The 72,089-nt window shown below is 39.2% G+C and overlaps 1 protein-coding gene across 1 annotated transcript; it reads right to left on the bottom strand.

Moving 5' to 3' along the window:
• Positions 1 to 3,315: 3,315 nt before the first annotated feature.
• Positions 3,316 to 35,818, bottom strand: LOC132826471 (G-protein coupled receptor 26-like). The gene is made up of 3 exons (XM_060842426.1): positions 35,151 to 35,818; positions 27,512 to 27,625; positions 3,316 to 3,547 (listed from the first exon to the last, which is right to left on the bottom strand). Exons 1-3 carry the CDS (start codon positions 35,816 to 35,818, stop codon positions 3,316 to 3,318), a joined length of 1,014 nt encoding a protein of 337 aa, XP_060698409.1.
• Between the last annotated feature and the right edge of the window lie 36,271 nt (positions 35,819 to 72,089).

The raw sequence follows: 72,089 nt of genomic DNA on the forward strand, positions 1-72,089 counted from the left end.
CAAGAACTATAACAAACAGTACATTGGACTAACAGACAGAAAACTAGCCACCAGGATACATGAACATCAACTAGCCACTACAAGACATGACCCTCTCTTACTAATATCCTTATAATTATAAGAGGAAGGACAACACTTCAACTTAAACAACACATTCATCCTAGGACAAGCCAAATAGAGACGTGCACAAGAGTTCGTAGAAGCATGGCATTCCAACCGAAATTCTATCAACAAATTCATTGACTTGGATCCCATTTACCACCCCCTTAGACAAAGAACACGAAATGACATCGCCATAGGAAATGACGTCCACACAGGAAATGACATTACCAATCCAATGGAAACACAAACATATAAATAGAAAGCAGGCTGCACCAGCAGTGCTTCAGTTGGAGGCTCACTGAAGATGTTACCTAGTAAGGTGACAAAACATCTGGAAACTAAACTTCCAGCTCAGCTAGTAAGCCTACACCCAGAATCTCAACCTGAGCTGCAAATCTTCTCAAAACCTGCTAAAATCTATTATAAATGAAGGCCATATACTCCTCGTAGCCTCAACAAAATTTGAACATTGACAGTTAAATTGAAAGGTAAGCCAATCAATTAGCAAATAGCTTACCAGAAAAGTTGTTCCTGAAATGAATGCCAGTCAAATTAAAATTTTAGTTATTTTCTTACCCATATAAATGATGTTGAATGGCAATGCTTTGAATATTAAAGGCTTCGTTGCTTTCTTAATTTCTGTCTGGTTGAGGAAAAGAAGGCATTTACAGAAATGTATTTTACATATTTCACTATTAGCCAAGGTACAAAGAACGACTCTAACTTATCCACCATTAGCCTTTTGAGGCTAACTTCAGTGAGATACCTGAAAGCATTCATTAGTTGCTATGAATAAATTCAATATTAATAAATAAAGTTTATAACAAAGGTAACATGGATGCTAAAAAAGAGTAAAACTTAAGTATTTATCTCTGTATTTATTTTGAATTTATTATGCAGCCATAACTAGCAAGTCTGAAATTATATTAGGCTAAATTGTTTTAGTGACCAAATAGAGTAAGTGGTCATTTTTATTATTTGGATCTGCAATCTCATTGGCTTTGATTTTAAATGTCAGCAGTAGAATGAAACTTGGCCTATTTTAATGGTTGGGCCTTGTTTAAAATCTTTGGCTGATCCTGGTCAATGTGAGGGAAAACTGTAACTCAGAAACCACTCACCAACAGTTGGTAAAAAGTGGCAGAATTGGCTACCAGTCCATCTCTCAGGAATGTTGTGATCACAAAGGGGGGGGCAGAGAGTGGAGGTAGAGTCAGAAGATTTTAGCAGTTTCAGTATGGCTGTGGGTGGAAATTACCCACGTACTAAATGGAATCTAAGACCTTTCGAATTTGTTTGCTTTTGAATTGTTGTTATACTTTCAGATTTGCTTGTTCTTTTTGCACAAAGACTTCATTATCAACCCTGTAATTATCAATGCAAGCTACAACAGATTATGCAAAACTGTAGTTTACTTTTTGACATTCTTCAAAATCTGCTCAGATTGTTTTTATTAATAGAAAGACTTAAAAGACAGTTACCCTGGAAGGGTAAAGTCAATAATATCCACTTTACATGAGATTTGAACATTGACTTGTTTTCATTGATTGCTTACATTAGATTAGATTACTTACAGTGTGGAAACAGGCCCTTCGACCCAACAGGTCCACACCAACCCTCCGAAGGGCAACCCATCCTGACACATTCCCCTACATTTACCCCTTCAATAATTGTGGATTGTTTCAAGTGCAGTATTTATGAGCCTGAGCATAACAATTAATTTCACTTTGGAGCTTGAATTCTTCAAGAAAAGTAACAGAACAAGTGTTTTTCACAAGAAAATCATGGCGTCGTCAAGAGGCTATCCCATCATTTTGAATGCTGGATTGCCTGGTTTAAAGTTGTTCATTTCCAATTTTACATCTCACAATGGATTAGCTGGAAAGCTGCTAATATCCATCACATTGATCAGTTTGAAAATTTGTGATTAGGGTATGTGTAAGTCTTTTAGAACAAATTGGTAATTTATGGCAAAATGCCACCATTCTTAACAACATCAGTGATTGACTGATAAGCCATACAGACAGGAATTGTAATGGACATGCTTCTCCCAAACGTTAAGATATAACAGGAGCAGCAGTAAAGTTGAAAGCTAAGCCAATCAATTAGCAGATGGTTTAGTAGAAAATTTATTTCTGAAGTGACTGCCAGTCAAGTCAAAACTTTAATTATATTCTTACTCATATAAACGATGTTGAATATTAATGTTTTAAATATGAAAAGCATCTTTGAATTTCTATTTCCTGCTTAGTTAAGGAAAAGAAGACATTTACAGAAATATTCTTTACATATTTCAATATCAGTCAAGATACAAAAAATGGGACTAACTTATTCACCATCTCCTTTCAATGAGATACCTGAAAATATTCAACAGTGCCTATGATAAAAAACAATATTAATAGGGTTTATTAAAAATGGATATGGATACTAAGAAAAATAAAAAAAACTTGAGGTGATAATGTCAATAAAGACTGGTGTTTGTTGCTGAGATAATAAGATCAAAGGAAGTTATTCCCTGACATCATTATCTCTAATACAGTATTAGAAAATCAAAATACTGCTGTTGCTGGACATCTGAAATAAAAACAGAAAATGCTGGAAATACTTAGTAGGTCTGGCAGTATCTGTGGAGAAAGATCATTGACTTGAAATGTTGATCTTTTCTATGTCCAAAAATGCTGGTAAGCCCACATTTCTAGTATTCTCTGTTTTTTTTATTTCTCTAATAATAGTTCTCCATGTCATTTGCATTTGATGACTCAAATGGATGCAGCTTTGAATTAAAAAAAGAGACACAATCAGTGATGGTTATTGATATCAGAATTAGTTGAGATTGAATTCTAAATGTTGCCCTTCAATTGGTTGACAATTAATGATTATCCTGCAATTAATGTGTTTCAGCTCATGTTATTTTCAGTTCGGGCAATTCTACACCTTCCCACAGAAATTACAAGGTGCTTTACTTGTGAATTTACAGGACCTCACTGAAAGTGCACACTAATCATCCAGGTCCACCTGAGAAAAGAACCAAATATCAATCATAGTTACAAAAGTGTAAAGGTGAGCTGTGAGAATTTTCCTTTAAACATTAATGAAAATAATTGTCTAAAGTAGTAGAAAGCAGAATAAAGTCAAAAATTCCATCGGGCACATATTTCAATAAAAATCCTAAATGCACATATCTGTCAAACTATTTTGTTTGCAAAGTTTATTTCATTCAGTTGTTTGTACAAAATTGCTGTTTGGTGTTTCACCTGTTAGTGCCGAGGAGTTTAAAGAGCTCCGTTTAAGCAGTCTATTAATAATGTCCATCCATGTCTTCTTGTATTGATGACGCAGCAGAGAGTATACAAAGGGGTCTGAAACAGCCTTGCCATAAGCCAAACATTTGGAAAGAATTCCCCAGTATGGATTGATTGGTGTTGACACAGCCAATTCCACCAGCCTGTCAAAACACAAAATGTTAACAGGAAGCTTCTAATGCATTTGTTAAGAGATTACATTTTGAGAATTTCTTAACATTGCCCTTTGTCACTCAAGACCCTTTCAAGAAGCACTATAGACAAATTTATTTCACCATGGCCTTTAAAGTTAATTCCATCCAATTAGAAGTATGCGGTTTGTAACAAGAGACATACATATCTCACCTTTTCTTCCCATTGAAACAATTGATAACATTAATTCCAAATTCAGATATTTATTAACCAGCCAACCGTATGATCACCAGTCATAATTCAGGCGATTCAATTCAATGCCACAATTTTCCTGACGTCCCATTATAATCAAAGCTTAATGTAACTCCTAAAGAAAGTGAATATTCTACTCAGTTCTCTTGGATTTCTGATTATCCTATATGCATGAAAGATCTCAAAGAATCACATATGCTTATGTTAAATGGGTTTCATTAAGTTATGATCAAACTACAATTGCAAGTTAAATCAATTTTTAAAATTATTTAATTAATATCTGCTAGAAGATACTTGAATTTAATTGGCTTCCCATCCTGTACACTCCAATAAAAAATTTTCATCTACATCTCCTGGTCATTTCCTATTACATACCCTTCCCTTGCTGACTTGCGTCAATTTCCACAAATTAAAATATCCTCATTTGCATAAGTTCATATATACTTTCCACTGGCTTACACCATCCCAACTGGGTAACTGCCTTCATCCCTTTCTTTACGTCTTTCATCCACCAAAGTTCCACCCCACCGTAACCTCTCTCAAAATTGTCCATTCTGCATACTCCAAGCTCTAGTTAATCCATCCTTCTTCTCATCACTTGCAGCTTTCTTTTTAGATATGTAGGACCAATTCTTGGAATTTCCTTTTGAACCCATCAATATCTCTTTCTTTTGGATAATTGTCAAAATGTATCATTTTGACGCATTATCATTCGGTGCTGTCTCTCTATCTTTGGTTCAGGACATATCATCCACACGTGTCTCTAAAGTACCTTGGTTTGATTTTCAAATTATATGAAGGTAAATTATTAGTGTGCTTCTTAGAAGATACTTGCCATGATCTTTGTACAAGACATTAGAATTTTCTTTGTACGAGTGCAAATGTAGTTTTTTGCTGTGCTTACACTATGTCTCCAAACAACAATTTATTATACTATACATTTTTCAACCAGAAACTTGGCTCCTTCATCCAAATCATTGAGATAAATTTTAAAGAGCTGAAGCACCAGCACTTAATCCTATGGCCCTCAACTTATATCTTACCATCCTGAAATGACTCATTTGTGCCTACTTTCCCGTTTTTCCTGTTAGATAACCATTCCTTTTTGACTATCACCTCACACTTTGGGCTATTTTGCATATTAAGCTTTGATGTGGCATCTTCCCAAATGCTTTTGGAAATCGAAGTGCAATACATCCACAGGTTCCCTTTATTTATATTGCTTGTTACTTTTGCAAAGAACTCTAATAGGTTACTCATATATGAGTTCCCTTTCACAAGAGCATGTTGATGCTGCCTGATTGCATTGAGATTTTCTAAGTGACTCCAAAACATTGTTGAGAGTAGATTTGAGAGTTTTTCTATTGATAGATGTTAAGCTAACTAGCCCATACTTTTCTGCTGCCTGTTTTCCTTCTTTCTTGAATAGAAGAGATATATTCACTATTTTTCAAACTGATGATAACTTTCCAGAATACACAAAAATTTAAAAAATCAGAGTCAATATCTGGACTACCCTTATCCATTGCCCTGACTACAAACTTCTCCTTTCCGGTACCTAAGCATATACAAATCCTTATTCCCTAGAGTGCACATGATATCTGTATTGGAGCCAGCAGGCTGCAAGTGTAAGATCAGTGATTTTTTTTCTGATCATTACCTTTCTGCTCTTTCACTTCTTTCTACTCCACCGTTATCTGATGAGGTATCAGGTTTTTTTTGCTTTTTGGAAGGGGTAAAATGAAGAGTTGTAATGGAACTAAGGTAGCTGCAGAAACCACGAGGTGTCTGTTTGTCAATCATAAGAGATTGAGGGCTGAGGAGAAAGATTAGACATGATGATTTCATTAACTTCAATGATCTGAGCTCTGCTGCTGACTATGGTCTAAACCAAGAGCACTCCAATGATGATGGCCACCTTCTCTATCAAGAAGTGAGTGTACCAGGGCTCCTTCAGTTAACTCCTGGCTTCTATCACCTTATCCCAAAGGAGAAAGGGAAATGTGTAACTGAGGATAATGCTGAGGGTCTATTTTAATGATTTGGTTGTTATTGTCCAATAGCTAGTAGTGTGTGCAAACTTTAAGGCTTGCAGCAATGGTATATATGTGAGGGTAAGGTCAACAACAAAATCAACAAGTACTTACATAATGTCTTTAGCATGATAAATCATCCCATGGCACTTCAAAAATGTAACACATTCAAAGTGTGATGACAAGTTACATCGCAACAATTTATATTTGTATAGCACCATTTTTAAATGAAATGGTTCGAGGGCTTCACCAGAACTTTATAAAAGAAAATTTGACATTTGTTACATTATGAAATATTAGGTCTGCTGATCAAGGACTTTGGATTCTTCTTGTGATCAAGGATGACCAACAGGATTTGAGCTAGCCAATAAATTCAATTAGGAATTTGCGGACTCTGCCAAGTGCTCGGGAGGTCAGCTAAATGGACTGGTTTGATGCTTCCACACTCAGAGTCTAGAAGAAGAAAATAGACGATTTTTGTGGTTGCAGTCAGAGCATAACTTAATCCGAGTTCAAAAGAGCAAGAATTTATTAATACCACAGACTTAAAGCTTTATTTGGTAAAGTTAAGGGAAAGGATTTTATATCAGGCTGTGAAAGCTAGGAGTGCATCTACTTTTTCCTTATGAAGACTGAAAGCCCACTTTGGCTGCAGATGCCCCAAAATCTTTATTTTGATGGCAATAATACTGGAAAATCCTCAGTAAGCAATGCAGTTATACTGCAGCACTACAATGGCAGAAATAAAATCTTTAAACGAATGAAAAGAATGCAGCACTTGGAAGTTGGAAAGTTTCATCAATAGGGAAATAAAATGGCATTGCTTTTACATAAGTAAATATCTTCAAGCAAAAGAGATTACAACGAATTTAAGACACTGCAGCATTTAAAAGCATTAGAGTAAGAATAAATAATTACACTAGCAAAACATGGCAGGTGAAATATTACCTGCAAGATTTAATGCCAGATCAGATCAAATAGAACATCAATATAAACATCTTGGAGAAATCAGTTTTTAAGGTATTGAATTTCTGCAAAAATTAAGTACTTAGCCACAGGCAAACAAGTGAATATACTATTGTTTTCAATAAGGACTACAGCTGCTGATATTGCAAATTTCCAAATGATAGAACCAGGGAAAGATGTTTCTGAAGAAATTCTATGCAATTTTGACAATTTCCTTAATCTGAGAACAAATAACACTCTTGAAAGAGCAATATTTAACAAAAGAGATTAACATCCAGGGGAAGCCATGGATTATTTTAATACTGATTTCTACAGCTTAGTGGAAACCAGTGACCATGAAGATTTGAAAGCAGAATTCATAAGAGGCATCTCTTGTTGGAATTATTGATTAGCTTGTTAAATCCAATCCAAAGAAGATTTAACTTTAGAGAAAGCTATTCAAATTATTCTGAATGCAGAAATCAGGAAGAATCACAGACAAATCCTCAGAGGGAAAGGCAACTTTATCAAGGAGAGCAAAAGAATTTATTTGCTTTATAAGACGTAAACAAACAATCTAGCCAAAGCAAAGAATTGGCCAAATAACAGAAACTAAGAGTCAGTGTCAGTGCTGTGGAATAAAAATGTCTCACAATCACAAGTAGTACTCCACTATAACAAAGGAATGCTACATCTGTAACACTGTAGGTACCTTCCAGTGCATGGGAAGAAGTAAGAATGCCATTTCATGGCAGCAAGAAATCAAATGATGTCTCATGCAAAGCTGCTACAAACATGTCTCCATCTCAAAAAAATGTTCGCAAGTTGAGAATGTACATGTAATTTACAATCAACAATATTGAGTCTATGTGCATGTTTTGGTGTCAACATTCTTCATATAACTAAAGGTGTTCAAAGTATAGCAAGAGACAGCAAAACGGTCAAGAGAAACCAACTCATTACAAGTCTATTCAAATAGAAGCCAATCACAGAACAATTGATCCAGGAGCAAATATGGTTGTCATTCAACTTGTCAAGGGCTAAATAATAGAGAATTTCATTGGCCTTCTCAGACTCTCGGTGGATTGCAAAAATAAAAAAGGGACTACTTTGGCATAAGAATATTGTTGCATACTGTCAACAAGAAGGAATTTTATGAGACTGACTGGTAAGCCAGCCAAGATTGCACTGATGTAGTCAAATCTGCCAATAATGAAAGAATGAGTATATAAGAGCTCCAGCAGCAGATAAGCTGTTACGGTCAATGTCAGTCAATCTTATAGAGGCTAGACTAGGTAGTCATAGAAGCTCAGCTTGTGATCGAAGAGAATTCAAGATTGTAGATAAACTGTTTAGTGTCAGACTGTAGCCATGGAGATGCATTGGGCCAGCACCTAAAGAATAGACTTTTAAGTAAGTACCAAGAACAGCTGTTTCATATTTATGGGGAGGGAAATTTCTACCCAACTAGTGCAAGGGAATCTATGAATATTAGGAGTAGTGATTGACCGCAATTGTTGTTGATATATGAGTGAGGGTGGTGTGGTTTATTTTGCAATACATGAGGTTCATGATACATTTAGTGGGGTGTGGCAAAATTCACTGACCTTGACCATCTATGTGAGCTCTTTGATCCTTTTCTGACATTTGTGATAAAATCCATTTTCATGCCGGTGAGCTATTAAAGATGCTGTGGACATCGTAAAATCTAAGGCACAGAATGTTCCAATGCTTGCAATATTCGATCTTACAGAGGAGTTGCAAGGGTCACTGAAACAGAAATTCGACAGTCAGCTTCCCAGTGAGAGAGACAGAGGCTTAGAGAAGATGAGTCCACTTGACTAACTGATGTTGTTAGCTGGCTTCATGCAGTTGGGACAGAGGTCAGCCCATGGGCAGTAGGGTTCTGCTCAGAGCAGCGAGAGAGCTGGATGTGTGCTAGTGATTGGATGCTACACCGCAGCATTGTCAAGCCTTGGATGTAGTCTTTGGAGAAAAAAAAACAAGTAACTCGAAAGTGAAGAGTTGTTGACAGCAAGATCTGGGGCATAAATTTGAGAGGTCTTATCTGGGATTATAACATACTTTAACATTACCTTAGGGCTTGGCTCCTCACACTAACCAAATTGGTTATCTAGTCCTATTGTCTTCAAAATGTTTGCCTAGAAGGTCTCCTGGCCTATCTGAGGATAAATGGTATCTCTTCCTTATTTCATGTCCTGTACCATAGCATGCAGTGCACTGCTGGAGAACCCTGAAGCACACTGTTTTTCCTGGTTGCATCACAATTAACCATTTCTCCCCAGGTAGATCCTTTTCCATGAACAGCCCCTCACTTCCTCCAGCCAGAGTGCATGACTGCTTTTAAGGTGTGCCATTTGGTTTTAAGTGCTGCTGGTCACACAGTAAACTAGAGCTCCCTGTTGAGATGTGCAGTCACCCAACTCTTATGTGCATTCAGCACTGGCTGCATACAGCAACCTGGGCAAAATACAAGGTTGGCATGGTGCCTACATCAGAAACCACAGGCATACCACCATTAAATATTTTCAGTGGAACATCTAATTAAGTATCTGCACTAAGTTGAACTACTGTAATCCACTGAAAGAATACAAATATAACATTTTGAGCAATTGTCTATTTTTTATTAAAAGATGCAAGTACGAAGAATAAAGCTGTCCTGATTTTAAAAAAGTGTTTTATAAGACTGCTGAATAGAGCTACTGAATGATAACACTTTACATCCGCTTAGCAGACTAAGTTTAAGTTAAATTCCTGATTGACAATTGCATGCAGACCTCACTGAGAGGATGAATGTTGTTAGTTTTATTAAAGTCGTGTGAAGGATTGATGAGAAAAAAGCTTCCAGCATTGCTGAGGTGCACCTCCTGACAAGTTTGTCAATGAGCTACTTTGAAGACATCTGCCACATACCCTCACACCCAAACCCCAAGGTGAATGAAGAAGGATTCTAAAGAGAAAAAAAAAGGAAAAATAATAATCTCAATGCTCATTTTATCAACAAATGCATTTGTCTGCTTTCCTCTGATGCTTATTTTAATCTGTTTATTTTAAATGAATTAGCACCCTCATAAAACAACTAGACAAAAACATTCTTCAAATAATAACAGCGCACCAGCAATAGAATTGTTTATGCTGAAATCAAATTTGTATCAATTAGTGGTACTGGGGCTCCTTTTCCCCATTTGCTTCACCCCAGGTGCTTGAGATGTCCATTCAGTGTGCCTGAGTTTGGTGGGCGTAGTCATTTGAAAAGCCTGATCATTAAAAGGGGAGGTAGTGGTGTAGTGGTAAAATCATTGGACTAATAATCCAGAACCCAATCTAATGTTTTCGTTTTAATCCCAACATGACAATAAAAATGTGAAATTCAAAAAAATAAATTGTGGTAACCATATAACAATTTTGATTGTTGTAAGAAACTGTCTGGTTCTCAAATGCCTTTTTAGGAATACCATCTGCCATCATTCCTTGTTTTGGTTCATATGTGACTCCAGACTCAGAGCAATCTGGTTGATTCTTAACTGTCATTGGGGCAAATAGGGATGGGTCATAAATACTGGTCTAGCCTCATCCCATGAATGTATTAAAATAAAAAAACCCGGATGCAGGGAGCCCTATTGGTAATGATTGGTATCTGATACCTTAGGAAGAGAAACATGACCACTGATGCAAATATGAGAGGTCAGCAGCTATGGCAATGCCTGCTGTAGCTGAGACCTTCTGGCTGTTGTTCAGCTTCATCACCTGCACCAAAAGCAGGAGTGATGGGAATATTCTCCCTCACCTTAAATTAATGACTGCTGTACGCAACACTTAATTTCAGATGTTGGCAACATGCACTTACTCTCCGAGAAGGAACCCACACACTTCATAAGGCAACATCAAGCAGCAAAGACCAGGTCACTGGCCCATTTCCTGTGCTTAATGCCTGACATTGTTAACTGCACCAATATATTCTTGTGTGCTTGAGGGCAAGATAATAACTATTCTTTCTTGGAGAAGATTTGTACTCATCTTGTGTACAACAGTAGGAATGATCTGCATTTTTCTGCCATTTATCACATCCATAATACAATTCTCAAGTTTCCTGACTATCACTGACACAATCAAGTGTTTGATGCGGTATCTGGGAACAAATGCATCTTCTTAACATTGGGTTCATATGTCACCCATCATGAACCTGTGCACTGACACAGAGAAGCACCACAAGAAGATTTCATAAGTGTGATAAACCATAGTGCACAAACTACCTGAAACAGCACTGTTGCTCCTTGGAAAGTTCCAGAGAGTGCTGTTATATAATGCAGAGAGTCTTCAGATTTATTCCAGTCTACAGCAATCTCCATAATTAGAAATACCTTTAATTCTCTTGGTAAGGATGATATAGAGGTACAGAAGCAGGCAGAATCGATACAAAGAAAGACCAATGGCTACCAATTCTGCAGTTGACTAGAACTATACAGCATCGTTTTGTGTTCTCTGCACCAATAATCCCTTCAGATCCAGTTCTTTCAGCTTCCGGATGAATGCCCTTGACTCAGTACTATGACCATTGTGATTACATCATTACATGCAGCTGACTACCAATCTAAAAAAACACAACTACAAGCTGGATCATTTTCTGATTGGAAGCAAAGTGGAGAAGCATCATAACAAAATTTGTTGCAATAATGTGATGAATTTTGAACTCTGGTTCAACAGGGCATTCAATAATTTTGTCCACTGATATCATACAGCATCATTCCTAAGTTTTAATCTTCAGGGACAGTGGCAATGACCCCTAAATCAGTATGCTGATTGTTCACAATTAATTTCAATTTACTCTCAATTATTATTTAATAATTATACAGCTAGTATTGAATAAATGATCTAATTTAAATTGCAGATTATTCATAAGGGACTTGATCACTTGAATTACATTAGATCCTGGTAAGACAAGATTCTACTTATAATTTAAAAAAAACACCCAGGTAGTGGACCTGAAAACCTCTCTAACAGAAATTCATGGGCTGACTACTACTTATAGTTTGCTAAGATATGGAGTCTAAGTTCCTGATCTGGCTGCAATCAGCATTCCAGATGCAAATGTCAAAGCTTATTTGCATAATCATAAACTCTCCCATAAAGCAGAAACATTGGGCAGCTTTTTAGAATGTAATTGCTGAATATTCCCCTTGCTTTAAATGTAGTCCTTATTTAAACTCAAAACAGATACAATTAAATCTATTTTAATATTTAATAACTTTTAAAAGGTGCCTCTGTTGTCTAAAATACATATATATTACTGAATATAAAGATGAAGGCATGGAATATAAAAGAAAATAAATCATGCTAAAGTTTTATCAGTGTCTAGACCACTTCAAGAGATTTGTAAAGGCCTTATAGAGAGAAGATTTCCTCTTACGTTACCAAGGACAAGTGACTTGAGTCATGAAGAGAGGTTGCTCAATTTAGTATTGTTCTTCATAGAGATGATCTAATAGACATTTCCAAGGTGGATTTTGACAGAGTAAACATGAAAGGGCCCGTGTCCACCATTTCTGTCTCTGAATATTTGCTAATACTTTAGATGACCCTAGAAGGGGAAAATGCCTCAAATATTTGAACAACAGGTGAAACATAGAAACATGAAAACTTGAAGCAGGAGTAGACCATTTCTTCCTTCAGGCCTGGTCCACTGTTAATTATGATTATCACGGATCATCCAACTCAATTGCCTGTTCCTTCCTGCACTAAGCACTATATAGGACAACCAGGCAGGCAGCTAGTGACCTGCATCCATGAACACCAACTAGCAACTTAGCGACATGACCAACTCTCTCTGGTACAGTCAGACAACAAGAAGGGTGGGCGGCACGGTGGCACAGTGGTTAGCACTGCTGTCTCACAGCGCCTGAGACCCAGGTTCAATTCCCGACTCAGGCGACTGACTGTGTGGAGTTTGCACGTTCTCCCCGTGTCTGCGTGGGTTTCCTCTGGGTGCTCCGGTTTCCTCCCACAGTCCAAAGATGTGCGGGACAGGTGAATTGGCTATGTGAAATTGCCCATAGTATTAGGTAAGGGGTAAATGTAGGGGTATGGGTGGGTTGCACTTCGGCGGGTCAGTGTGGACTTGTTGGGCTGAAGGGCCTGTTTCCACACTGTAAGTAATCTAATCTAATCTAATCTAAAAAGAACCATGACCGGGCCAACACAACGATACCAGGACAGGCAAAACAAAGAACAGGAATTGGGAATTCCTGGAAGCATAGTACTCATCCTCGGACTCCATCAACAAGCATATTGACCTGGACCCAATATACAAACTGCTGCAATGGAGAAACTGGAGCCGGCACCAACTGGAAACAGGGTTGGACTGAAGGGTCTGTTTCCATGCTGTACATCTCTATGACTCTATGACTCGATATCAATTCAAAGCCGAACAGTGCACCAGTGCTTCACAGGAGGCAACACAGCACTAATGATGCCACCTAGAAAGAGGGATGAAACGCCTGCCAAAAAGCCTACCAGCTCAGCGAACAAACCAACAACGAATCAGAATATATATCAGTTGGAGGATTGGCAGAAAAATGGTAGATGGTGTTTAATCTGGACATATGTGAGGTCATGCATTTTGGAAGGTCAAGTACAGGTGGTAATTATACAGTGAATGGCAGAACCCTGAGGAGTATTGATATGCAGAGGGATCTGGATGTACAGATCCACACATCACTGAAGGTGGAAGCGCAAGTAAATAAGGTGGTAAAAAAGGTCTATGGCATGCTTGCCTTTACTGAGTATAAGAATAGACAAGTCATGCTGCAGCTTTATAGAACTTTAGTTGGGCCACACTTGGAATATTGTCACCACACTACTGGAAGGATGTGGATGCTTTAGTGAGGGTACAGAAAAGGTTTTTCAGGATGTCTCCTGGTATGAAGCTATTTAGCTATGAAGAAAGGTTGAATAGAAGGGATTTTTTTTCATGGAACGCTGGAGGTTGACGGGGTGACCTAATAGAAGTTTATTCGATTGTGAATGGCGTGGAGAGAGGGGAAGTCCGAGGCTTTTTCCCAGGGTGGAGTGGTCAATTACTAGGGGACATAAGTTCAAGGTGTGGGAGTGGGGGAACGTTTAAAAGAAATGTATGAGGCAACTTTTTCACACAAAGGGTGGTGAGTGCCTGGAATGCCTTGCCAGAGGAGGTGGTGGAAGCAAACACATGATTGGAAGAGAATAGATGGATATGGATCCTGTAAGTGAAGACAGGTTTAGTATGGAATGTAGTGGCAAAGGCTTGGAGGGTTGACGAACCTGTTCCTGTGCAGTAGGAACATGGCAGTTATTCTCAATGAGCCAGTGCTTACAAAACCCAGAATACGATATTCAACATTAGATGCGATTCTGCTATTGGACCATATTTGTTAAATAGTACTGGACAGATTAGAGGTAGAGGCAGGCATGGTAAATTCATTTAAGATGCATCTGGACAGATGCATGAGTAAGTGGGGAGCAGAGGGAAACAGATGCATAGGAATTGACCGACAGGTTTAGACAGTACATTTGGATCAGCTCAGGCTTGGAGGGCCGAAGAGCCTGTTTCTGGGCTGTAAGTTTTCTTTTTTCTTTGTTTTGTTCTTATGCTCACAAGTATATTGGAAACCCAGTTTAAGCTGGATTTGTAGTGTAATGAATTTGCACATGCTAGAAGCTATAGGTATTAACATATGGGGCATTCTTTTATGTGCTCATAAGGAATTTATACACACATTGCTCCTCGTTCATTAGTAAAATATGTGGCTTTGTATAATGCCATTCTCTGTTACATTGACATGGCAACACCCTGATAAATCAGAATCTACCCGCCTGGTCAGAGAACAAAGATTGACAGTTAACTGCTCCTGTTGCATCTTCATTGAACAATAGCCCAAACAAGCACCTTCTTCCCATGTTGCATACATTCATGGCCCTTTATTCCAGTCTGCTTCTTGCTTTCTTCTCCTGATGAGTGCAAGACAAAAATGCTTCAGCATCTTACCTCCTTTTAGCAATGTTTGTTATTTTACTAATAAGTAATTATTTGGAATAGACAATGAAACATGTTCACTTTAGTGAGTAGACCAACAGTCAGGGGTCATATACTTAATGACAAAAGATCAAAATTGTAGGTGAGAATATATTTCATTCAGAGAAATATCCTGATTTGGAAGACATGATTTGGAAAGATTATGAAAGCTAATTCTGTCAAATACTTTAAAAGGAATTGGATTGACAAATGAGAATGAAGAATTACAGCATTAGTTGGATCATTTTGGAGAAATTGTTTTGGAAATGCCATCATAAACTTGCAGAAAATTTTCCTCAAGTTGTCTGTCAGTGATATTTTCTAATATAAAGGTCAGATTGTAGGATCCTAGCAAGAAATTAGACAACGTTGTTTTAAAATTGCAAACAGCAAAATTTTGCCTGGGAATTACTATTTTCTCCAATGGACTTATTTATAGAACCTACTTACAAGAGTGGGGACTTGAGTCTGATGTAATCAAAAAGGACAAGACAGTCTTAGTCATGGAATTTTAACAATTCAATTTTATGCAAGTATTAAAAAGTAATATTTCTCCTTAGATTCATTGGAATTGTTCTCAACTGCTTGGCAACTAACTACTCTGAACAATTTATAAACAATTTTTACACTAGCCACCAATCCAAACTGAATTATTTAACCACTATGAAATCATCTAGTTCCCATTATATTTCATTTTTGACTCAGGCTTCTGAACAGATAGGTTATTGTATCCCAATTGTAATTTTAATACCGGTCCAACTGGGGAAGCTCCTATGCTATTTGTGCCACTTAAAATAAATAAGATAAGGCTCTTGGTAAGTTTAATGCTTTTCCTTGAGGAACATAAACTTCAGATTTTGCCAGACTCCTTCCTCCACTCTACCATTTGCTTCCATCAAGGCTCTCCTGGTACCTCTTTCCTCACACCTACCTATATATCAGTGGGGGGGCTACAGTTTGCCCAACTTTCCATAGCCCAATAACTCCTTCATGCTCATTTTCTCTTATTAATATGTGAAATGTGGACATCATTGGCTGGCTAGCGTTTAATGCCATCCCTAGCTGCCCTTCAGAAGGTGGTGGTGAACTGCTTTTCTAAACCACTGCAGACCATGCACTGTAGGTTGGCACACAATTCCATGATTTCGACCCAGCGACAGTGAAGGAACAACAATATATTTCCAAGTCAGGATAGTGAGTGGCTCGGAGGAGACCTTGCAGGTAGTGGTGTTCCCATGTGACTGCTGCCCTTGTCATTCTAGATGGAAGTAGTCATGGGTTTGGAAGGTGCTGTCTAAGGATCTTTGGTGAATTTCTGTGGTGCATCTAGTAGACAGTAGATACATTGCTGCCATTGTGTCAGTGGTGGCTGGAGTGGATGCAGTACCAATCAAGTGGGCTGCTTTGTCCTGGATGGTGTCAAGTTTCTTTAGCTGCACCTATGCAGGGAATTTCTATTGCCACCCCAAGTAGACCCTATATAAATGAGACCTAAAAGTTAAAATAGTCCAAATCTCGTTTCTGCTTTTGAATTCACTCGACTATCCCTTCACACAAATCATGGCTACAGCTAATGTTGAGGCCATTTGTCAGCTTTGTACTCCACAATAAATTCACAAGAATTTAGAATGTAGAGGTCTGTTGGGATATTTAGGGCAGCAACTATATTGATAAACTGTCAACCCAAGTGATTACAAAATGTATTTACAAGAGCATTTCCATTATCAGTTGAGCAAAGAATCCATTCTGAAATGAGGCTAACTTTGTTCAATGGCTTTCTGCAAAACACTGTTATCCAGGAAATCATACCCAACTCTAGATCAATACCACCAAATAGGAGAGAGGGGAAACTGATTGGAAAATTGTTTGAACAAGTACTGCTTTTGTGTAAAATGGATGACTATATGATTATGCATTTTGATACAATCTATGACAGTGTTGTATCTATAGTTTGTACAAAACAAAATTAAATTTGGCATTTGCATCAAAGATAATTTAACAAGGCATTTGTGTTAAAATAATGACATTTTTAACTATCATGGAATAATATAACATTTCTGGATAAATATTTCACAATGACTGGAATATTTTCAATTGGAAAAAGTAAAACTGTCTTCAAAGTTCTTATGCCAATGAATCCAAACTCTAATTTTAATGAATGATCTGTAGATCCTATGATAGGAGGACAGTTAATGGGAAGTTGTAGCAAGTATTTTATCAATGTAACATTATCAAATTAGAAGACAATTCTGGAAAACAGACAAGATACTATGGTAATCTACTGTTTTCAAGAAGGTACTAAAGAAGTATTGTTAAGTATGTAGGTGTCATCTATGGAGAACCTTTGTTTTTGTACTAGCATCTCTACCACAGTGTCAAAAGGTATATGGCTCCAATCCAACAGGTGATAGCTGGAGATCTGAGTTCTGTGATGACATCTAGCAGAATAGTTAGGTGAACAACCCTTCTCCCCTGTGATTGTATGTGTTGGACTTGTAAATAAATTTGTCTTATTATACAGAATTAACCTTTGCACCTATTGATGTCAAGATGGCAATGGAAGGGCTGTTTGCATCACAACCTTTCAAACTACGATTTTTTTCCACTATTTCAAGCTTTCTCCAAGCATGAAAGCATGAGACTATTTGTTTTTTTGGGTATCATTCCGTACATTTCCTAAATTTTTGTTTTGTTTCGATGCTTTCTTTTCATTATTTTTCTTTTTTTTTGCTATTTATAGAATTTACTTATCTGGATTTTACCAACTCTCAAACAATTTCCAGCTGAACTATGAACCACACTGAACATCAAATGATTCCATTACTGTATGGCTCTTTTTGAGTAACTTTAATGCCATGAATAGGCATTGACTCAAGTCTAAGGTATTACTTTTCAAATGAAATTATCAGAAAAAGCATGTCCATCAACTGATGCATTTTGCAAAATATTTAGAATAAATGCTGTTTATTGTAATCGAAATATCATAATGACTGGTAGTTTCACTTTAACTGGAAAAATTTGCATAATGCCTGCCTTAGATTTAAGAAGCTTCTCACGATAATCAAATTTCGATATAATTGAGACTTTCTTTTAATGACAATTTACCAATAGCTTTGTTATAGAGTCATAGAGATATACAGCATGGAAACAGACCCTTCAGTCCAACCCGTCCATACCGACCACATATCCCAACCCAATCTAGTCCCACCTGCCAGCACCCGGTCCATATCCCTCCAAACCCTTCCTATTCATATACCTATCCAAATGCCTCTTAAATGATGCAATTGTACCAGCCTCCACCACATCCTCTGGCAGCTCATTCCATACATGTACCACCCTCTGTATGAAAACGTTGCCCCTTAGGTCCCTTTTATATCTTTCCCCTCTCACCCTAAACCTATGCCCTATCGTTCTGGATTCCCCAACCCCAGGGAAAAGACTTTGCTTATTTATCCTATCCATGCCCCTGATAATTTTGTAAACCTCTAAGGTCACCCCTCCGATGCTCCAGGGAAAACAGCTGCAGCCTGTTCAGCCTCTCCCTCTAGTTCAGAACCTCCAACCCTGGCAACATCCCAGTAAATCTTTTCTGAACCCTTTCAAGTTTCACAACATCTTTCCGATAGGAAGGAGACCAGAATTGCACGCAATATTCCAACAGTGGCCTAACCAATGTCCTGTACAGTCGCAACATGACCTCCCAACTCCTGTACTCAATACTCTGACCAATAAAGGAAAGCATACCAAACGCCTTTTTCACTATCCTATCTACCTGTGACCCCACTTTCAAGGAGCTATGAACCTGCACTCCAAGGTCTCTTTGTTCAGCAACACTCCTTAGGACCTGACCATTAAGTGTATAAGTCATGCTAAGATTTGCTTTCCCAAAGTGCAGCACCTTTAATTTTCTGAATTAAACTCCATCTGCCACTTGTCAGCCCATTGGCCCATCTGGTCCAGATCCTGTTTTAATCTGAGATAACCCTCTTCGCTGTCCACTACACCTCCAGTTTTGGTGTCATCTGCAAACTTACTAACTGTACCTCTCATGCTCGCATCCAAATCATTTATGTAAATGGCAAAAAGTAGAGAGCCCAGCACCAATCCTTGTGGCACTCCACTGGTCACAGGCCTCCAGTCTGAAAAAATAACCCTCTACCACCACCCTATGTCTTCTACCTTTGAGCCAGTTCTGTATCCAAATGGCTAGTTCTCCCTGTATTCCGTGAGATCTAACCTTGCTAATCAGTCTCCCATGGGGAACCTTGTTGAACGCCTTACTGAAGTCCATATAGATCACATCTACTGCTCTGCCCTCATCAATCTTCTTTGTTACTTCATCAAAAAACTCAATCAAGTTTGTGAGACATGATTTCCCACGCACAAGGCCATGTTGACTATCCCTAATCAGTCCTTGCCTTTCCAAATACATGTACATCCTGTCCCTCAGGATTCCCTCCAACAACTTGCCCACCACCGAGGTCAGGCTCACAGGTCTATAGTTCCCTGGTTTGTCCTTACCACCATTCTTAAACAGTGGCACCACGTTTGCCAACCTCCAGTCTTCCGGCACTTCACCTGTGACTATCGATGATACAAATATCTCTGCAAGAGACCCAGCAATCACTTCTCTAGATTCCCACAGAGTTCTCGGGTACACCTGATCAGATCCTGAGGATTTTTCCACCTTTAGCCATTTCAAGACATCCAGCACTTCCTCCTCTGTAATCTGGACATTTTGCAAGATGTCACCATCTATTTCCCGACAGTCTATATCTTACATATCCTTTTCCACAGTAAATACTAATGCAAAATATTCAATTAGTATCTTCCCCATTTTCTGTGGCTCCACACAAAGGCCGCCTTGCTGATCTTTGAGGGGCCCTATTCTCTCCCTAGTTACCCTTTTGTCCTTAATATATTTGTAAAAACCCTTTGGATTCTCCTTAATTCTATTTGCCAAAGCTATGTCATGTCCCCGTTTTGCCCTCCTGATTTCCCTCTTAAGTATACTCCTACTTTCTTTATACTCTTCTCAGGATTCACTCGATCTATCCTGTCTGTACCTGACATATGCTTCCTTCTTTTTCTTAACCAAACCCTCAATTCTTTAGTCATCCAGCATTCCCTATAGTTATCAGCTTTCCCTTTCACCCTGACAAGAATATACTTTCTCTGAATTCTGTTATCTCATTTCTGAAGGCTTCCCATTTTCCAGCCGTCCCTTTACCTGCGAACATCTGCCTCCAATCAGCTTTCAAAAGTTCTTGCCTAATACCGTCAAAATTGGCCTTTCTCCAATTTAGAACTTCAACTTTTAGATTTGGTCTATCCTTTTCCATCACTATTTTAAAATAAATAGAATTATGGTCACTGGCCCCAAAGTGCTCCCCCACTGACACCTCAGTTACCTGCCCTACCTTATTTCCCAAGGTTAGATCAATGTTTGCACCTTCTCTAGCAGGTACATCCACATACTGAATCAGAAAATTGTCTTGTACACACTTAACAAATTCCTCTCCATCTAAACCTTTAACAATATGGTAGTCCCAGTTGATGTTTAGAAAGTTAAAATCCCCTACCATAACCACCCTATTATTCTTAAGATAGCTGAGATCTCCTTACAAGTTCGTTTCTCAATTTCCCTCTGACTACTGGGGGGTCTATAATACAATCCCAATAAGGTGATCATCCCTTTCTTATTTCTCAGTTCCACCCAAGTATTTCCGGGAATATCCTCCCTTAGCACAGCCGTAATGCTATCCGTTATCAAAAATGCCACTCCCCCTCCTCTTTTGCCTCCCTTTCTATCCTTCCTCTAGCTTTGTATCCGGGAACATTCAAGCTGCCAGCCCTGCCCATCCCTGAGCCATGTTTCTGTAATTGCTACGATATCCCAGTCCCATGTTCCTGACCATGCCCTGAGTTCATCTGCCTTCCCTGTTAGGTCCCTTGCACTGAAATAAATGCAGTTTAATTTATTAGCCCTACATTGTCCCTGCCTGCCCTGACTGTTTGACTCACTTCTGTTCTCAGCTGTACCCGTCTCAGATCGATCTCTTTCCTCACTACCTCTCTGGGTCCCACCCCCCACCTTACTAATTTAAATCCTCCCAAGCAGTTCTAGCAAATTTCCCTGCCAGTATAATAGTCCCCTTCCAATTTAGGTGAAATCCCGTCCTTCTTGTACAGGTCACTTCTACCCCAAAAGAAATTCCAATGGTCCAAAAATGTGAATCCTGCTGCCATACACCAGCTCCTCAGCCATGCATTCGTCTGCTCTATCCTCCTATTCCTGCCCTCGCTAGCTGGTAGCACTGGGAATAATCCAGATATTACTATCCTTGAGGACCTCCTTTTTAAAATTCTACCTAACTATCTGTAATCTCCCTTCAGAATCTCAACCTTTTCCCTTCCAATGTTGTTGGTTCCAATGCGGACAATGACCTCCTGCTGGCCCCTTTCCCCCGTGAGAACATTCTGCACCCTCTCTGAGACATCCTTGATCCTGGCACCAGGGAAACAACACACCATTCTGCTTTTTCTCTGCTGGCCACAGAAACATCTGTCTGTACCTCGGACTGCAGAATCCCCCTAACACAATTGATCTCTTGGAAGCCGACGTACCCCTCGTTGCATTAGAGCCAGTCTCAATACCAGAAACTTGGCTGTTCGTGCTACGTTCCCCTGAGAATCCATCACCCCCTACATTTTCCAAAACAGCATACCTGTTTGAAATGGGTATATTCACAAAAGACTCCTGCTTTAGCTGCCTACCTCTCTTACCCTTCCTGGAGTTAATCCATCTATGTGACTGTATCTGAGACTTTCTCCCCTTTCCATAACTGCCATCCATTACATACTGTAGCTGTTGCAAATTCTTCATCACTTCTATTTGTCTCTCCAACCGATCCACTCGATCTGATAAGATTTGATTTCCAACAGCATTTATGGCAGATATAATCCGCAGTAACCCTTAAACTCTCTTTAAACTCCCACATCTGACAAGAAGTACATATCACTGCAAAGGACAGTTTTGCTTCTTCACAATCTACAGACCCAGAAAATAACACCATCTTATTCCTCTACAAACACTACCCCAGGTTAAATTAATAGCTATGGCTTATATTTAAGTTTAATCAAGAGACTTAGCTCCAAAAACATTTAATCAAGAAAGAATCCACTGTACCCACTACTGCAGCCTTTCTATTGGACAGACTTAAAACAACAATTAACTTATCTGATCCTGTGCTGTGAACTTCACCCAACAGTTCCTCCAAGATTAGTTGTGAATATTGGCTAAAATGTTGGGATGAAAGAAATATCTCAAAAATGTAGTATGCTGAGCTTGTGAATCTTAAGTTGTGTCAGAAAAAAGGTTTATTCTTCTCCAGGTATCATCCTCAGAGACGGAGGGATGCTGAGCCATGAATTTTGCAGTGCTTATGTGAATGGGGCAGGGAAAGCAGCCGGGGCCCATCTAGACAACTAAGCTAGATGGTCATCTATGTAAAAAGGAATTAATTCCAGATAAAATGATAGAAATGTTTGTTATAAACATTAGGGATAATTGCCATCCCAACCAAAAATGGAGTTAGGGCAATTGTGTGAACATGATGTTTCATGCATGAGCATCAGGGGATGAACTTCAACAAGCTTAACATGCTGCTCGCTCTTTATTCATGAATGCATGAGTGCAGTCAATCAAATGGTGCAAAGAATGTAGAAAATATCAGCTCTTAAAAGGCCATTGCTTTAATTGTTTGCTGTTCTCTTGTCACCAAGAACAGAAGATTGTCAAAGGAAAGTGATCAAAACTGTCACTTATGATAATGAAATATAAAGTGGTCTCTGGGAAGACAAAAATGGTGATGTGTTGGAGAGAGGAAAGCTTTCCTATGCACATCAATAAGTAGCATGCATCACAAGAGCAGGTATTTTAAAACAAAGATTGCCCACAATTTGACAATGGAAATTAAGTTTGCACCCACTGTGTTCATGTCACAGGTTCTCTGCTACAAACATAACACAGCATTAATTCTGGAGCAGAAGAAGCACTGATGTAACACAACACATCTTACCCACCTTTCCATAATGTTTCAACTTGGTCTTTGTGACTTCAAGCCACTTGAACCTGCTTGTACATAATGCAATCAAGTATCACTACAAGGTAAAATGTCAGATTGTGCCTTGAACAAATATCGAATGTGTACTGTATATTATCTGTTATTACGCAGAAAGGTAATGTACAATCAGAAAGGAAGAAAATAGACTGGTGGAAATCCTATCAACTTCCTTCATTTTGAACCATTATGTGGAGACAGACCTCAAATTAATGGAAATGGCACAAGCTAATTCTATGACCAGGTAGAAACCCAACAAATACATTCAGTAACATCTGCCCATCTGCAGCATGACCTCAATATCAACACTGTTATTGTGCACAAAATTATATCAAGTACCAATCATGTCAAGTCAGGCTTCTCTTTTCTTGTAGGGAGTGACACCAAAGATGAACATAAGATAAACCTATAAAACGTCCTACCATGCAGGAATAAAATCAATGCATTAGAAAATAGAGGCTCGAAAGAGAGAGTGTTTAAAAGCATCAAGCACAACGGAGGAGTAATTTCAACGGGCTGATGAGCAATAGCAAAGCTGTTAAAAGGCCAGGCCGGTCTTCATTGTACAAGACTTTACTTCAGCAGTGCTGTCTTCCAAGTCTATCAAAGTCAGAATCTTTGTATTCTTTGAGACATTTTTTGTAAGCTCCTTTTTAATTGGTAGAGAAACAAAGATTTATGATCTGTATTAATGACCACTTTCAAACAACAAATATAATCTGAAAAACTCATATAAACCCACCTGACTGAGACAGCCTCCTTCTCAAACACCACATATCATGTTTCTGTATCAGATCATGCTCATGGAGCAAAATAGACTGACTTGTGACTCCTACCAGCTACTCCTGGAACAGAACTGCTCTGAAACATACAGCTGAACCATCAGCAGCGATTATTGATGGAAATAAAGGATTACAATGCAGTAAGACATCAGTAAATATCAATATTTTCTTAATCTTCAATGAGGATTCCAACAATAACTTTGTGTTTGGCTCAAGGGTTGCTAGGAAGGCAGCAGTTTTGCAAATTGATTCACTCCGCCAAGATTCCTTAAAGATCCTGGACTGACTTTGAAATGGCAAACTCTGTAATGGCTTTAATCATCAGAGGATTTGCCATTCACTTCTGAAGAGTCTCAAAAAGTGTTGGATTATTTGGAGAATTTACACATCATTAAGTGTGAGACCTTCTTTAAATAGATGCTTTAACACTGAATGTACTTTGATCTTGTTCTTCAACCAATGCCTCATGTGCGTTATCCAATTAACATATGACTCCATGAAAATCTTTAAAATGGTTTATATAGTTTGTTGGAAAATCTCTGAAGCAGATGTAATTCTAAACCAGTCATCCAATAAAACGATATCTTACTAAGCGAGCTATTTATGTGGTCAGCAATCTTAATTGATCATCAATGGCTTTGTCAGAATCTACTATCTGCATCAAATTTCATGAATACTCTGCTTTTGTATAATTTAGGGAGTCAACAACAGACAGAAGGTGAATTTCCTTGCTGCTGCATTGTTGAGTCATGCAAGTTCAACAAAAATTGGAAAAGCACCATTAGGCTTGGGTACAGTAACTATGCCCAAAAATCCACTCTGTTAAGAAAACATTGTCCATTCGTGTAATTTTGACAAGATCAAAAGTTACATGACACCAGGTTATAGCCCAACAGGTTTATTTGAAATCTCAAGCTTTTAAAGTGCAGCCCCTTCGTCCTTCACCTGATGAAGGGTCTGCACTCTGAAAGCTTGTGATTTCACATAAACGGTTGGACTATAACCTAGTGTTGTGTAACTTTTGACCTTGTCTGCCTCAGTCCACATCATGTTTCATTAAGGAATGCAGTAACTTCTGGGATATATAAAGATTTAAGGGTGTCATATCTGCCTTCAGCATAATGCTGCATTCAATTCTAGACTTTCTGAAATCTTTGAACAAATATGGAATTGAGTCAAGATGCTCAATCAGGTGATACAATCATGATAGTCTGACCAGCCTCCTCCTTTGTTGTAACAGCACTGTGATTCTCAGCATTGTAGGGTTACTCCAAATGAAGCAGCTATCAATAATGATGCTGGGTTAAAAAGTATCTGCAGTGGGACTTTGTTTTGCAATAGTAAGTAAAGCATAAAACTAAATATGTGTACTGAATAAAATTAAAACATTATGAATAATGATTCTCACTTTAAAAATCAAAGTGCTGAAGACCAGTATGAGATATTTCAGTGACATGGATTTTAAACAGACAATCAGAGGTGAGAGAGTGAAACACTGAAATATATGACAGAGTTTGGTGCAGAATAAACTCACCTGAAGATCACTGCATTTAAGGATTTAAAGATATTTTTACATGCAACACATGAGTTCTCTAAAGGACTCAACAATATAGACAGTCAGTCTGGTGTTCGGTGAATTGGATGTTCAAACCTACTCATCTGATAAAGTGAAGTGTGCTTATGAAATATGCTTCAGAGAAATAATTCTCAAGTGAAAAGTATGAATTAATACATTTAGGTGCGATTGTGAACTATTGCGGTCGTGGAAGCTAACAAATTTTACACTCCAATGTGACAGATCCTGAATTAAATATTTTCTAAAAAAAAACAATGTATTGTTCATCAACAGCTAATTCAGTTGTTTGTGTATTTTGAAGTTTACACAACATTCATGGTAATCGCTAATATTACTGTTTTAAAGAACATAAGGAAAACACAATCTGAGTCTGCAAGAGGAGCTTGCCATTAGCGTGACAAAATCAGTGATGAGAGCCAGCAAGCCAGGACCTGTTAAGAGTGCTCAAATCATTGGCAGCAAAATAAAGCAGGTTTTCAATTCATATTTGACCTTGTCTCAACAAAACATCAATCAGTTGACCTCTCAGGAGATTGCCAGGTGATGTGGTTACTTCATCATGTGAAGTATTAGAGCATCCAATTCATTAAACACATGGTTTTTTTTGTTGCAGCCCCTGGCCACACTATTATAGAGCTCAAGAATCAGCTGAAACATCTGTTTGTAAGAGATTAATGCATCTATCTGTGGGGAAAGCAGCAGTGCTGAACCCAAAAGAATTTGTACTGCAAGCTTAGCATTTGTAAGACTCAGACAGGGCTGTACGGTAAAGTACTCCTTATCAGGCAAGACAGCTGCAGTGCTGTTAAGATCCTAGTATTTGATAATAATTCTGTCTGTTGCATAAGTTTATTGAATCTTTGTTTTGATTCTCCTATCAAGCACCATAAATCGTTGCTGTCGCAGATAATCCTAATCTCTCAGTTCTCTTAAAATAAAGATAGTATGGATAATAGCATTAAACTGAAGGCAAAGGAATTAGAAATTCTCCTGCATTATTCTGATCATGATTATGTATAATTAAAGAAAGAGAATAGAATTCTGATATGTGTCATATTGAGCACAAGGGCCTGAATGACTATCTGGTAAAGTCAACAAATCCTCTGGACCTTTTTTAAGATCAACAGACATGCAGAATTTAGCTCCTCTTTTTCAATTTGATGCAAGACAGGGTGAAAGTGATCATATTATTGCCTTTGTTGAATAAGACGTTTTATGAACTCCTTAACATTTCTATACATAGCAAACTAGCTTCTATTGATGAGATTATAAGTGTACCCTGGAAGGAGCCACTGTAAAAGGAAAGTGCTGAGTTGCCTTTAGCAGTCACTGACATAGTTGTTTAATGGTGCTTGAGACATTTATGAGCATGATGGCTCTGTGCTGCCTTACTAATCCTCATATTACACTGTATTAGGAACAGCTTTGCCACCAGGTATGTTGTTTACCAGCAGAATCTAATATTCTGCTACTTCGCACCATTGGTGGCCCTCTCTAATCCTGCTGATCCTCTTCTGCCAATAGCATTAACAGTACAGCTCAAAAACCAATATTTAAAGGATGTAAAAAAGTGTATTTTGCAGTTTAAATATGTCACAGTTCAACTATTGAAACCAGTAAATCAAAAAATACCTTCTGCATATGCAACATAGTAGTCCACTGCCTACAATAAATCAGCTTTGGAGTACTTCCCACACAATTGTTTATTTATGTTGCCAGTAATAATCTAATCAACACTGTCAGTGCAGCAGTCTTGACAATCCACTTACTCTGAATTGTTAACACGTGAAAATGTGTAGGAGCCTTATGCTACTGAAATTACTTCCCTGTTACCCACAAATAGTCGAGCTATTATTTTGAACGCCTGACACTAGTTAATAGGCTTATATTTCTTGACAATATTACTTGTAGTGCCATTGCCTTTTAAAGTCATCTTGCACAATATCTCAAAGTTCAGTTCAAATTCTGATATTTCAAGCCAATGCATTACGACAAATTCAAGCTTATTCCTCAAACAGTTTAAGCTAATCTATAAAAATAACAACTTAACATGTGTGAATAAACAACAAAACAAAGTTTATGGAAAATGTTAGGCTCAACTTATCCAGCTTCATAAGTATTGCTTTCTGTGAATCTGTCAGTTGATCTTTGTGCTGCAGAATTTGCCATGGCATAAGACTACATTACTATACACACCTCGTAATGACATAAGGTGCAAAGCAGAGTATAAAGGTACCGATGAAAGTACTGATCTTCTTAGTTGCTCTCTGTCTTCGCCGTTTCTGTTCTTCCAGGCAGCGTTGTCTTACACTGCAAAGAAATACAGATAAGCAACTATATATAATATTCCATGAAGTCAGAAACATTTTCTACCAAGAATCACAAAAGAATCACCCCAAAGCATGTCCATCATCGACTAGGCTCAAGTCAGGACAGGGCATCAGATGCCTGGGAACACTACCACTTGCAAGTTCTTCAGCTAACCACATACAAACCTGCTTTGTAACTATACCTTCACTGTTATAATATTCTGAAACTCACATCTTAACATCACTATGGGTGTTCCTACACCCAAAGGACTGCATCAGTTTAAGAAGGCAGTTCACCACCTTCTTCTACAGGGCACTTAGGGATGGCTGATAAATATTGGCCTAACCAATGACATCCACATCTCATCAAAAAATAAAACTCAATCTAGTTTGCAGTTCTGACCCTGAGTCATTCGTAGTAGATTCTAAAACAATTACTTTATTTTGTACTGTAAAATCAGTGTGGAAGACCATGTTGTTGGGAAAATGTACAATTTATAAAGTATTCAGTTATTATCAATATTTAAAATAGTCAAATTTAATTTAAAATAAACAAAATTGTTTTAAATATGCTTTGCTGTTTATCACCACAGTTATTAAATTCATTAATTTTACAGATAACACTATTCAGTTTACAGAAACAGTAAGGGGAGTAATTAAAAATGAATTCACTTGACAATTAATTATTAATCAGTACACATATATATTTAATTATAAGTAAAACTATGTGGCGTCCTCCTAGTAATTGAATATATGTAGACTAGATTAAGTATTATTCAAAGATTTTAACAAATTTATGACAAACAAAATCATCTGAATGTATGTATGAACAAACATTAAAAACAGTCTGCACTAAATTCAGTGTTTCACTATTTTATATTTAACAGATGAATCTGATTAAAAAAATAGAAATATCAATTTTTAAAAATGTGGTTCCAGAAAAAGAGGTATTTTTATTCTTTATGTTATTGAACTTAACAAATGTTGAAAAATGGAGGGCGTGGTTCCAACTATCTATAAGCTACATCACTCGTTCCATCCAAATTAAGTTTGACTATGACAAGAGGAAAATAAATTGTGCTGTAACACATGCTTGCGTCAGTTCCAAGTTTTCACTAGTGAGGCTATTTATGGATTCATGTGTTTAAAGATTTTTTTTTCATATGCTATGCTTGCAAAACATGAATCATGTCCTGGACTAAGTGTGATTTGACTTTAAACAATACTTTCACTCTGTCCATTTTAGTGCATAATGAGAATCCAACCTGTTGCAAACTATGATGCGTTCAGCCCTTCATATGTTCCAAGATAGAGCAATCTTGAAATTTGACTATTCCAAAGCTCTCCTGCCTGACCTCCTACATCATACTCTCTGTAACTCTGAGCTCATTTCAACCTCTGTTCCCTGTATTCTAATAGACCATTCTAATGTTGAGTTCTCACTGATCTACATTGGCTCATAGTCCTGAGATGGCTTAACTTTAAAAGTCTCACTTTTGTTTTCAAATTGCTCCATAATTACATCCCTATCTCTCTCAGTGCCCTACAATCCTCCAGTTCTAGCCTCTTCCCTATAAAAGATTGCATTCACTCCACAACTGATCCTCATGCCTTTGGCTGGTTAAGAACAAAGAACAAGGAACAATACAGCACAGGAACAGGCCCTTCAGTCCTCCAAGCCTGTGCTGACACATATCGCCCTTCCATACTAAAACTGTCTTCCCTTACAGGATATGTATCCCTCTATTCTTTTCCCATTTATGTATTTGTCCAGGTGTTTCTGAATGCTGCTATTATGTCTGCTTTCACCACCTCTGCCAACACATTCCAGGCATTCACCTGCCTTTATGTGAAAAAAGTGCCTTGCGCATCGCTTTTGTATTCCCCCCCACACTCACACCTTGAACGTGTGTCACCTAGTAATTGACCTCTCCAACCTATCCATGCCACTCTATCCATGCCATTCATAATCTTATAAACTTTTATTAGATCATCCCTCAACCTCTTGTGTTCCAATGAAAACAAACCCAATCTATCAACCGTTCTTCATAGCTAAAATCCTCCATACCAGGCTGCATCCTGGTAAACCTTTTCTCTACCTTCTCCAAAGCATCCACATTCTTCAGGTAGTGTGTTGACCAGAACTGCATGCAACATTCCAAGCGTGGCCTAACTAAAGTTCTATAAAAGCGCAGCATTATTTTCCTACCCTTCTACTCAATGCCCCTTCCAATAAAGGCAAGCATGCCATAGGCCTTTTTAATTACCGTATCCATCTGCGCTGCCACCTTTGGTGGTCTATGGACCTGCATAACTAGATCCCTTTCTACATCAACCTTCCTCAGGGTTCTACCGTTCACTGTATAATTTCCACCTGTATTTGACCTCCCAAATGCATCACTTCATATTTGTCGTGGTTAGCTTATAGGAACTTTTGTAAACCTTTCTGCATCTCAAATTCTGTCACCTCTTCTATGACATTCCTTAAAACCTAACTCTGTGACCAAACTTTTGCTGACCTATTATGACACTGACTTATGTGACTTGGTATAATTTGTGTCTTGTTAACACTGCAACGAAGCACCATGAGATGTTTTTCTAAGATAAAAGCACTGTATGATTCCAGTTGTTGTTCATATCTTTTTCTTTGATTACTGAAAACTTGCATGAAACTCACAGGTACAGGAGGTATGTCTTTACTCTGAATGGATAATATGGTTCAATGACGACATGATGAAAATGGGGTATTGCATAAAAAAAATTCCGATTGCCAAAAGAGAACTCAAACAGGGATTGGACATGAAATGGTTCAACGAAAGCATTTCTCTTCCTTGAGGTTTGAGGTCAAAACATTTTATTAATTAGTATATTTTATGAAGTGACTAACCATGGATTTTATTTGTTAGTATAGCAGGCATTCCTTATAAACATCGATTACAACATAAATTGGAATGGTAACAACACAACCATTGGTCTGTCATACTCATGCTGACTTCATCTAAGAAGAATTCACCAGCTCTGCAAATTATTTCTCTTCAGAAGAGGTCTGAAGGCCTTGCTGAAACTACCTTTACTATAGTCAAAGGCAGTACATTCCAAGTCCTAAAATGTTTCCCCCTTTTCGTTGTTACTTCTTTTGTCAATCACCTTAAACCAGTGATCTCTGCTCTCAATCCTTCTACCAATGGAAACAGTTTCTGTACATTTTCTCTGTCCAGATTGCTCATGATTTTGAAGATTTGTATCAAATCTCCTCTTACTGTTCTCTTATCTTGGGAAAAGAGCGCCAGCCTCTCCAATCCACACGTAACTATTCATTGTGCAGACCTTTCTTTTGAATTTTTTTTGTACTCTCTGATCTATTGACAGCTTTCTCTACCTAAGAAAGAATGGGCTTGCGCTAAAGTGAATGCAGTCGAGGTACAGTGGACTGATACAGGGATGGCAGGACTGTCCTATGAGAAGGAATTTGTTTAACTGGGCGTATGTACACTAGAGTTTAGAAGGATGATGGGGAAATCTGATTGAAATATATAAAATTCCAATAGGGCTGGATGCAGAGAGGATGTTTACCTTGACTGGGGAGGGTGATACTAGGAGTCACAATCTCAGGATACAGGGTAAACTAATTGGGACTGAGATTGGGAAAACTGTCTTTTCTGAAAGGATAATGAGCATATGGAATTCCCTATGACAAAACGCTATGGAAGCCAAGTCATTAAATATATTCAAGAAAAACGTTGATATATTTTTTAGATTTTAAAGACATCAAGGGATATAGAGAGAAACAAGGAATGGGGCACTGAGATAGTATCTCATTCACAATCATATTGAATGGCAGAGCAGGCTCAAAGGATCAAATGGCTTAATCTTGCGACTAGTTTTTATGTTTCCTAAAATATGTTCAACACAGTTGACTGCAGTGCTCCAGTTGAGGCTGAAACAACATTTTAACTGCTTTATCATAACTAACTTGCTTTCATGCTCTATGCATATCTTTATGAAACTCATGTTCTCATTGGCCTTATTATTTGCTTTCTCAATTGTCCATGCTGCCTTCAGTGACTTTTGTGCATATGTCCACGAGTTCCTCTTTTCTTGTGTCTTCTTAAAATGATACCTCTTGTTTTATGTTGCATTTCTTCAATCTTGCTGCCAAAATTAATAGTTTTGTATTTACCTGTGTTATATTTAATCCATTCCATGCCCACCAATTTCACCAAGCTTTGAAATGTTATGACCATTCCCTCACAGTGCGTAGCACTTCAAATTTTATGTCATCCACAAATTTTGACAATAAGCGTTCCTCCAGTCCAAACCACTAATAGTCACCAGTACTGCCAATTATTAAGCTTTGTATCTATGTTGTTACTGTCTTTTTTTATTACATGAATGCTAATTTTGTGAAAAATGGTATTATGTAATGCATTATCAAATGCCTTTTGTAAGTCCATGTACACCATATCAATTGCATTACTTCAATCACCCTTTCTGTCACCTCATCAAAAAAAAACCTAATGCAAGTTCAATAGACAATATGTGCCCATAACAAATTACAGCCAGCTTTCCTTAACAAATGTTCATTTGCCCAACTGACTTGTAAATTCTGTTCTGAATTATCTTTTCTAAAAATTTCCCCATCATCAAATTTAAAGTGCTTGACTTGTAGCTTTGTTTATCCTTACAGTTATTTTTGATCAATGGTACAGTATTTGCAATTCTAGTCCTCTGGCACCAACTTGTATCTTAAATTTATTAGAAAATAAGTCATAATTTGCATATTCTGTCAGAATCCTTGGATGCATCTCATTTTATCCTGGAGATTTATCATCTTTAAGCAGTGTAATTAAGACCTTCTGTTTGATTTTGCCGATAAAGTGCCTCAACTACTTTTCTTTTGCTGTGACTTGCTCTGTATATTCTTCAATGGGAAAGACAGATGCAACGTGTTTTTTTTAGTAATTCATTCTTGGTGTTGTGTTCATGTGGAAATCCTTTTTTTAGGCCTACAATTACAATATTCCTCTATTTTTCACTTTTTTATCACCTATATGCCTACAGGAAACTTTTATATTCTCGTTCACATTCGTTGTTAATCTCTCCCCATAGGCACTCTTTGCTTTTATTTTTTTTATTTTGCCTGTAACTCTGCCATATCGAGACTGGCTCCCAATTGTTTTAATCATCCGACAGTTAGCATTTTATTTCTGCTTCATATTCTTTGACGGGGCCAGAATGATCTCTTATTTAAAAGGCAGCCTATTGTCCAATTACAGTCATGTGTGCCAATCGTTGGTTGCAATTTATCTGGGACAGATCTATTCCTACCTCATTGCAGTTGGTTTTCTCCTATTTATTTCTTCACACTCTAGATCTTTCCTTGCACTTTCTCATTGTCTGCTTAAAGCTTATAACATAAACATCATTATCCTTATGTTTTACCCTACTGACACTGAGTCCACCTGGCCCACTTTATTCCTAAGAATTTGGTTGAATAATACTACTATTGGAGTTACAACTCTGCAGAAAATTCTACTGAATATACTCTAGGAATTCTTGGTCCTTACACTCCCAACTTAAAAAAACAATGCACATTTTGGTTAATTAAAGTCCCAATTATAAATACTCTATAAATACTGCATCAATCTGTAATTTAGTTGAAGATTTGTTTCACTCTAGCTGATGTTCTATAGAGCATGCCTGGCAATGCTATGATATGTCTATTGTTCCTTTATTCTAACCATATCAATGTTGTCCTTGAACCATGAGGGATATCCACTCCAGTGCTCCATTACTTAATCAATACTGTCAACTCTCCTTCATTCTCCCTCTTTACTTTTCTAATCATGTGGGTCTCTGAAAGATTTAGTACTCAGTCCTACCCTTCCTTGAGCCAACTCTCCGCTCTCGCTTTGTTAAATAGAGTTCTGGACCCTATTAAAAGTTTGACTTAATCTCGAAATTATGTTTAAACCGGAATCCATTGTCCACATTTTTGATCTGGGGGCTTAAGAAGGAAAATGTATTCTTTCAGAGGCAACTTCAGAAACTTAAGAAACAAATATAAATTTGATACAAGTGATGATGTACTGCCACTTAATAACATTTTATCTCAAGGTAACGTTTGAAACTTAGATGCCAATTATGATTGTTGTTTTTTCTTAATTTGAGCATTTTCATCTAAGACAAAGTTTGGTGTCTTTAACAGAGATAAAATCTTTTTTTAATAATGGAGCAAGAAAAAGGGAAATAATAGTCAAATAAACCCAGACGCTTAACGATTCGCTGAAAAAGAGTCGTATCACTATCACAACAGTAATAATGTCATAATCATTACTTGTCTGTTTGGAGGCCGAATAAATCTAGGGAATTAAGAGAGAAAATGGTGGTAAATCACATCAGAGAGATTTCGAAACACAAATTCTCAGTGTAGTAAACAGAGTCGTCCAATGTTTGAGATAACGTAAAAAAAGGAGAATTTGTCGGCGCATCTTTTGCATCAGAATTGTGGTAGTCTAATATCCCCGCGTGGTGTGTTGACTTTTGGGTGTTTTGGTGAGTGTGATCAGGTGAGGACGCATCGGGGAATATGATTTGCAGAACAATGTCCCGCAATCCACTCTGCTGAAGTCACCGATCTCCAACTCTTGAAACTGACATTCCGTGGGGACTCTACTCAGTCCAGCAATTTCAAAATAACAAATCTTCCGGAACATGGTCATTACAAATGTTACTGTTATTTGAAATGTTCGGGGATAAAGTCAGGAACACATCACTTGTTGTATCAAGGTTTCTCATTCTGCAGCAAGTATTTTTATACAATTCATACAGTCCGTTTATATTGGGATTTTAAGAAGCTAGGCTGTTAGAAATCATTCCTTTTGCTATGCTTTGAAGTTTGTTGCAAAGTACCTACTGTTAGAATGTACAGTATTTTATTTTTATCTTCTGACAATGTTCCGAGCGGGGGCTGCCTGAATACGTCAGCTGACGCATAGATCTCCTGCAGAACTAGCACAGCACACACAGGGCTAAGACTTTATTTTCATTAACTTTCTCGAATGCACCCGTCATTTCCAGGTGAATAGCTAGGGCAAAAACAAACCGTGATGGAGGAATGTGGTCTCAAAAGTACAAACATGCAAGAAGAAAGGGAACCTCTGCGGCAATTAAAAGTGATCTCGGAATGTAGATAGCCTAAAACGCGTACATGATGATAAACTACTACAACACATTAGTCATAGACCTGTACACATAGATAAGGGCATCCAGATATGCTATTTGGCAAATATCTGTGTGTATATATATATATGTGTGTGTGTGTGTGTGTGTGTGTGTGTGAAAGAGAGAGAGAGACTGTGTGAGTGAGAGAGATTATGTGTGAGTGTGAGAGAGTGTGTGTGTCGATGCTTAGAGAGAGGATCACTGAAAAAAAACTCTAAAATATATTCATGCATATGCATTTCTTCATTCAAAAAGAGAGCAGTAAATTCTGTCGGAACTGAAGCACGGTCTGGGTTGCCTACCTTGGATGAATGTCCACCAGTAACACTAGCGTTTGCATGGTGATTACATCTATCCGCTTGCAGTGAAATCGCGCCACTTTCAGCACTTTCAGATAGGTGAAACATAGCACTATTAACGAAAGGAGAAAACTGAGGGCGTGAAAAACTACCGTAAAAACCACAAATTGGGTCTGATCGTCAGTTCGGGTCTGGCAGAGAGTGCAGGAGGCGTATAGGTGGCTGTATCCGACCCAGGATAGACAGATTGCCACAATAGGAAAGGACAGAGAGTGAAACCACGTGTAACCCAGCATGATGGCAGCGTCCTTGTAACGCATCTTGGAATTGTAACTTAAAGGGAAAACCACCGCAATCCATCGATCAGTACTGAGAGCAGCCATGCTTAGCATGGAGTTGGTTACCAGAAAAGTCTCCAAAAAGCCTACCAGTCGGCAGACGGAGTCAGCTCCCGGCTGCTCCTTATTGATGATCCCCACTAAAGTCAACGGCATGTTCAGCACAGTCGTCAACAAGTTACTGAGAGTCAAATTAATGATGAACATCCCAGGGACCTGTTTCCGGATTTCAGCACTGGACAGAAAGCAGATCAGCACCAGGACATTGGACAGCAACGACACGACCATCAGAATTCCCAGGAAGAGCGATAGTATCACCTCCGCGGTGTCCATGGTGTTCGCCGCTCAATGTCCCTTGCAGCCGCTTCTGTCATTCCCAAATCCCAGACAATACATTTTCCTGCAGCTTTGTGCTCGCTCCCTACCTCAGTCAGTCCGCTGTTATTTTGCGGGCGAGTTGCAGTGGCTTTGTGCGCGTCACTGGCCTCGCAGGAACTCACCGGGCACCGGGGAAGTCCATCTCACGGAGCCTCTGGGGATACTCCACGCCGGGGCTGAACTCCTGCTGGCTTTGCCCTGGCGAAGAGTTCGCGGGCTCTCCCGTCAGCCCAGCCACAAGTAATCACTGGTTCTTCGAGGAGAGCCGCCCTGACAGTTTAGCTCGCTATTATTGGCACACTCACTTCAATCCCTGCGCTGCTTTGAGTGGGGGGGAAGATTTATTGAGTCTACCTATCACATGCACTTCTGAGTCACTGAACAATTGTGGTCAAAAGTGCCCACCAAGTACAACTCGAACTAAAGCTGTTCCTAATATAGAGCAAGATAACAGTCACAATATCGATAGGCGCAGTATCCAGAATATCTGATCACTGGTAAAAACTTACCTTGCTGTCATTAACTATAGGATTCAACGGATTGCTATACAATAATCGTTACAATCGGATAATCAGGGACCAACTCATTACCATAGTATATTTAATCAATCAATAAGTCCGCTTCTCAGTTAATTGAGCAAGAAATAATCCTGTTCAAAAACAAAACAAGCTTTGTGAGAAATCTCAAAAGATATCAGCAGGAAAACCCTTCGTTCTGAGAGTTGCTCTTCTCAGGTTGGCAGCCACTGAGTCATGCCACCCAACCCTGGCGATAGTTTACACCACACGGACAAGTTGGCACTGGTGTGCACAACACACGGAGAGAGACACATACACACAGTGACACACACACACACACAGACATACAGACATACACACACACACACACACAGACATACACACAGACACATACACACAGTGACACACACACACACAGACATACACACACACACAGACACATACACACAGTGACACACACACATACAGACATACATACACACACACGCACACACACATATCACGTGTTCTCAAGTCCTGTCCTTATGAGGTGCCTCTCAGAAGTGCGCGGGATGGGAATGGTCACTATTCTGCAGAGGAAAGACTTGTGATTTCTACACCACTCATCACAACTCCTACCAAGTCACGACGGGTGGGGGGGGGGGGGGGGGTGAAAATGAACTCATTTCCTCATCAAAACCAGAGCTTCTCCAATTTCAGGCTGAGTTCACAACCCATCTTATCAACACAAGGTTCTAATGTGTATCAGCAGAGGCACTTCGAGTACAGTAAGCAGATTGTTACAGTGGTCTCAAGGGTGGCTTCCATTTCGCTTTCGAATGATGGGTACAGTATTGCAGTCTTATAGATGGGAAGATGCGTTTCAGGCGGGAAGGGGCAGAGAACTGCAAACAGAGCCAAGGAGACATTCAGTAAAATCTCCAGGATTTCTGATGAAGTATAATGCTCTGAGACTAAACCTGAAACCTTAATTGCAAGATGGTGGTGAACAAGGCAACTGTCGTGGGTAAACCTCTCAGCATTGATAAATTAGCGTCTCACATTGTTATTGTTATTTCTTTAAAACCAACCAATCCATGTGGAGATCGGATATCTTTATAAGGGCGCAAAATGCTCTTCTTCAGGTCCACAAGCGATTGCAAAGAATCGGGTGGATATCTCCTTATTCCCCACACCACGATCAGAAACTGGAGATAACAATGCGGTTCGCTGTGTTCACTTGCAAATCTGATCGTAACTTCTAATGACTACACGGGTATGTGGATGGTTTACAGATGGCTGTCCCAGATAATATTCCTCCATTTTTTTTCCAGAAATTGCACTGTGTTATTTAACTTAATGACCTCCCAAAATACATTGGCTTGTATTTTGAACTCTTGCACTGAGTGATGAGGTGAGTATAATCCTGTTGGATATTTCTCAGCCGAAAATTGAGGCCAATCCCAATTGGGTATAGTCCTAATCATGCGGAGGTCAATTTATATGCTGATTTTAAGGTTAAACATGTACTCTCATCTCCACATTCCTCAGAAAAAGTTAGGGGTTTGTCCATTCAACTGTAATTATTTACTTAAGGGTATGGTCCATCTTAATCATATATAAACAGACTATATGGCACTGAAGGTAAAAACAATGACTGCAGATGCTGGAAACCAGGTTTTGGATTAGTGGTGCTGGAAGAGCACAGCAGTTCAGGCAGCATCCGAGGAGCAGTAAAATCGACGTTTCGGGCAAAAGCCCTTCATCAAAAACAAACTTCTGCAAGTGGGATTGAATCAGATTTTAATCATTCTCTGAAATGTTTGAAAAAAGACAAATTTTCCATGTAGTTTTTATTTTTGATCCTTTCATGACTCTCCCTTTACATTCAATGTTTGTTTTCATCTTCTCTATGTATGTGCTTTGATATCGAGTTCAATATTCAAATTGACATGTATCAATTTAAACAGTACACTACTCATTCACAATTCTTTAATTGATTAAGGCCATGTAGAGTTGTTCTGTTCACAGAGATTCTAGATGCATGAGATACTAAGAAGATATATCTTCCTACAGAAGATATTAATTTTTTAGACAGTTTCCAGTTTAGAAATGATAGGGAAACTTCTGGACAAGTTTAACAACAGGGAATGATTAATGTTGTTTGTTCACTGCCCAGAACACAACCTAGTGCAATGTGAAAAGTTATGCACCATTTACTCATCATTGTTATAACCATGTTTGAAAATGGTATTAAAAGTGTGAAGGCTTTGGAAGACCAAATAAAAAAAAACTGATTGCATTAGGTCAGCAGGGAAAGATTATAGTTTAAAGTAATTTACTAAAGGAGGAGGGGGAAATAAGTTTTTTTTATATCAGAAAAGGATTGTTATGTTCTGAACCAAACTTCCTGAAATGTGAGTTAACTTCTATATATTTGCTCTAAGAGAACTGATTTGATAGGTTATGTTGGAAAAATCAGGGTATGGCACTAATTTGGAGAGTTGATAGTGTGGTGCTGGAAAAAGCAGGTCAGATAGCATCTGAGGAGCAGGAGAATCAACATTTTGGACATAAGCTCTTCATCAGGAATGAGGCTTGTTGGCTAGGGGCCTGAAAGATAAATGGGAGGGGCTGTGGCTAGGCAGGAGGTAGCTGAGAATGCAATAGGTAGATGAAGGTGGATGGGAAAGTGATAGATCAGAGAGGAGGGTGGAGCAGATAGGTGGGAAAGACAATGGACAGGTCAAGAGGACGGTGCCAAGTTGGAGGCTTGGGACTGGGATAAGATGGGGGGAAGGAAAATGAGGAAACTAGTGAAATCCACATTAATCCTGTGTGGTTGCAGGGTCGCAAGGCGGAATATGAGGTGTTCTTCCTCCAGGCATCGGGTGGCCAGGATGTGGCAATGGGGGGAGGCCCAAGACCTGAACATCCTTGGTAGAGTAGGACAGGGAGTTGAAGTGGGGTTGGTTGATGCACTGGAGGGCATCATCAACCATGTGCGAAGGGAAATTGCAGTCTTTGAGGACGGAGGCCACCTAGGATTTTCTATGGTGGAATTGGTTATCCTGGGAACAAAATCAGCGGTGGTTGGGGGGGGGGGGGGGAAGAATTGGGAATAAGGGATGGCATTTTTACAGGAGACAGGGTGGGAGGAGGAGGGGAGGGAGGGAGATGTGGGGAGGGAGGGAAATGTCTGAGATGATCCAGGTGAATATGTAGTCCTCTTGACCTATCAATCATCTTTCCCATTTATCCATTCCACCCTCCTCCCTGAGCTATCACTTTCTCACCCATCCTCATCTATCAACTGCATTCTCAGCTACCCTCCCTCCCATTTATCTCTCAGCCCTCTGGCCCACAAGCCTCATTCCTATGTCTGAAATATTGATTCTCCTGCCCTTCAGATACTGCCTGACCAGCTGTGCTTTTCCAGCCTCACACTCTGAACTCTGGTCTCCAGCATCTACTGTCCTCATTTTCTCCTAACTAAATTGGAGAGTTGCTTCAAAGAGTTGACATAGACATGATAGTCTGAATTGCATCTTTCTTGTTGTATAATTCCATGAAACTATAAACTAAAAAATATGAATAGCTATGAAAATTCAGCACTTGAATTTAAACCATAATTGATAATACATCACTCTGGTGATCATAAGGCCATATGAAATTGGAACTGGATTAGACCGTATTGCCCCTCAAGTCTGCTCCATGATTCAATAGGATCATGGCTGTTCTGACACACCTCATGGTCATTTTCTTGCCCTTTCCCATAATCTTTTACTCTTCTGTTGATCAAGAATCTACCTCAATCTGAAATATACACACAGATCTTTGTGGCAAGGAGTACCGAAGACCCACAAACATCTCTGAGAAGAAATTCTTTCTCACCTCAACCTTGAATTGGTGCCCCTTTTATTGTGAAACTATGCCCTCTAGTCCGAGATTCTCCCACCAGGAAAAATATCCACTCAACATTTACCCTGTCAAGCCCCTTAAGAATCCTATATGCTTCAATGAGATCACCTTTCATTCTTCTAAATTCCAATGATTAGAGTCCCAACCTGTTTAACCTTTTCTTTGTAACGTAGTCCCACCATACTGTGGATAATCTGAGTGAACCTTCTCTGAACAGCGTCCAATGACATCATATATTTTCTTAAATAAGGGAATCAAAAATGCTCACAGTATTCCCAGATGTGGCCTCACCAGCACTTCATACAATTGCAGTAAGATTTTCCCCTACTCTTATACTCTAACCTCTTGAAATAAGGATCAACATTCCATTAGCCTTCTTGATTACCTGCTGCACCTGTGTGCTAGCTTGAGTTTCATGCACACGTATCCCCACTCCCTTTGTATTGCAACTTTCTGCAGTTTCTTACCATTTAACTAATACTCTGTTATTTTCTTCTCCCTTCCAAAATGAATAATTTCATGTTTTCCCAAATTATATTGCATCTGCCAATCTTTTGCCCCCTTACTTAACCTATCAATATCTCTCCATAAACTGTCTGTATCTCTTACAAAAACTACTTTTCCACCTGTTTTTGTGTTGTCTACAAATTTAGCAACAGCACTATTGTTTCCTTACTCCATGTCATTAACATATTTTGTAAACAATTACATTCCCATCACTGATCCCTGTGGAACTCCACTGGTCAAAGGTCGCCAACCAGAAAAAGAACCCCCTTATCACCACATGTTTTTCCTGCCCTTTAGCCAATTCTGTAACTATATGCAAGAATTTTCAGAAAATTACAACCAATGCAACCATTATCTTTATAGCTACCTCTGTTATGATTCTAGAAGCAAGCCACCAAGACAGGGGACCTTACCTGCCGTTAGCCCTATTAATGTACTGAATCCACTTTTCTAGTGATGTTAATGGGACTTTTAATTGCTCCTCTGTATTCTTTCATATTAATGGGATGTGCAAAGAGTCTTTCACCATAAACACTGATGCAAAATACCTGTTTTTAATTGCTCTGCCATTTTCATGTTCCTCATCCTCAGATTCATTTTCTAAGGAATGTTTGTTCACTTTGACCTGACTCTTCCTTTTTATACATTTGAAGAAGCTCTTATCAGATTTTTAAAAATATATTTAATTTGACCTTGTAATTTACTTTCTCTCTCTTTGTTGTTTTAGATTTTCTTTGCTGGATTCTGAATTGATGCCAGCCTTTGGGACTATCACTGACTTTTGCCCCGAATATGCTTTTTCTTTCAACTTAATACTCTCCTTAACTTTCTTGGTTAGTTTATCCCTCTCCTACAGTCTTTCCTTCTTACTGGGATGCATTTTTGCTGAGAGTTATGAATCACCTCTTTAAATGTCTGTCACTGCTTGCTTGCTGTCATTCCTGCTGATTTATCGTCCCAGTTCACTTTAGCTAACCCTATCATTGTAATGCCCATTATTTAAGTTAAACACAGTTGTTTTCAACCCAAGCTCCTCAATCTCAAATTGAATATGAAGTCTCTCATGGTACTGAGCCAGCATGTTTCATCTTACTCTGAGGTTATTTATTAAACCTGCTTCATTACCCATTACTAGATCTAAGATAGCCTGCTCTTTGGTTTGTTCCCTAACATATTCCTCTAGTAAACAATCCCCAAAGCACTCTATAAATTCATTGTCAAGGGTAACCTTTCCAATTTAATTAACTGAATCAAGAAGAAGACTAAAGTCACTCATAATTACTTCTCTACTTTTTTTACATGCTCCTTTTATTTGTTGATTTATAGCCTTCCCTGCAAAGTGGTTGTATTTTGTGTGTCTGTACACACTCTTACCAATGTCTTCTTTGTCTTACTGTTTTTTTAAACCCACATCCAAATGGACTGTAGCATCCAAGCTGAGATCATCATTCATGACTGCCTTCATTTCATTTCTTATTAACAACGCTACTCCACCATCTTTTCCACACCCCCTGCCATTCTGAAAGGTTAAATATCCCTGAATGTTAAGCTCCTAGTCTTAATCTCCTTGTAACCATGTTTCCATAATGGCTATGAGATCATATTCCTTTACTTTAAAATGTGCAGTCAGTTTGCCTATCTTATTGCAAATACTTCATGCATTAAGATACAATACCTTTAAGTTTGTTCTGTTATCAATTTTTCTTGTGCTTTTTTGGTTTCTTGGTGCAATTTGACATTCACACATTCTGTCTCTTCCTTTTATTTTCTAGTAACAATTAGCCACATCACTAAGCTACAACCCAAGCTACTGAAATCCCCCATCCCATTATTCAGTTTAAAGCCCTCTCGATAGCCCTAGTTATGCAATTTGCCAGCACTCTACTGTCAGCATGATTCAGGTGGAATACATCCAATCAGAACAGTTCCCTCCTTCTCCAGTACTTGTGCCAATATCTCATGAATTCAAACCAATTTCTCCCACACCAAGCTCTGTGCTGTGCACTTACCTCTTCAATATTGTTGACCCTGTGCCAATTAGATTGTGGCTCAGGTAGTAATCCAGAGACCATGACCTTGTTGGTCCTTCTTTTTAAATTAGGCCCTGGTGCTTATATTCTCTCAACAGAACCTTTCTCCTCATTGTACCTAAATCATTGATACCTATGTGGACCATGACAACTGGATCTTTTCCCTCCACTCAATGTTCTTCTGCAGCCCAGGTGAGAGATCCTGAGCCCAGGTAACAGGCAAACAACACAGCCTTCGCGACTCTGGATCATAGCCAAAAAGAACAATGTCTATACTCTCCCCAATTACAATTACATTTATCTTTTCTTCCTCTTGAATAGCTCCTTGTGCTTTGGTGTTATGGTGAATTTGCTAAGCTTCCTTATAGACCTTGTACCCATCTAGACAGGGAGCAGGAGTATCACACCTGTTCGATGAGTTCAAGGGCTGAGGCTCAGTCTGCACTACGTCCTGAATCCCTCTACCTGCCTTGATCATCGTCATACTCTCCTGTCCCAGACCATTGACGGAATTCAAGTTGTTAATCTAAGATTGTTGGAATTCCAAAGAGGAGTCCTATCAGACTCAAATCATTAACTTTCTTTCTCCATCCTGTAATGCTACCAGAACTGCTAAGACTCTTCAGAACATGGAACTTCCATTCAAGGAAGAAATGGAGAGTTCTCGGGGAACCTTGATGGGGGATGGAGACCTAATCAGCATCCATAATAAAAGGAGATCACCATCAACAGGAAACTCTTAAAGTGATGCAATAGGAGTAGGGATGGAGTGGAATGTTTAGAACAGAATAAAGGCTTAAGAGAGAAATCAGGAGGGCAAAAAGAGGACAAAAGATAGCTTTGGCAAATGGAGTTAAGGAGAATCATTAAGGACAAAGGTAACTAGGGAGAGAATAGGGCCCCTCAAAGATCAGCAAGGTGGCCTTTGTGTGGAGCCACAGGAGATGGGGGAGGTACTAAACAAGCATTTTGCATCAGTATTTACTGTGGAAAAGGACATGGAAGATATAGAATGTAGGGAAATAGATGGTGAAATTTTCAAAAATGTCCATATTACAGAGGAGGAACAGCTGGATGTCTTCAAATGCATAAAGGTGGATAAATCCCCAGGACCTGATCAGATGTACACTAGAACTCTGTGGGAAACTAGGGAAGTGATTGCTGGGCCTCTTACCAAGATATTTGTATCATCGATAGTCACAGGTGAGGTGCTGGAAGACTGGAGGTTGGCTAACGTGTTGCCACTTTTTAAGAAAGGTGGTAAGGACAAGCCAGGGAACTATAGACCAGTGAGGCTAATGTCGGTGGTGGGCATGTTGTTGGAGGGAATCTGAGGGACAGGATGTACATGTATTTGGAAAGGCAAGGACTGATTAGGGAGAGTCAACATGGCTTTGTATGAGGGAAATCATATCTCACAAACTTGATTGAGTTTTTTGAAGAAGTAACAAAGAGGATTGATGAGTGCAGAGCAGGAGATGTGATCTATATGGATTTCAGTAAGGCGTTCAATAAAGTTCCCCATGGGATACTGGTTAGCAAGGTTAGATCTCATGGAATGTAGGGAGAACTAGCCATTTGCAGACAGAACTAGCTCAGGGGTAGAAAACAGAGGGTGGAAGTGGAGGTTTGTTTTTCAGACTCGAGGCCCATGACTAGTGGAGTGCCACAAGAATCAGTGCTGGATTCCACTACTCTTCATCATTTACATAAATGATTTGGATGTGAGAATAAGAGGTATAGTTAGTAAGTTTGCAGATGACACCAAAATTGGAGGTGTAGTGGACAGCGAAGAACGTTACCTCAGATTACAACAGGATTTTGATCAGATGGGCCAATGGGCTGAGAAGTGGCAGATGGAGTTTAATTTAGATAAATGTGAGGTGCTGCATTTTGGGAAAGCAAATCTTAGTAGAACTTATACACTTAATGGTACGGTCCTTGGGAGAGTTGCTGAATAAAGAGACCTTGGAGTGCAGGTTCACAATTCCTTGAAAGAGGAGTCACAGGTAGATAGGATAGTGAGGAAAGCGTTTGGTATGCTTTCCTTTAATGGTCAGAGAATTGAGTACAAGAGTTGGGACGTCATATTGCGGCTGTACAGGACATTGGATAGGCCGCTGTTAGAATACTGCATGCAGTTCTGATCTCCTTCCTATCAGAAAGATGTTGGGAAACTTGAAAGGGTTCAGAAAAGATTAACAAGGACGTTGCTAGGATTGGAGGACTTGAGCTATATATAGGGAGATGTTGAATAGGCTAGAAAGGTCGGAGGCTAAGTGGTGACCTTATAGAGGTTTATAAAATCATGAGGGGCACAGAGAGGATAAAGAGGCAAAGTCTTTTCCCTGGGATGGGGAAGTCAGGAACTAGAGGACATAGGTTGAGTTGAGAGGGGAAAGATATAGAAGTGACCTAAGGGGCAACTTTTTCACTCAGAGGGTGGTAAATGTATGGAATGAGCTGTCAGAGGAAGTGGTGGAGGTGAATACAATTGCAACATTTAAAAGGCATTTAAAAGATAGTAAAATTAGAAAGCACAAAATACAATTTTAGGGGAACCTGATCTCCCTCCAAGTATTTTCATAGAACCTTCTGATTGGTGATCTCACAGTTCTCCATGATCTCCTGTTGGGAATCTTTGAGAATTAAGGTTCAGTCACTTCTAGCATGGAGAAAAATCATAAAGCTGATCAAGTGCATGGGTATATGAATAGGAAGGGTTTCGAGGGGTATGAGCCAGGTGCTGGCAGGTGGGTCGAGATTGGGTTGGTATATCAGGTCGGCATGGACAGGTTGGACTGAAAGGTCTGTTTCCGTGCTGCACATCTCTATGATTAAGAGGAGAAGAAATAAAGTCAAGATATGAAGAATTTATTTCATTGGGGTAGGAACAGCCTGAAACAATGGGCCTACTGGGGCACCCTGTTTCTGGATCCAGTAATGAGATATGTGAGTTGCTCAAAGTTGAGTGACTGTAAGTTATTCATAGAAGATCATCAAAGGAGATGATGTCAGTGACAGTCCTGGAAATGACTTTCTAACTAATGTCCAAAATTCATTGATTACTTTGTTATACATCAATTACTACTTAGATATTAAATGTGTTTTATTTTATGAAGATGATGAGCATTAATTGTGGATTCACTCATGCTCCTATAAAAAGAGACAAACACAAACAATGGTATTGGAGGTAGGAGGTGCATGTTCTCTAATGTGCACCTCTGTAAATAAAGTTTTTAAAGATGGATAAAAGTTGGCTCCAGTTTCATCTTTCAACAACTGGCTTTTTGGAATTTACTAGTAATACTGGTGGTTTAATAACTATCCTTCAAAATACAAACTGGGATTAGAGAAGATTATTCCTTTTCAAAAATTCTTAAGTGGAAAACTCATGGATTTGACTTGTTTCTCAGGCGATAATATGTTTAAAATAAACTGAAATGATGAATGAGGAAAAACAATATAGATTTATGATACAATTTTAAGAGATGTGGGAACAGATACCTGGGGGCTTTACATATAAATATCCTTACGAATGATAAAACATGTCAAGAGATCTGTCAAAACCAAAGTGTCAGAATGCTCTGCTATATAAACAAAGGCATAGAATAGAAATCAAATCAGTTATACTCAATCTTTATAATCACCTTTTAAGGCTTGGAATGTTGTATCCAAAGTTCAGACTTTAAGACTATGAAAGCCTTGGAAACTGTTGAAAAGATTTACAGGATGAATGAATGACTTAGGTTATTTGGCAAGAGAAGCTGGATTGCTCTTTTAAAAGTAGAGAAAGTAAAAAGAGAGATTTAATAGAGATGTTGCAGATCAGAAAGGTTTTATAGAGTAAGGAAGAAGCAATTGTTTCCACTGATAGTAAAATCAGAAAACACAAAATACAATTTTAAAGGAAGCTGATCTCCCTTCAAATATTTTCACAGAACCTTCTGATTGGTGATCTCACAGTTCTCCATGATCTCCTGCTGGGAATCTTTGAGAATAAAGATTCAGTCACTTCTAGCATGGAGGAAAATCATAAAGCTGATTCATGTGCATAGAAAAATGGAGATATTCTTCTTGAAAAGGAATCAATATTCTATACATGAAAACTCATGTTCCTAAAGCCTATGAGATATGTCCTCACATGCAAAATGGAATGTTATTATTATTTTCAGGAAAATCTGTATCCAGAAAACACCTGGCCAGCACCCTCATCCAAAAGATTACTCCATTCAAAAAAACAAATCTCCTATCAGATGAAACCAGGAATTACAATATACAAGATGAAAAGTGTGGATCCAATGGTATGAGAGCCACAGGATTTCAAATACTGGCAAATTTTGATCCCATCATACTGAGTTTCTGTAAGAGCAGACTTGCTGAATTTGATTTCTTTGAAGGATCATTAACTTTTCCAATGTAAGCCAAATACTGATGGGTAGTACATTGAGAATGCTGATTAACTACTACATATCTAATTGTCAATCTACATAACACTGTTAGCTAACTTTCATTGTTGTGGTAAAACATCTTTTATCGTGGACATCTGTTTACACTTTTTCAGTACAAAATTTTTTTTGTTGCTCCTATCATAGGTCTGAAATTAAGAATGAAATTTCACTCAATCTTAAATTCAAAAAATTTGATGAAATAGCATTAATATCATTTGGAGACTTGTAAGACTAAGCCTAAAACTCTTTGTCATGCTTTTCAGCACGTGATGCAGTAAAAACAAAAAGGTGAAATGAATTCATAATGAAGAATTCCCTGAAGTTGATTTTGAATAAAATACATTGATGAACATTTTTTTCTATTTTAAAGTCACTATATACATGTAATAGTTTTTGTTGATAGAACTCAACTTGGTCACTTTGGAACTGAAATTCATTCTGATAGTTTTCCCATTGGATTTAAAACTACTTAGTAATATTTCATTCAATGATAATCCTAATTAATCTGCATTAAGATGTTGCAGGGTCAATGTTGTTTTGGCCAGATTTTTCCTGCAACAAACATACAGCTCCTAAAAAAAACACATAATCAAAACAATTCCAATAACTAGTTGGTCATGCATGGTGCACAAACAGCAATGCTGTTCAATTATAGATGCTCAGGTTTTTGATGCCCATTACTGTACTGTTTCGGTACACAGTGCAGCTCTAGCAATTCCTCTTAGATGTGACAGGTACTTAGCAGAGAAAAGCAATTATAGGTGCGGATTACTATAAAATACAAGAGATAAAGAAACAACAGTTCACATCAATAAATGTTTAAGGCAAAAATACAAGCTTGGCTCAGGTGAGTAAAGGGTTCTTGACTGAAATTTTTATCCCTGGCTTTGAGTATATAAGCTGATACGATAAAGCAATGACTGGATCATTATGAACTGCCATCGTTCTACTTAAAATTTACATTAATAAATGTTAAAGACTCAATAATATTATTCAAAGAAAGACAAGACATTTGCCCGAGCCTCCTATGTTTTCTCCTTAAACAGCAGAACATAGAAACTTCTCCAGACCTATTTCCAAGTGGAGCCATAAAATGGGTACAGTGTGGTTTTATTTCTACACTTAAAACAGGTTATTTAAATCACTACTACGTTTGTTTTTGCTATGTGTGTCAACTAACTATTGTTTTTGCCTGTATAACATGAGTGACTATGGATACAGTTCTACCAGGAATGAGGGCTTGAGTAAAGAATTAAATGCCCAAATCATTGGCATCAAGTCCAGCATTCAATGTGATCATGCCAAATTCTAAATTTGAAATACAGCTCGCTTGCAGGTCGCACTTGTTAAAATTCTGCCGCATGTTATAGAAAGTAATTTGTCTGAAACATTTTCGAACATTCCTTAAGTGTCTGTTAAGATAATATTTAAACCTCATCTTTATAGTTTCCTGACATCTGGATATTTGGCACTAAAGTCAGTCAGAAGTACTTCCAATAACATGATAACTATATTGATCAAGCTATTAAATATGCAATAATTGTAACCAATTAACAGAGTTGTAGCACAAGTATATCATATACATCATTGTATGGATACTTTATCCAATTAGGAACCAATGTTTTAAAATCCGACTGTATTCTGCCATATGAAAATATTTTTGCTGACAGTGCACATTCAACCCTTTTAGCCTGCTTTGCATTTTAATAAGATAATGACTGATTGGGTTGTAGTCGCGCTTTGGAGCGAGATTATTTTCTGCCGCCAATAATGTTCTTGTCTATCAAAAATCTATCTGACTCAAACTTGAATAAGTTCACAGTTTAACCTCCACTGAATCCTAAAGGAGAGAATTTTACAGAATAATGACCCTCTGAAAAAAATATTATTTTTCCCTCATTGTAGTCTTAAAAGGGAGGTCTCTAATTTTTTTAAACTGTGCCCCCTACCATTAGTCTCCTTAGTCTCCCATAAAAGGAAACATCCTTTCAGCATCCACCACACATCCAATCAAATCGCTTCAGGATCTTATATGTTTTATTAATATCTCCCCTCGTTCTTTTAAATGTGTATAGATTCAACCTGTTCAACCTTTCTTCATAAAATAAGCCCTTCATCCCAGGATTGTATCGAATGAACCTTTTCTGACCTTCTAATGTATTTGAGTCCTGTCTTAAATAAAGTGATCAAATTGTTCGCTGTACTCTAAATGTGTTCTCACCAAAGACCTGTACTGTTGCCTTAAAGTCTACCTAAACAATAACCATTAACATTCCATTTGCCATCATTGACTGGACTCACAAACTATTTTCTTTGTTATTCACATGTCAGGATACTTTAATTCCTCTGGAGCACAGAGTTTTGCAGTCTCTCTACATTCAATTTTGCAGTGTTTTACTATTCTTCCAGTCAAGGTGAACAAATTCACATTTTCCAAAATTATCTCCATATCCCAGGGTATCTCTAATACTGAGAAGACTGTCAACCTCTGTCCTGACTGTCTCTAACAATTTGGCTTCCTTAACCCTCTGGAGTAAAGAATTCTAAAGATTCACCTCACACTGAATGAAGAAATTCATTCTTATGTCGCCCCTAAATTACTTACTTCTCATTCTGGCAGTCTGTCCTCCGGTTCTAGAAAAACAGGGATATATTTCCCTCCCCTCCCCTATCAGCGTTCCGGAGAGATCACTCCCTCTGCGACTCCCTCATCAGGTCCACACCCCCCACCAACCCAACCTCCACTCCCGGCACCTTCCCTTGCAACCGCAAGAAGTGCAAAACGTGCACCCACACCTCCCCCCCCACCTCCCTCCAAGGCCCCAATGGATCCTTCCATATCCGTCGCAAATTCACCTGCACCTCCACACACATCATTTACTATATCCGCTGCACCCAATGTGGTCTCCTCTACATTGGGGAGACAGACCGCCTACTTATGGAACTTTCCAGGGAACACCTCTGGGACACCCGCACCAACCAACCCAATCGCTCCATGGCTGAACACTTTAACTCCCCCTCCCCCTCCGCCAAGGACATACAGGTCTCTGGCCTCTTCCATCACCAGACCCTGGCCACCAAAGTCTGGAGGAAGAGCATCTCAACTTCCACCTAGGAACCCTCCAACCACAGGGGATGAATGTAGATTTCTCCAGCTTCCTCATTTCCACTTCCCCCACCTTATCTCAGTCCCAACCCCTGGATTCAGTACCGCCCTCTTGACCTGTAATCTTCTTCCCGACCTCTCCCCCCACCCCACCCCTCTCCGGCCTATCACCCTCATCCTTCTTCCATCCATTGTATTCCCAGCGCCCCTCCCCCGAATTCCACACCCCCCTCCCACCTTTTATCTCAGCCCGCTTGGCACACCAGCCTCTTTCCTGAAGAAGGGCTTATGCCCGAAACGTTGATTCTCCTGCTCCTTGGATGCTGCCTGGCCTGCTGTGCTTTTCCAGCACCACACTTTTCAACTCTGATCTCCAGCATCTGCAGTCCTCACTTTCTCCTTCTAGAAAACATACCCTTCTTTGCCCCACAAGCAGATAACCCAGAAGCCACGTGAGAATTTTGTGTGTTTCAATTGGATGACATCATATTTTCCTAAATTCCACATATATTTCCCCAGGATTTTCATTTTCTTTTCAGTGGGTGGTGGCATAGTGGTTAGCACTGCTGCCTCACAGCGCCAGAGACCCAGGTTCAATTCCCGCCTCAGGCAACCGTCTGTGTGGAGTTTGCACATTCTCCCCCTGTCTGCGTGGGTTTCCTCCGGGTGCTCCAGTTTCCTCCCACAATCCAAAACTGTGCAGTTTAGGTGAATTGGCCATGCTAAATTGCCGGTAGTGTTAGGTGTAGGGGAATGGGTCCGGGTGGATTGCTCTTCGGAGGGTTGGTACGGACTTGTTGGGTCGAAGGGCCTGTTTCCACACTGTAAGTAACCTAATAGAATAACTTAACACCTCCTCTTGGACAATCCCGTCATGCCAGGAATCAAGTAGATGAATATTTGTTGCATTCCCTCAATGGCAATTATATCCTCCCTCAAAATCCTGCAAAATGTTGCAGGAGCAGTCTAACCAAATATAGACTTCTGTACTCTTATACAAAAAAATACTCTTGTAGTAAACACCAACGCACTACTTATCCTCCAATTGTCTATTACATCAGCATATTATAGCTTTCAGTGACTTATGAATAAGGACACCCACATCCATCTGCATCACTGAGATGACAATGTTAGTTTGGCCAGCAGCAATGGCAAGATGTGATCCGTCTATGAAGCCTAATCCATTCACTCTGCATACATTACATATGAATGAATGTTTGAAAATGAAATGCAGCTGGAGTCTGCAAACCCATTCTTTATGTATTTGCCTCTTCAGTGTCTGCATCCAGCAGGCATGGATCCCACCCTTGAGCCAATCAAAGTGATAGTGACTCCACCCACCCAAGGCATTGTCTGAACTCTTTTTTAATTGCCTTGTGAGAACAGAGAATGGCAAGTGTTGCCATTGAATGCAACTCACAGTGAACACTGTCAGCACTGGGCTTTGCCTGATTGCTAGCCACCTCCAAAGAGCCTTCATATCCCCTTTTATCTCACTTAGCATGACAGCCCATTCCCCGATATATGGATATCAACCACACTGAACTTCATCTCCAACTGTCTCCTATCCCCTGAACGTGACTTTTTAATGCTGCTCACCCTGCTCCTCTAAGCTCCACCTGTGGAGGCCATATTGTAGTCATTATCAATAACCATGCCACGACCCCCACCCCAATCCCATAGCCTACCCTGCCCTCTGACGTTTTTTGGCCTACCTCCCCGTGTGATCTGAGCTTCCCTCCACCACCGTCCTTGTTTGCAACTCTATGAATACCTCTGCAACCCCCAGGCTTGATTTTCTTCCCTTTCAAAAGTGATCTCCACTGTCCTACAAAGGCTCTGCCCCATTAGCTAACAAGCAATCTATCCATGTGCCTGTGCAAAAGAACACATTTATGTATTCATCTGATAACCTTTGGTTCTGGCTGAAATACGAACACTAACAAGCAAAGTGCAACAAGGTAAGGCATGGATGCTGCAAGCATACTAGCAGGCACTAAAAGAGCAAGCATGAACAGAATTAGCAAGAAGCCCTGAGATGTAGCCTGGTCCAAGCCATGAGCTGGGTGCCTGTCCCTGTGCATAAAAGTGTCTGTGTAGCAGCCACTCAATGCTAGTTGTTGGTGCACCCTGCAATGCCTGCCTGTGCTTCCTGAGCACTCTACATGTGTTCAAAGAAGTGCCACAGTAGTTATGATGTCAGGTGCCAGTGTCAATGGTTGGTGCCCATGCAATTTGCCCAAAGCGACATATACATCCTTCAGACCAAGCGTCAAGCTGAAATCGCTCTGATCGGTACTCACTCTGATTTCCATGTCAAAGCTTCTCTTTGGCCTATTTAGTAAGATAGGAAGTTGAATATTAATGGGTTGATTGACTTATTGGCGGCCCCAATTAACAAGCTGCAATGCCCCTTGATTGTTGATGCGCTGCTGCTTTGTCAGCAACTCATCTTGTCACTCACATAGGATATAGAACATCACAGTGCAGTACAGGCCCTTTGGCCCTCGATGCTGTGCCGACCTGTCATACCAATCTGAAACCCATCTAACCTACACTATTCCATGTACGTCCATACGCTTGTCCAAAGATGTGTGAGATGCTTTCAACTTTGAGACAGGCCTAGTCAGGTCTCCCACATGCTCCTGTCACAAATATCACCATAGCCCGAGTTGCTCAGACCCCTATAAGATTTCAATCAAAGTGCCTTTCATTCTCACTGGCATAAATCTTTGATGAGAGTGATTAAATATCTCTATAAAATCTGCCTCTTCATCTCCACAGTCTGACCTTTTAACCTAATTTTCAGGTTCACTTTAACTAGCTCTGCCTGCAGACTCTTATAACTGCAATCATTCAAGTTTAAATGCACAGTTCAATCCTTCAAATTGAACATGAAATTCTAGCATGTTTTGAACATTTCAGTCACATAAACATTCCTTGAATTAGAATTAATCAGATTAATAGCTTACGTTAAAGGTGTTTTATGGTACTGTAATTTATTCAATATTGTGCTTAAACTATTTAAATCATGATTTGGAGGTGTCAGTCTTGGACTGGGGTGTACAAAGTTAAAAATGACATCAACACCAAGTTATTGTCCAACAGGTTTATTTGGAAGCACCAGCTTTCGGAGTGCTGCTCCTTTATCAGGTGGTTGATGATCAGGTGGTTCACCTGATGAAGGAGCAGCACTCCGAAAACTAGTGCTTCCAACTAAGCCTGTTGGATTATAACCTGGTGTTGTGTGATTGTTGACTTTATCTGAATCATGAATGTAAAAGTATCACAGAAAAGTGAAGCATATAAAGAAAGTACATCTTTTAGCAAACATAATCCCAAAGTTGTCAGCTCTGATCACATTGAGCTCTGATTATCGGGTTACATTTGAACATTTGCCTCTATCTATTAAAACTGGTGGTTGTCCTGAAGAATACTTTCTCACCTTGTTGCTGATTTGTTTATGCCTCTCTGGAAGGCATGAGGACTTGTTAGAGGGGTTTTCCATTGATGCTACAACACCTGCTTCCAGGTTCATATTATTAGAATGGGATTTATTACAAATTTGTTATTTCCCATTATTATGAGCAAGTGCCAGTTTAACATGCTTTTTAATCTGAGTTAGAGAGACATGAGCTCAGAAGTTAATAATGTAACCTACCAAAAAATCCATTTGACCAAAAGGGAGTGGTGCACTCTCAGTGATACTGCCCTTTCAAAATAGATATTAAATAGATTTCAGCTAAACTGCTCAGGACATTCAAGGAGTTATTTGGAGTAAAGTAGAAGAATAGGAATGCTGTGCTAACATGATGTATCCATTTCAGCGTTGAATTTAGATGATAATGGCTGATTGCTAAAATCTGACCTTGGCCAGTGGTTTAAATCAGACACCTTTTCACTTAAATAGCACTTAAACAGATGTTTCATGGAGCATTAGAATTGGACTTCATACACCCACTTTCAACAAACATGTTTTCTCATGAAGACCCCCATGGCTACTTTGATTATTGTATGCTCTTTGATCATCCATTTTTGAATACTAAGAGGCCACTTTTTCTCGATAATCCTTGTGTTATTAGCAGATGTCAAATATTGCTTATTTCTTTTGTCTGTTATTTATCCTTTATTCTGTTTTGGTTTCCAGTCAACCTGTTCAGAGATGTTATTGCACAACTTTGGAGCAGGTGGGACTTGAATCTGGGCTTCCTTATCAACCCTCTTTATTTTCTTTTGTTCTTTTTTATTTTCTCTGTGTTTTTATTCTATTTTGAATGACAAAAGCTAAGCAAGACTACCTGCACTGATGCTGATCCAGCCAATCTGTGATGTCTTATCTATTATGAGGGACATATCTCCAAACACTGGGTTGGAGGTCAATGAGGGAAAGTTTGTGCAACAAGGGAAACCCACTAAAATAACTTTTCAACTCTCACCTTCTTGCTGTCATTAATAGGCTGCCATATTTAAGTCTCTGCTGCAAGGCAGTATTGCTGCCTTACTGTGTACAAAGCTATTAGCTGTACACAATATTTTATTTCTGCTTCCTTTGCCTTAGTGTCGTGGTGTTTGGAGATGAAGAAACACTAAATGTGGCTTCCACTTGTGAATGCAGAGTAAAGAATAATCATAAAACTTTTAAGTCTACCATTTGCAGAAAAAATAGAATTGTTTGAAAGCTGCATGCTGTTCTTAATGTGTAAAGCTGACAACAATTTGTAATAAAGAGGTACCCTGCACTTACGAATCAACAAAAACTCTGAGCCAATGTTTATTGTTGTTCCACTAGGTCTGTGTAAACAGCTTCTTGCTATTAATTTTCTTGGAAAGTTCATGATATGTATTGCTTAAGAGAGTCAATATTAGCTGCTTTGTTATTTATCCTTTGTTTCATTTTCTCTGTTCCTTATTCCAATCATGATTTCCCTCTATTTATTTCTCTTTTTGAACCTGATTTGACATTGCATACAAAATCGTATTGAGTCTTCCTCTGTTTATCTGTCAATATTTTAATCTAATTGATTAAAGAAACATACCCTTGAAAATATCATGTCCAAGGATTTAGGTGACCTTGTTCAGGAGGTCAAAGTAGAACTGTCCTAGGTTTGCAAACAAAATAGACGGCATTCAAAGCCCTTTAAGCATAGCTGAAATACCACATATAAGTTTTACTTTTACTTTATTTGTATATGAGATGTCAGCCTCACTAACAAGGCCAGCATTCATTGCTGATCTCTAGTTGCTCTCGAACTAATTAGTTCATTTCAGAAGGGAGTGAAGAATTAACCACATTGTTGTAGTACTGAAGCCAGAGATTAGGAGAGGGAGAAGGCTCCAGCATTCACTATGATCATGTCTGATCATCCAACTCTTCTCCCTTTTCTCTCATATCCTTTGATTCCTTTAGTCCTACCTGCTAACTCCAACTACTTCTTGATATCCTCCAATGTTTTGGCCTTTACTGCTTTCTATGGTAGTGAATTCCACAGGCTCACCAGTTTCTGGCTGAAGAGATTTCTCTGCATCTCAGTGATAAATAGTTTACCCTGTAGACTGTTAAACCATGACCGTTGGTTCTGCACTGCAGTGCCATTGGGATCCTTTTTGCATCTACCCTAACTTGTCCTGTTAGAATTTTATAGGTTTCTGTGAGATGCCTCCCTCATTCTTCTGAACTCCAGCAATATAATCCCAACCATAGTCATAGAGTCATAGAGTAATAGAGGTCTACAATATAGAAAAAAAAGGCTGTTTGGCCCATTATGCCCATGCTGGAGAAAAACAACCACCTAGCTATTCTAATCCCATTTTCCAGCACTTGGCTCACAGTCTTGGCATCGCAAGTGCACAGCTCAATACTTCTTAAATGTTATGAGGGTTTTTGCCTCTGCCATCCTCATAGGCAGTGAGATTGAGATTCCCACTAACCTCTGGGTGGAAAAGATTTTCCTCACATCTCCTCCAAACCTTCTGCCTCTTAAATCTGTGCCTCCTGAACATTGAACTCTCCAATGAGAAACTTTTCTTCCTGTCTAACTAATTCAACATTCTCTCATACGTCAATCCTGCCATCCCAGGAATCAGTCTGATAAACCTTCTATGTATTCTGTCTAGGGCAAGAACATCCTTCCTCAGAAAAGAAGACCAAAACTGCATTTAGTACTCCAGGTGTGATCTCATCAAGGGTCTGTGTAATTGCTGCAAGACATCCCTTCTCCTAGACTTGAATCCTCTCACTATGAAGGGTAACATATTGTTTACCTTCTTTATTGCCTACATGCTTACCTTCAGCGACTGAAATACAAAGACATCCAGGTACTGTTGCAAACCAGAATGTAGAAGCTACACTAGACATAATTAGAGCAAGCCATCAATATAATGTATATGTTTCAGCAATAAATAAACTTACTGCTTTTTGTTATCATCAGTACTATTCTTTAAAAATCAGAACATGAATTATTTGCTATAGAACTCAGTTTTAAGAAATGAATGTTTCTGGCTTTCACACTGTGATAACCAGTGATGTTCAAGGATTTAATTTGTAGAAGGTCAAATTTATTAAGACTTAAAGGCAAACAGTAGTGATGGTTTAATAAGAAAATACACTGCAATGATAGATTATTGAGGTAGTGAAAATGTCAGACGTACACAGGAAGAATATATGAGTATAACGAAAGTGGTAAGTACAGACTCATACAAATAAATGCTACAAACTGGAAAAAGTTGCAAAAAAAAAAATCATTATAAAACTAGAGACTTATTGGATTGCTGAGTAAGTACAGAATGGTTGCAATGTAATTAATATTACTATCATTAATTTTGTTATGCTTTCCTCTCATACGTTCCTTTGAAGAAACTTAAGGCTTTGCGAACATGTGGGTTAAAATTGGATTTCATCTCCAGGGTGCAACATTTATATAGGACATCTGACAAACTTACCACATATCCCACTCAAAAGGGGAGCAAGACAAAAGTGAATTTTCCTGTTTGAATTTATCATCAACATTTTATTCCATATCTGTGGTTCTCAAATGTGGATGAAAAGATCTACAGGGGGAAAAGATCTACAGGCCTATCACACCTTTATCTGTTTGTCACTGCAAAACTCTCTTCAGAATTAATGGGGAGAGTAATGTTCATTTTAATGATGCACCAATAAGGTGACATCTGACTCCAAACTGGGTTCAACCTTCAGCTGGTTCCTTCTGTTCCTTTGCAGCTCCACAAAAAATGTTGGTAAACTTGAAAGTGTGCAGAAAAGATTTACAAAGATGTTGCCAGGGTTGGAGGGTTTGAGCTATAAAGAGATGCTGAATAGGCTGGGGCTGGTTTCCCTGGAGCATGGGAGGCTGAGGGGTTACCTTAAAGAGATTTATAAAATCATGAGGGACATTAATAGGGTGGATACCCCAGTGTCTTTTCCCTAGGTTGGGGGAGTCCAAAACTAGAGGGCAAATGTTTCATGCAGAGGGAGTTCCATGTATGGAATAAGCTGCCAGAGGAAATAATGGAGGCTAGTACAATTACAACGTTTAAAAGGCAACTGGGATGGGTACGTGAATAGGAAGGGTTTAGAGGGTTATGGACCAAATGCTGGCAAATGGGACTGGATAAATTTAGGATATCTGATCGCATCGATGAGTTGGACTGAAGGAAGTGTTTCCATGCTGAATAAATCTATGACTCTATATAAGTGTTGAAAATCTGATTTTCCAGCTGCACATCATAACAATAGCCATAAATCATGTTATATAACTAAAATATAATAAAGAATTGCAATTCTGGAGATTCTGAAATAAACAAAAACAGAAAGTCCTGAAGAAACTCAGCAGGTCTGGCAGTATCTGTGGAGAGAAAGTAGAGTTAATGTTTCACATCCACTGACCTCCTTCACGATGGAAGAAGGTTGATACTTGCATTTCCTAAGTATCTAGTTGGGTTCTAAAAATGTCCATCTTTTGCTTTTTAGCAAGACTACACTCCTCTTTAAGAAATCTTAATCAAACAGATATCTTAGTTATCCAAACACGGTTGAATGTACAATTTTAATCTTGCAAGGATGCCTGCCTTGAAGAAGTTTTCCTCCTCTCTCTACAAGAATCTCAGGGAGTCCCTCTCCCACTGCAACTCCCAGGTCATTTCCTCCGCCCTGAAGCTCTTCAACCATGTTGTGAAACAAACTCGCTATCACAGCCACATTTACTTCCTCAGTACCTGCCTATCTGCCTATCCTTTTTTCCACCTATCGACTACACCCTCTCCTCCCTCACCTAGCACCTTCATCCCCTCCCCTACTCACCCATTGTACTCTATGCTACTTTCTCCCCACCCACCCTCCTCTAGCTTATCTCTCCACCCTTCTGGCTCACTGCCTTTATTCCTGATGAAGGGCTTTTGCCCGAAACATCGATTTTGCTGCTTCTTGGATGCTGCCTGAACTGGTGTGCTCTTCCAGCACCACTAATCCAGAATCCATAATCCAATGTTAATCTAAGTTTGCTGTCACACTTTATTTGCTGGGAAGGCTTGTACTTCTGAGTCTCCAAGGAATGATTCATGGTTTTTGAATTCTGAACTGACAGGATGGAAACAGAATGCGTTGCCAAGCCTCTGCATTCAGTCAAAATCTAATTGTTTTAGCATTTATTTTCACAGGGCCATTAGCTATCAAAAATCTGATGGAATGGAAACACAATGAGGAATGAATTCAAGATAACACCTGAATAAAAATGAGAAGAGTAACATTATGAAAACAATGGAATGGAACTTCTCGGTAATTACAGATGAGGTCTGAGGAGATGAGATTCATAGCCTTTCTTCTATCAATATTTCCATACATGGTAAATATACATTAGCAAAAATATGCTTTCCAAAAATTCATTGATTGCTGTTCCCACTGGACTCTATTCATGTTTTGGCGAGGTCTGAAAATGAAATTGGTCATCGTTGTCTTTTGAAATATTTTTCATTTCATTTCAGTTTTTAATCTTTCTCGGTTTCAACTTTTATATGAAAAATTTGCCCACTCTATTTGTATTCGACTATTTTCACTCATTGATTATCACTTGAAATCCCTGCAGCAGCATCTAGAAATAAACAGTATGAAATTTTGTGGTGGGTGGTGGCACCATAGGGTCCTGCAGGTGACTTTTCAGTCCCTCCCCAAACCTGCTGCAATTCTGCAGGTGGTGGGTGAGGCCTAAGGGGTAGCCATGGGCACACATATGGGCCCCAGCTATGCTTGTCTCTTTGTTGGCTACGTAGAACAGGTGATCTTCCATAATTACACCGGCACCACTCCCCACCTCTTCCTCCGCTACATTGATGAATGCATTGGCGCCACCTCGTGCTCCCGCGAGGAGGTTGAGCAATTCATCAACTTCACCAACACATTCCACCCTGACTTTAAATTTACGTGGACTATCTCTGACACCTCCCTCCCCTTCCTGGACCTCTCCATCTCCATTAATGATGACCGACTTGACACTGGCATTTTTTACAAACCCACTGACTCCCACAGCTACCTGGATTACACCTCTTCCCACCCTATCTCTTGCAAAAATGTCATCTCGTATTCCCAATTCCTCCGCCTCTGCCGTATCTGCTCCCAGGAGGACCAGTTCCACCACAGAACACACCAGATGGCCTCCTTCTTTAGAGACCGCAATTTCCCTTCCCACGTGGTTAAAGATGTCCTCCAACGCATCTCGTCCACATCCTGCACCTCCACCCTCAGACCCCACCCCTCCAACCGTAACAAGGATAAAACGCCCCTGGTGCTCACCTTCCACCCTACAAACCTTTGCATAAACCAAATCATCCTCCGACATTTCCACCACCTCCAAAAAGACCCCACCACCAGGGATATATTTCCCTCCCCACCCCTTTCCACCTTCCGCAAAGACCGTTCCCTCCGTGACTACCTGGTCAGGTCCACGCCCCCCTACGACCCACCCTCCCATCCTGGCACTTTCCCTGCCACTGCAGGAACTGGAAAACCTGTGCCCACGCCTCATCCCTCACCTCTATCCAAGGCCCTAAAGGAGCCTTCCACATCCATCAAAGTTTTATCTGCACATCCACTAATATCATTTATTGTGTCCGTTGCTCCCGATGCGGTCTCCTCTATATTGGGGAGACTGGACGCCTCCTAGCAGAGCGCTTTAGGGAACATCTCCGAGACACCCACACCAATCAACCACAGCGCCCCGTAGCCCAACATTTCAACTCCCCCTCCCACTCTGCTGAGGACATGGAGGTCCTGGGCCTCCTTCACCACCGCTCCCTCACCACCAGACGCCTGGAGGAAGAACGCCTCATCTTCCGCCTCAGAACACTTTAACCCCAGGGCATCAATGTGGACTTCAACAGTTTCCTCATTTCCCCTTCCCCCACCTCATCCTAGTTTCAAACTTCCAGCTCAGCACTGTCACCATGACTTGTCCGGACTTGTCCGACCTGCCTAGCTCCCTTTCCACCTATCCACTCCACCCTTTCCTCGCTGATCTATCACCTTCATCTCCTCCCCCACTCTCCCATTGTACTCTATGCTACTCTCTCACTACCCCCAACCTCCCCAAGCTTATCTCTTCATGCTTCAATCTCTCTGCCTTTATTCTTGATGAAGGGCTTTTGCCTGAAATGTCGATTTCGCTGCTCGTTGGATGCTGCCTGAACTGCTGTGCTCTTCCAGCACCACTGATCCAGAGCCTAAGGTGATCTGTCTGCTCTTGCCCAAATTGAAACCCCTAAGAAAAAGGTTGGAATATGGAAGTTGATGGCTGTAGCCTGAGAAGGCTACCTGCTTAGATGTTGGGAAAGGAAATGGGGGTACAGATGAGTTCATGTGTCTCCTTTTGCAATTGGGGACCAACCCCACATTGTCATCAGGTGACTCCTGGAATATGGTCTTTATGTCCTGGCCACACAACACTACCAACACTTCACTCCACTATGTCCACATTCATGGCTCTGTCATGGCTCCTGGGCACTCATTGCAACTAGATCCTGGTTCCTCACTCTTAGGGACTTGATGCAATCCCACCAGTAACTATTGGATCCCTATGTCACTGCTGGGATCAGTGAACCCATGACCAATCAGATGGCTGGCAGCTGTCCAAGACAGAATTTCCTCCTCACTGGGAGCAGAATGCCCACTTACAGAGAATTAATATCCTTCAGAATTTAAAATGACTGTGGGGCTGCCATAGAAAACAATATGAATTCCCCATAAATTTCTTCGGTTACACCTCTTAACTGATGGCCACTGCATTGGGTTTTCTGATTTTCAAGAGTTCTACTGTAATATACCATATACTTTTTGTTTTAAAAAATAGTCTTATTTCTTTTGAGAAAATTCTAATGTGTGCAATTTTAAATTGCAATCTTGCATTAAAACAACATTAATGAAGGCTTAAACAAAAACATAAAACAACGAAGTAAGAAACACTCTGAAGTACAGATCTAGAATGTAACGTTTTACCAGTTCGGGCAAAACTAAGAATGTTTTGAAATACTGGACTTTCACCAAACTTCAAATTCTGGGTAACCATGTAAATCTGTTGGTTCAACAGCTGTGGCGTCAAACTGTTCTGCTAAATGGTCTATGGCATTGCAGTCAGAATCAAAATAATCCCAACAAATATATTCAAAAACCTGTTAAGATTCTGTCCAAATATTGGATAAAATGTCCCTTAAATCATGGTTAAGATCTGATGTCAGATACAGAACGGCCATCTAAAGTAGCTGGAATTGAGCAAAAATTCATAAGATAGGGTAAGAAAGGGTTCAAACAGAATAAACTGGAACAAAAGCACATGAATACATTTGGCAACTGCAGATCTTATTTATCACTGCATTTTCAAATTCCCAACTACTGGCCCACAATCCATTTTCCATCACCAAATGTAGCTGGACCACATAAAGCATTACATGTATATGTTTCTGCACTGCATTACTAAAACTGGACACTATTCAAAGGTCCCAGAGTAATACAAGATGACCCCCTTGGTTTCTCTTCTCCGCCACAATTTTCTCAAACCTCTGCCTCTTCTACCCTCATCTTTAACAAATGTAAGGAGATCATGAACAATTTTGCACAAAGACTGAAACCATCCATTCAGCTTCAGCTGCTGCTTCTCTCTCTCTCATGTAACCCACTGGCGTAAACATCAGTTAACGTTCCCCACTGCCTTGACCATGAAATCAGGTCTTTCTGCAGATTCCATCCATCACCTGTTATTTTGTTTGAGCTCATCTCATCCATGAGACTCAATTCCTGCTCTTTTGATCCTATTCTGATCAAACTGTTGACCATTCATCCTCGGTTCTTGCGCCCGGTGTTATCTGAAATTGTTAATGATTCTTTCTTTTCAGGTACTAACTCTGTGCATGCCTACTTTAAAACTGTTTAAAACGCCTCCCTAAAACAATCTTTCTGTCACGACAAGCTAGCATTCATCTCCAACTCCATTTCCTCTCCAAAATTCTTGTGTTGCTAACTCCCAAACCTGTGCCCATCTTTCTCACTATTCAATGTTTGAATCTCTCCAAACCAATCCCATCACTGTCCTGAAATAGTTTTCATCAAAGTCAATGCGTAACTGAAAATATGATTGCCTATCCCTCCTCATCTACTTTTACTACCATTGATTGTTGACAACAACATCATGCTCTAAAGCCTCCATTTGGTCATCCAAATGGGTGGGACTTTGCTTTCTTTCATTCTTATTTATTAAATAATAGTCAAAGAATACTATCCCTGCAACTACTTATTTACCCATTCCTGCATTATTTCCTCTGGACTGTCCCAAAGATTTGTTTTGATGACTCCTTTTCATTTCTCATATGTGTTGTAACCTTTGATAATATTAATTGAAAACATGGCATCAGGTTCCCCATTTATGCTAATAATAGTTCACCACCATGTCTCACACCTTTCCATTAACTTGTCATGCTGCTTGTCTGACATCCAATCTTGGATGAGCAGATATTTCCTGATATGTTAAAAGGATTGAAGTAATAGCCTTTGTCTCCTCTCATAAATTCCATTCTCTCCATTCAGTTTCCATTTCTGACAACTGTTTAAATTTTAGCCAGATCATTCAAAAGCCTGATGCTATATTTCACCACGAAATGAGCTACAGATCACAAATCTGAAGCATCACCAAGAATGCTTATTTCCACCTCCAAAACTTGGCAGACCCTGACTATGCCTTAGCTCATCTGGTCACCACTCTCCAATATAGTTAAGACTGCACAGGAAGGGGTGCAGAGGAGATTCACCAGGATGTTGCCTCAGTTGGAGCAACTTAGCTATGAAGAGAGGCTGGGTAACCTCGAGCTGTTTTCCTTGGAACAAAGACTGAGAAGGAACCTGATTGTGGTATCTTAGATTATGAGGGGCATGGATAGGGTGGATAGAAAACTGTTGTTGCCTTCAGTTGAAGGGCCATTAACAAGGATGCATAATTTTAAGGTGAAAGGCAAGAAATTTAGAGGGAATTAGAGGAAAAAGAATTTCATCCAGTAGGTGGTGAGGTCCGGAATGCACTGCCTAGGAGAATAATTGAGGGGATAAACCTCACAACATTTAAAAAGAACATGAATGAGAATTTGAAATGTCATAACATTCAAGGCCCAAGTGATGGGAAGTGGGAATAGTGGAGATTCAAGTTATTTCTTTCGTTGAAGTGCCCCTTCTGAGCTGTGTAGTTCTCTGATTCTATCTGCCTTGGCTACTTACTGACTTGACTATTCCAATATTCTCCTGTTAGGCCTTCCATCTTCCATTCTACATACACTGTGCTCATTCAATACTCTGCTAACCACATTTAACCCACTCCAAGCCACATTTATCCATCGCCTGTGTTTATTCATCTACACTTGTTTTGACTGTGACACTCCCTCAGGTTTAATGTTGCCAGCTTCCTTTTCATAGCAATAAAAGATCAAGCAAGCAGTTATATGTGATTTGACCTCTTGAACGTTTACATCATTGAAAGAGATTTTGGGCTTCAATGGCCTTAATCCATAAACCTAAATATGCATATGGTAGAAATTATTTCATACCAAAGTCTTTATTTCCATGCTTAATAAAGAACATTTTTAAAATTAACAGTTAATCCAGTATCCAGCTATTTATGAAGAGAATTGCAAATGTTTACCACACTTGGTATGAAGAAACATTTCGCACCTGCACTCCCAAAAGGGGTAACTCTAACTTTTATTCAATGATCATTTCTATTGATGCCCTAATTACTGGGAATAAGTTTCTCAAACCTGCTATATCTGTTCTGTTTATTATGGTAAAATTCTTCTGCAATCCTTTTCAAGTCCCTCCAAAGCACCATCACTCCCCTTATCTCAACCCCAACAAGGCAACAAAATCTCTGCAATTGTCCAGTTCTGTTATCTTGTTTATCCCTGATTTTGTTTGGTCCACTGTTGGTTGTTGTGCTTTAGCTGTCTTTGCCCTTAGCTTTTGGATTTTCTCACTAAATCTTTTTGTAATATTACCTCAATTACCTCCTGTAACGGTCTTGTTAAAATTTACTTCTACATTCAAGGTTTAGTCATCTGTCTTGATATCTTCTTCACTGGCTCACTATGAAAAACATTTTCATTGGTGTTATTTGCTGGAAAGCATCTTGGGACACTTTGCTGAATTAAAATCAGTACATAAATGTTTTTTTTTCAAACTGCTCTGAGTCAATAAATCAATCCCAGAACTTCCCATAGCTTAAACACATGGATCAAAAACTCTGAGTCAACCAAGTATGACTATGTCTGTAGCTGCATTTTTGTTAGCCAAGTCCAGATTTTAGGCTGGGCAGAAAGTTTAAACGGAGGACTAAATGTTTAAAATTTCTCTGCTAGTATTTATTTGTCTGAAGTTATTTAATTGTTAGCTTGTGATGGGGTGACTCTCAGTCATGCCTCAGTAGTTGCTTGCTAGCCTGTGAGTCAGCAAGTGATACAGTCAAACTACCTTCATAAAATAAGCTAGGCTGACACTGGTGCAATGCTGAGAGATTGCTGCTCTACAGGAGAGACTGCCTTTCAGATTTGATGTTAAACTGAAGCTTCATCAACTTGCTCAGGTGAATCCCCAAAATCCTTATTTGAGGAAGAGCATGGGAGTTCTTATTTTCTTGCAAACATTTATCCCTAACTACTAACATAACTAAAACAGACTATCCATTCATTTTTTAAATTGTGGTTTGTGGGAGCTTGCTGTGAGAAAACTGGCTGCCATGTTTCCTACATCACAAAAATCACTTGATTTCAGACTTAGTTGGTTAACTATGAAGCACTTTGTGATACCCTGAGGTTCTGATAGATGTTATATTAATTCACAATTACCTCTCCTGGCATAAACAGGAAGCTGCGTGACACATGAATTGTGGTATTTGAAATTTTATGTTTAGTTTTTGAAATAATACAATCTTGGGAAGACTGAATTTTATTCGTGTTCATATATGTTTCCCGGAGGAAAATGGATGAGTCCACTCATCAATTTTCAGTAATTAAGATTCATGTTCAGTCCATCCTCACACATGTAGATTGCTGCAAACCTCACATCTATGGCTCACAACTTCCACATATTTCCATCTAGTCATCTATGATGGTCCATTATCCAATCATATGACAACAGTGTCATTCTTCCTTCTGTCTCATAGAATAAGCGGTATTAAACAGGAAGGAGCAACAAACAATGATGGAGTCAGGCCTGGCTTAGTCCTTTGAATACGTTGGTGGAACAAATTATTGTCCCAGCTGTCATGGGGACTGTGGCAAGCACCATTGCTGAAACTATCTATGATGATAGTACATTCCTGCTTTACAGAACTTCTCAATACCACTTCACCGTCAGCTGCAATTTGGTCTGAAAGACAAGCTTCAGACACGTGCTTGCTGTTTTCAAACTCTCTCAGGATAATGACATTTGTCTTTCCAACAATGTTGCTCTTGTGGTTTTCTGTCAGCCATCCAAGCTGGATGTTCAAAGTGCAGACTTACTTGAGGCAGTCCTGTGAGGCCATTTGCAGTCTGCTGCTCTGAAGATCAGCAGCCTTCCATCAGCCAGGATTGCATAGGAACACCATGACAGGCAACAAATATATTCACTAAATGTGCACTATAGAACTTGGTCAAGAATAAGTGATTAGAATTATTGGAAGGCTTGTTAGGTAATGTTGATATGGAATGGTTCTGTGGTGTCCTTAACTGTGGGATTTTGAAATAATGGGCACTTTTATGGTCCATAACAGACAGAAGGTAAGGTGCGATGTATACAGCAAGTAATTCTTATTGTCAAGAAGCTACTCAGTGGTTTGAAATGACGGTTTGTCAAAAACTGGAATTGTGCTTGATGAAGACATAAGACTGCTGCCAGAATAGTGCACATTCACCAGCATGCTGTTCTGTGCCATGGTTGCACATCAAATAACCATTTTCAGGAAGTGGAACTCCTTAAAGTCTGGTAGATCTCCTATTGAGATGCTGTGTTTGTTAGTTCACATACAAGCAATCAATAGCTCTGGAGTGGTAACATCAGTGGGATGGTTATACCTCAGCAAAGCCACTTGCTCATTCTTCTCTCAGCTCAGAGAGTGGACAATGAAATGCCCTCTCTTTACATAGAGGATCTCTGAGACTTTCCTGATGCAGTGACGGGTGATGAACTGAGATATGTTAATGATGACAACATCTGTATTCTGGAAGGGTCAATAAACAGAGGGCCACACTGGCCTTCCAGCCAATGGCAGCACTGTCATCACCCCACTGTGCTGTCATAGGTTCTGTTGAAAGAGGTGGCATAACTCAGTGACCTTGGCTTTGTTGAAGTACAGCAACATCAGACATAGCCCCTGGATGAAGTAGAGGTAGGAGAAACTGGAGAGTTTGGATGATCCAATAAACTAAATATTGTTGGATACAACAAAGTATGGCATTCATTTCCAATCCATCCTCCTGGTGGTTTTTGACTATAATGAACAAAAGATCAAGAGGGTTTTGTATCTTCTACTGATCATTTCAGAAAAGAAACATTCTATCAATGGGTTAAAATAGCTTTATGAAATCTTGATGTTATCATCTCTGACTCCTTAACAATAAACTAAAGGTAATCTTAATAATAAACTAAATGCACGCATTCAGAAAATTCACCAATTTGTATGATAAGTCACTTGCTACATTCCAAGCTTGTTTCAATGGACCTAAAGAATAAATATATAAGATCTGTTCTTACCTTAGTTGGCTGTCAGAGTATTGTCAAGTTTTATTTGAAATTTAATCTGCCACTTCACAGGACAGTTGCAAGACTGAGCGCTCAGAAATTGGATTGTGGTGCATCTCTTTTATGTGTCTCCCCTATAAAACAGGCAGAAAGTTTCTCCCCAGTGTGTTTTAGTAACTTGTGGTGAATGTGATCCATATCAAGTTCTAAACTGGTAGATGAGATCCATTCCATAACCTTGGTTTGACCATCCTGACCAGTGAGAAGAGCAACAAGAGCATTTGTCAGAGTTCATATGCTCTTGAGGATCAATGAACACAGTGAAGATTTTGCAAAGTTTTCCAAATATGATATTTAAAAAAATATTCTACCATAACAGTGTAAAGTTTTGCAATCATGAAAAAAGAAAACCTATGCATAGGCTACCTCACTATACCCCGAAGCAAATACAGATAAAATAGATCAATTTCTACCAGTGAGTGATGAAAGTTAAGGCACTTATTTTTCTATTTCAGATCTCTGTGCATTGTTCATATGAAAACAATGGTGGGAATTGAATCATTAAGGGTTGGCAAAGCTCTTTGGATCTCAGACTTGTGTCATAGAAAGTCAGATAATATTCTTGTTATGAGCACTGCCTATTAATTAAAATTGAAAGAAAATATAACAGTGCAAAAGTGCTCTGAAAGTATGCCTGAGAGGATTAGAGTGTGAATAGTTTAGCGATTCCAGTCATTCCTATGGGCAAAATGCTGACAACATGATGGGCTTAGACATAAACAGTTTCTGCATATTCCTTCCAAAGCTTATTGTAAACACATATAATGAAGAGGACTGCATTTTGGAAGTGATAGGAATAGTGGGGGAGGAAGGAGGAAGGAATGTGGGTGGTACACCCTTAAGCATTTCTGGGAAAATTAAAGAGTTGTGAGAGCTTAATAACATGCAGCCTTTAGAAAGAGTACACACGTGACAAATGGAGTTCAATATTAATTAGTGCAAGTGTGCTTTTGGGGAAGAACAGGATTTGGAAACATGAAATGATTTATACTGTTCCCTCAAGAGTATAGGACAAGATAGATATGGCAGAGACATATCTTGGAAGCAATGGTTAGCAAAGTCATAAAAAGGGAAACAAATATACAACAAATAAAATATAAGAATAATGCCATGATAATAAGTTAGTGTGTGCAATTTGCCAACTGATAGCTGAAGAATATCAGAAGTGGTGCAGATATGTTTAAAAGTTTAATTGTATTTTCTGTTGGATAGTGTTTTAAAACCATGAATCACACAATGCCATACTTAGTGGTTCTTTGTGAAAAAAAGGCATAGTCATCAGGCAACATAATCTGATTGGTTGCTGTTGTCAACATTTCCGTAACAACGTTTGAAGGCTGGAAGAGCTGAATTTTGATATTAAAACATTGGCTTTTAACTTTGGCTCTTATGTGGCAAAGACAATGATGTTAAGGATTCATGCCATCCTTCCTTTGTCACCAAGCAAGATGCAAAGCAGGCTTGGGAGATTGCTGTCATGGAGCAGCACAGCCGTTGATCCTCTTCAAAAGTATCTCAAGATACATTTACACTGCACGGCCATGGATTATAATTTGCCACTTCTACGAAGAAGGTTTGACTAGAAGGTTTGTGTGATTTATCATCAGAAAAGCTCATTAGAACAGGTTGGTGCCAATCTTGGTTCCAAATCTACCTGCAGTGGGGAGCCAAACATTTAAGCTGTGGAGATCCCAAACATTTCATGTACAGTTTCCCAAGAGAGTCGCTCACTGTTTTAAAGATCCATTGGTTAAAGGAGGATGGAGACATTAGATTAGATTTCATTACAGTGTGGAAACAGGCCCTTTGGCCCAACAAGTCCACACCGACCCACCGAAGCGTAACCCACCCATACCCCTACATTTACCCCTTACCTAACACTATGGGCAATTTAGCACGGCCAATTCACCTGACCTGCATATCGTTGGACTGTGGGAGGAATCCGGAGCACCCGAGGAAACCCACGCAGACACGGGGAGAACGTGCAAACTCCACACAGTCAGTCGCCTGAGGCGGGAATTGAACTCCGGTCTCTAGCACTGTGAGGCAGCAGTGCTAACCACTGTGCCACCGTGCCGCCCACATCTCCTCAAGGGCTTACCACTCTCTCCAGATAATGCTACATTAAAACCAGAACAAAGGCAGGCATTGGACACCACCATGATGCATCACCTATTTCAAACTCTCCATGATGGTCGTCTCTGCCTCCACACAAATGTGATATTCATCAAGCATCCTTATTTTTAGAAAAGTTTTATTGAAATCTGAATCATGTTAGATTTCACAGAAACTGATGACTTCTTCATCGCTCACTTTTCCTGTCTGTTGCCCATACTAAAGTTTTGTCAGAGATACTGAGCCACCTGAGTCAATTTTGTTATACTGGTGAGCAAAAAAGAAAGAATAATATGAATGATGATGAAGTTGAAAAGAGAGAGATGATAGACTGCTTCCCTCCTCATTCCTTTGGCTGAGTGACAGGGCATGTAGTGAACAGCAGTATTTTGGATTGGAAGAAGATGGAGGGTGGTGGGGAGATGTTTCTGGATGAGTCCTAGGACCACTCTCTTCTGAAAATGTACTGTTGACCTAGACTTTAGTGTGCAGACACAATTTCAAAATTTGCCGGAGCAAAAATCAATACTGTTGTGATCTATGAGAAAAATTTCCAGAAAAATTTTCGTGTAACAGATTGGCACATGGCAGATGGAAAATAACGTAGAGAGGTATGAATTGATTAAGTTTGGTTGGAAGAATAAGGAGAGGCAATATAAAATAAAGGACATGATACCAATAGGGTTAAACGATCTGAGAGGTCAACAAAGAATTCAATACAGAACTCACATTGAAGATAGCAGGACAAATTTTTGGAATTGATTAAAACAGCATACAGAATTCTGGGTTTTAGAAATACATGTGGAGAATTAAAAAAAGGTAGTTATTTGAACTTTTATAGAACACCGATATGCCTCACACAGAAGTCTATATCCAAATCTATGCTCTGCACTTGAGAAAAGATGTGAAGGAATTAGACAGAATACAAGTAGAATTTACAACAATGGTTGAGGGTTGAGAACTTCCAATTACATGATAAATTGGAAAAGCTGAGTTGTTCTCCTTAAAGAAGTGGTTGAGAAGAATTTGACAATGGGTATTCAGAGTCATGAGGGGACTGAACAGATACTATTTCCATGAACAAAAGGTCAGGAACCATAAATCAATTTAAGGTGAATGAACTAGGAATCGATAATGACATGACAAGAATCTTTTTAACACAGCATACAGTTCAGATCTGGAATCTTTGGTCCAGACTGTGATGAAAGCAAACTCAATTATAGGTTTCAAAAGAGAATTAGATAAGCACCTGAATGGAGACAAATTGCAGGACTACAGGAAAAGGCAGAGGAGTGGGTTTGCCTGAGTTGATCTTACAGGGAGTTAGCATGGACTTGTTAAGCCCTCCTCAGTGCTTTGGTCATTCTATGATTATTAAATTTTACTCAGCAAATTGCTATGATTTATCTAAGGATTCAAGCAGAGGAAAGATGATGAAGAGTAAGCTGTTAACTTGATGTCTCATCAGCTGTATTTGCGTGAAGGTTGAGCTCTATAAGTTTTGATCATGATTAACACCAGACAATCCTCAAATTGTGGCTGTTGATAGCCTTCTTAGCTCATCATCTCAAGTGTCTGTTCTCTGCCTCGCCAGCACTTACAAAATTTCATAATGCAATGAGGATCAAATGTCTGGTATTTTCTGCTTGTTGTCAATAATTTTTATTTTGATGAATATGTTCCTCTTATAATGGGAGTAGGATATATATTTGTTGGCAATGTTTATTCAGAAAGTGCCTCCCAATCATTGTCTGGCAGAAGCAGGAAATAATAATGGGATTTGGAGAGGCCTTTTAATTCATGGCACTAAAAAAGGAACAGTTAATTATAATACTGAAATTTCAGCTAGTTACTGATAATAATAAATCTGTGATGTTGATTTCAGTGGAGATTGATACAGTCGATGTTATTGGCCTAAGCGTTGTTCACTTAGCACACCTATACATTGAGTACAAGGCAGGATTATAAGCACCTTGTCTTTGCTGACCTGCGAAAAATATTACTTTTTCAGCACGGAAGGGGAGCCCTAGAATTGATGAATTGGCTGCTTCCTCCTTCCACATTGCCTTTGATTCCTGTTGAAGCATGTCTCTGCTCTCAATCTCAAACAGTTGGTTCCTCCTGTTCTTTAATTTTAACCAGCAAAGTATTATTTTAAAGTCTCCTTGAAATTAATAGATGAATTGGCATGAGGAGAGATGAACTGAGGACTTGAGTCCACGTTATAGAAAAAATTAAATAGCTAGGTAGGAAAATTGATACTATAAGGTACAGTTCTGGTGCCAAAGTTGATTATAAAA

Source organism: Hemiscyllium ocellatum, chromosome 22, assembly GCF_020745735.1.
Source record: "Hemiscyllium ocellatum isolate sHemOce1 chromosome 22, sHemOce1.pat.X.cur, whole genome shotgun sequence".
NCBI lineage: Eukaryota > Metazoa > Chordata > Chondrichthyes > Orectolobiformes > Hemiscylliidae > Hemiscyllium > Hemiscyllium ocellatum.

Excerpts from the sequence above, each read along its gene's own strand:
- LOC132826471 (XM_060842426.1), bottom strand. The coding sequence starts at position 35,818 with ATGGACACCGCGGAGGTGATACTATCGCTCTTCCTGGGAATTCTGATG. Across the intron at positions 27,626-35,150 it reads CTGGTGGACATTCATCCAAG|TGTAAGACAACGCTGCCTGG; the intron begins GTAGGCAACCCA and ends ATTTCTTTGCAG. Across the intron at positions 3,548-27,511 it reads GCACCTTATGTCATTACGAG|GCTGGTGGAATTGGCTGTGT; the intron begins GTGTGTATAGTA and ends GTGTTTTGACAG.